Here is a 72,089-nt window from a genome sequence, read left to right as displayed (position 1 = left end):
GTGTCTTAGCTGTTATCTTCATTCTGTTGATAAAAAAAATGTAGTTATAAGACTTGTGCACAAAATCCGAAGATCATCAGAGAATCACAGAATCATTTGAGCTTGAAGAGACCTTAAAGATCAAATAGCTCCAATCTCGTGCCATAGGCACCTTCCACTAGATCAGTTTACTCAAAGTCCCACGCAACCTGGTCTTGAACTCTTCCAGGGTTGGATTGGGCATCCACCATTTCTCTGGGAAACTTGTTCCAGTGCCTCACCACCCAGAGAGTGAAGAACTTCTTCATAATATCTCACCTAAATATAGCCTCTTCCAGTTTACAGCCATTCCTTCTTGTCCTATCACTACACCCTGCTTTAAAACCTGCTCCAGTTTTCTTGTAGGCCCTTTCACTACTGGAAGATGCTATAATGGTTCCCTGGAGCTTCCTCTTCTCCAGGATGGACAATCTGATTTCTCCCAGCCTGTCTTGATAGAGAAATCTTCAAGCTTTCTGATAAAATATGTCTAAATTATTGTTAATAATGTAGGAGAAGAATAACATAAAAAGAGCTTTCAGAATAAGTAATACTAAAATTTCTGCTTAATAATTTTTTGTAGATTTGTATAAAATTCATTGAGATTTATATGAATTTATATTTATTTTTCAAGGTGGTATTTTTTCTTTTTAGAAATTATAACAATGAAATAATGACATACAGTTTACACCATTCCATCCACAAGAAAATTATTTCCAACTGCTGTAAAAAACATAGTATTTTACGTAATTGATCAGTGTAATTTTAGAATGATCAAAGCAGGGTTTGCTTTCCAAAGGGATTATACCTCCAGATATGAAATACAATTTATTACAAGGAAATAAAATACAACCTAATTGAGATCAAGACATATCTGGAAAGGACTGTTTTCTCATTAATTTCTCTTTTGGGGATTCTTAATTCTACCACATAATCTATATATGTACATTGATTTGTAATTATTTTTGTTTTGTGTCTTGATTCCCTTTTAGTTGATTTCCTTTACTGTTTTTGTTGAAATTTTCATTCTTCTGGTTGATCAAACTTCTTTCAATTTGAAGCTACCCTGGATGAGGAATAGGAGTACAAGGTAAGGAGGACAAAGAAAGGCAGAGGGTGCAGTAGAAAGGTAGATGTAGATAATTCAAAACTGCTTATATGTCTATAAAAGACAAAAAAAATTGCAGAGATGAAAATAGTGAAAATGATACATTATCTCAAGTCTGACTTCTAGAAATACTGTACTGTAGAAATAATGTTTACTCATTAGAAAGGAGCTACTCCATGGTATTTCATTACTTTCTGCTTGTTATTTTACTATTCTTTCCTTCCAGCTATACTCTCTTTGTTTTCTGCCCGAGACTAGTTTCCCTGTAATATTAATGGTCTTCCTGAATTGTTTCTTTCAAGACAGAGTTTAATCATATGCATCCACAAATTTTGGCTGCATTTCTATCCATTTACAAAGGATCTGAAAATTCTTTTTTTTCTGATCATGGAAAGGGCAAGCAATGATAGGCAGTTTTCTCATTTAAAAGCTGAAATATAATTTCAGCCAGTGCTTAACCTCCCCCCCAAAAAATAAATCTTTTGACTTTCTACCAAAGCTAAAGTGCTGGTACTTTTTGGGATTTCCTCTGCCTTTCTGTTCAGGTGATTTTCTGATGCTCTTCACAGAGCTAGCATTGATGGTAACAATGCCAGCCTCTGCACTGGAAATACACTTCTGTGAAAAATTATTGGCCTATCTTTACTGAGCAAATTCAATGCCTTCTGCAGTTTATTATTTGTTAGAACTATACATTACATCAAAGAGAGTGATTTCTCACTGTCAAGGTCTTTCTTGTCAAAAGAGGAAAGACCCATGCGGACAATAGCTCAACAGTTAATATTTTAGCCATTCAGATTAAATACTGCTGATTTGTCTCATTCAAAAGTTTGGTTTTTTTTAGGAAAGAAGCATGATTACCCACATTTCCTGTTAGTGTCCTAACATTCAAGTAGAAAGTAGAACTTTTCATTTTTCCATTTACTTAAACAGTTATTCATTCAATGTGCCACAGAGAAAAAAATGTTCTTGGAATACACTGATATTCCTATCCTGGCATAGGAAGACCTGCAGACTTCAGATAATCAATCCCCAAAATCTAAGGAGACATGAAATGAAAACAATGCATATTCACAAAAGTGTTATTTTGAGTGATAGATATTTTTTGAAAGAACAAAAAAAAAAAGCAGAGCATTCAAGTGCAGCTTTATCTTAGATTGTTTTCCCACTTGCCATAATCTGTATGAAGATGCCCTTCCTTGAGTTTTAATTTGTGGAATTTTGTATATATGAATATATATCTTGTAAGCAAAAAGTGCAGGACATAGCCACTAGTGAACTTGTATAAATATGTAGCTGGCTTAATGTTAATGACTGCTCTGCTGTGTACACATTTGGATACAACAATTTGCATAGCTAATCTTATGTAGATAAAGTATGGGCTTGTAGTTTTATTATTTCTATAATCTGCTTCTTTAAAAAGTCTAAGTCAGAGGTCTAACTGTCAGTGAATAAATAATTTTTTATGGTTTGAAGAGTATCTACTGTTAATAAAATGCCAGTAAAAGTCTACAAGGAAAGAAGTATAATTCAGATGATTTTTAGATTTAATTGAACAGCCATTTGTAAGAGGTTTGTTTTCTTCTGTTGTATTGTTATTCAATTTTTCCATACCTGTCAGATAAAATTCCTTGTTCCATTGTTCTGATATGCATTAATGAGTTTACAGTTGTAGAGATTTCAACTTCTCTTTATAATTACATTTAATTTTAAAAGTGTTCTGGTTGTTTTTAGGATTAATATTTCATATATTCTCCAGTATCTGCCCTCTGAATTTGTTATCACATATATGGTAACTTAAAATGTATTTAAACATGTATGTTAAACTAATAAAGAATTTTCTAGCATAATTTCCATGCCATACTGGTAAAAACAACCGACATAGAAAAACATTTATAAACTAATTTATCATTTATTTCCAATTCCTGTGAATTTCTCTGGCTTTAATAGATGTAGATCAATTTTTTCAAAATGAACCAGCTGCAGAGGAAAGCAAGAAACTCAAGAAACAGTTGTGCTTTCTGATTTGGTTTGCTGTGCTTGGTTTTGGTGTACTTGTGTAATACAGTTAGTTTCTTCTAATTAGCATCTGTCTGTGATTCAACTCTGTTGTGTCACAATAACAACATTGTAACTGTGGTGTAATTCAATTGTAATAAAATTATGTGTGGCTGTTTGCAAAGACTATCAAATAACAACATTTTTTCCATATTCATGAGGGTAAAAAGAACCCTAATGAGCTGAAAAATAAAGTCTGTTCTGAAAGATACCAAAATATTTCAAAACATTAGATATCTTCTTAGGAGAAGTTTATTTCATAAATGAGTGCAGGTTGCAATTTTTTTTTCTTGCCTGAAGTCATTGTGAGGATGATTGTACCTTGTTTCAGAAGGAAGGTCCCAGATTTAGATGTAGTAATTTCACAATAGCCTTCACAGTTCTAGAATGCTAAAGATCAGATAATGCTTCAATAATTTCAATAAATATGTTAATAGATAAATATGCATATAAAAATAGCATCAAAACTTAGAATAAAAAATTGAAATTACAAAATTCTTTAAAATTTTTGGAAAATGTTAATTTGACAGTTTATGATTTATGGACTTAAGCAGATTGAAAGGTTCACAGAAGTCAGAAATCCTCTGATCATGGTGTATATATGTATATGTATGCATAAAATTGCTTCTTTCCTTCATACTGTAGATTTTTGATATTTAATCTGTTATCCCCAAACTGATTTCAAGAATTTCTGTTTCAGTAAAGCACAAATTCCAGACAAAATGTCAATCTTCATTTTAAAATCCTGGAAAACAGAAGTTAAAACACCTTGTTTAATTTGTTCTGGCGTTGTATGAAGTGGTAAGGTCTGAATCCTTCATGACATGAGTTCTCCCCTTGAACGCTCATACACAAGAGATCTCGGATATCTCACTGTGAAGAATCACTTTGCAAACAGCAAAGCTGAAAATCCCACAGGGAGTTGTAAAAGCAGTCTGTCATTCATTCTGAACATGAATACTTTATTCAGTGGAGAGGTTGGTCATTTCCTGCCTTTTTGAACATAGATGTTTAAATCAACCAAAGCTTTTTGGAACACGTAACTTTCTTCCCAAGATGCACAAGTTTGGTAGCCACATAATGCAGTTGTAAGGTTACAGAAGGTACACGACATCGGCAACCAGAGCAGAGTGTGAAAGGTTAAGACACCCATCAACTTTTAATGCATAAATCTGTGTGGAAATCAAAAGAGCTATTCCAATTTGACTGTGTATTTCTTACTCTGTATTTCTGAACTTATTCACCTTCTATTTCACAGCTTCCCTATCACACAGGCATGTTTTATAAGCCTAGAAGAAGAAGGGATGAATAAAGCAGATGCATTTTCTTACTTCAGAGAGAGACAAATATCCCATCTGTTTCATAGAAGGCTAAGTAGATTTTTTTTTCTGAAAACTACCTACTAGGCAAAAGTCTGCTTCACTTTTATTTTCACTCTTGACTACATATCCACTTCAAATTCAGAATGCTTTTCTTTCAACTTATTTTCCCTTAAGGTGTTCAAAGGTGTGAATATGTAATCGATGCCAGTAATTATAGAGAACATTCTTTTCACAGAATTTTTGTGAAGAAGCAGAAAAAATTATGTTTCCAAAACTGCAAGTATTAGATCCATACAATAGCATTAACTTTATTTTACTCAGTTATTTATTCCCAAACCTGTCACATTTCCAATAAACAAAAGTGCCTAAATGCTGATGAGTTGTTTTCTTTTACTGAGAAGGAAAACAAAACAAAACAAAACAAAACCCAAAGCTACTACACACAATTCCCAACACACAAGCAGTTCCTGAATTGAGTCTAATATTTCAAACATAATAAAGTGGTTGAATGCTTACTATCCACAGTTGCAAAGGGCAACTACAGAACCTCTAGAAATTGCTGCTACTTCAGAGATGTAACCTTAGAAAAATTCGAAAAAGAATTTTGAAGTGCCAGTTCACACAAGATACCAAGCACAAGGAAGATCTACTTTCTCCAGATTGTTCTGCACATGACTCCATGGTCTCTAAAATCCTTTTTTTGCATTCTCACATATTTGGAAACCCTTTTTTTATTATTATTTTTTATTATTATTTTTTTTTATGGTTGACTGCAATAGAACAACATCTCAGACATCTGGATTACTGAAAACTCAGGAAGTGCATTTTTCAGTCTTTGGAGCATACTGTCTGTAATTTATCTTTCTGTGCTTTATTTCTGCCTCAAAGTTTTTCAGGGAAACATGTGCATTTACATATTGTCCCATTCAGTCTGTTTAAAAGTAAGGTTGGTGGTGATCTACTTTTCTTTAAATAGATAAACAATTTCTTTAAATAAATAAAAACATCTCCTTTTTCTTTCAAAGTAGAATTACAGAGATATTGGCTAATCCCAGAAGCCCTTGACCAAATAATTAAATAAATTTTTAAGAATCATGATGGATTGGAAAAACAAAATGACCACACTTCTCCAATCAATATTTTCCTGTCATAAATTATAAAATAAGCTTTCATTTAAGGACCTTAGTCTTCCCCATATTTTCTTTTAATTTTTTCTGCAAAAATTAGTGCCCATTTTTTCTTACAGAGAAATAATGCTTTTTATATGCTCTTTTACATAGACAGTCTTAAGTAACTAATAATATCTTTTTATTTCCTGTCAAACTTTTTTAAAAGCCCTATTTTCTCTAGTTTATAACCTACTCCACAAAAAAAACTTACCTATTTATTTATGAGCTCACCAATTCTATTTTATTTTGCAGAACAGAGAATTTTTTTTTTTTTTTGGTGGTATTTTCATCTTTTCATAACACTCAAATATTTTTCTTACTACATATCACTATGGTCCTTGATCTGTGAGTTTTTCTGAAGTGCCAATGCATCACTCTGGGGAGAGCATGGCAACTTTTCCCTGCATCAAAAGTTAAGAATCATTAGGAAAAATCATCAAATTACCACTGTATTTTAAATGAGCAAGCTCAGTGTCTGAAATTTTGCAGTAATTTTCCTGGTAGGTGAGATTTTTTTTCATTTTAAACTATACTGCAAGCCATCTGGGGCCAATAAAAGCCTTTTATTTGACTTTAACCTCTCTAGGATGAGGATTTGAAAGAGGAAAATAAGGTACATAACAGTTAAGTTAAAATTTCTCAGAGATACTGTGCAAATGTAAGAATGCATGAGAGAAAAATAAGGGAAGAAAATTGTTCCCTTATGGTAGTGAGCAAACCACTGACATTTGCATGCTTCCTCGTGCACTCTTTAATATTGCCATGACAGTTTCAGTATTCAGTTTCATAAGGTTTTTGCTTTCATATAAGAATTTCAATGCCTTTATAAAAGAGTGTACTGGCCACTCTGTACTGAGAAGTAGCTCATCCATATAATTGGAAACTTGAAGCAGTTTTATTAAAGAAAATGTTCTTACTGAAGAAGGCCAATGCACTAGACTTAAATCCAACTCCTAAGACTTAGGAAACAAATTTTTAGGATCTTGGCTCTCTGCTGTCCCTTCAAGTGTAACTACATAGAACTTCCTATGCATACATAAAAGATGATCGTGCTGAGAAAAACTAAAGATTTATCTGGCACAGCAACCTGTCTGTGAAATGATTTTTTGAACAAAAAATGCTTAGGGAAAGACTATTCAAAGTTGGCAAGTATGGATTCTCATGATCTGGGAGCTAGAGGTTTTAGAAGTGTTATTTAATATCCTTTTATTTTCTCAGTTCTGTCTTCTAAAACCTTATATAAAAATTAAGATTATTTTTCCTGTTATAAACTTTTTGCATGATAAAACAGTGATGTCTTGATCAATGAATTTCAATTCTAGCATGCAGATATTAGTATTTGGAAATATTCATGCAGGTGTTTGTATGTGGAAATTTGGGCCAACTCTCACTGGAAACCAGGACCTAGAAATGTATTCCTAAGTGAAATGTATTCCATTTATAAACTCAGGTATACATGTAAAAGAGAAGATTTTTTAGCAGTCTCGTTATGTCATACAGAAACTTGCTGAAATGGTGATGATACCTACGGAAGTGACAGAAACACTCATGGCTATTTTTTACTAAATATATGGGTGTTACTCCAGTTATGTTTGTGAGAATTATGTGTGCATATTGAGAAGGAAATAAATCAGCTTGCAAAGTACTGAAAGTATGCAGGTGTTCCCACTTTTATTTTATTTCCTCATTAAAGTGCTCATTTGTAATTTTCTCATGTATTCAGGTCCCCTAGAACTCTCAGCTGAACATTTTTTCCACACTGAATCCTCACAAACGTTTATAAAAACTTGATTCTCTAGTAAATAGTCTGTCTCCCTTCAGTAAAAGAAGAAAAAGAAAAAAGAAAATGTAAAGACAGCAACGTGGAACAATTTAAAGAACAAATGATAGATCTTAGGAATTTCAGTGTTACAATCTGCAACATTTAATGGCAAAGTATTCTCTGTGTATATAGACTATCTAATTCTTTACTCTGACAGAATAAGATCCAGAAACTGAAATGTGACTCATCTGTTATTAATATATTCAGCATATTTGATATTGCTCAGCATTCATTTAACCCCTGAAATTTAGTATCCATTTTTCAGATTTTTCCTACATGACATTTTTAAAGACTTGAACCTTCTAAACCCTCTGTGGAATGAAAACACACTCATACCACCTCATATTCTTTCCTGTCATATAGAGGAAATATGGAAGAGGGTCCATCTAGTTTATTTCATGTGTCCTTCATAAATATAATCTTTCCCTTTTTATGTCTAAGCAAAATTCTGAAAAGCTATTTTTTTAAAATTCAAATATTTCCAGATCCTGTAGTCTTATGAGTGGAGGGACATGAATTGCTTCAATCTGGTTTGCAGAAAAAAATGTCATCCTCTTACCAGGTGCTAAGTTCTGTGTCAAATGACTCCTCTCAGGGGTGCTTACCTGCCAGGTCTGGTCCTGCGCAGAGCAGCGTGATGCAGCGTGATGAAGAGTGATGAAAAGTGATGAAGAGTGATGCAGCGTGATGCAGCGTGATGAAGAGTGATGAAGAGTGATGCAGCGTGATGCAGTGTGACGCAGTGTGGTGCAGCTTGATGCAGTGTGATGCAGTGTGGTGCAGTGTGATGCAGTGTGATGAAGAGTGATGAAGTAATGCAGTGTGATACAGCATGATGCAGTATGATGAAGAGTGATGAAGAGTGATGCAGTGTGATGCAGTGTGATGAAGTGAAGCAGTGTGATGCAGTGTGATGCAGTGTGATGAAGTGATGCAGTGAGATGCAGTGTGATGAAGAGTGATGAAGAGATGCAGTGTGATGCAGCGTGATGGGCTGGAGCACGTGCGGGCTGGAGCACGTGCAGCGCCTCGCACAGGAACCCGATGGAGCCGGTGTGAGCCGGCTGAATGAGCACAAGAATGAGGGGCACTGCTGGAACTAGGTGAAAGGATGCGGTTATGAGCCAGCACGGTACACCCAGAGGTACACTCGGCCACGAGAAGGGAGAATGAGACATGCCAAGAAATGCCTGATCTGCTCAGAACACAGACTTCCTGAGACTGTTCTATCAGTCTCACTGATCTATCAGTCTCATTCTCTATTGGTCTCACCTGCAACTTTCTGTGCCAGTCTGTCTGAAATGAGGTAACAATTGTTCTAACCTGCCAAATGTTGATATTTTTTTGGTTTTTAATAACTATCTCAGGCAGCAGATGTGCAGAGGCTTCTTGTCTTAATTTAAAAAAAAAACCTTCAAAGCTTCTCATCTTTCATTCAATATTAGATATTTGATTTCCATATCAGGTATCTGACATTCCAAATTTTGCATGTTGACTGAATTTTCAGACAACTGTGCTGATAGTCAGTCCTTAGCAGTGCAAGCATATTTTGCACTTCACACTTTTGCCCATATTTGAGCTAACAGGAGAAATGTCACATCATAAGTCTTAGGCATATGGCAGAATTCCCATCTCTTTCTGTTCAAATCCAGCTTGAAAGTACTGCATAAAAATATGATTTCTTACAAGCAGAAATTTTAATTAATTTGCATTCGAGGTGAGTGAGTTGATAACTTTAGACCTTTAATTCTTAATTTAGCAATATTTAGTGGGATGTAAGTTTTTGAACACAATTTTTGAGGGGTAAAATATTGATATTAAAGTGAAAATCTTATTTAATCTACTAAAATTTGCTTCTATTAACTTATGAAACTAATATTGTATTTAAAAAGAAGTAAAATCTGATATGACAATAAGATTGGATATAAAATATTATATATTTTAAAACAGAATCATACTGGGCTTACACATTCAAAGCATATATTGCATTTTTTCACATTTCTACTAAATTAATAAATATGTCAACTATTTCCATGTGCAGGGAAAGTATTCTGTTATATTGCTATACTGATTACTTAAAATTCTGTTTTCTCTGTAAACTGATAAATTGGTGAGTGACAAAAATCCTTTTTCAAGACACATAATGTTACCACAGCACTGAATCTTAGAGTATCAGCACTAGATTTATTATTTAAGGAATGGAGAACAATTTGTATTGCTTTTAATATAAAACACAGCTGATTTAAGTGTCACCAACTAGTTCATAGACAATTCTTACAAAGAATTGTCATCTACATTAGTATTTATAAGATATATTCCATAATTTCAAATTTTGTCTGGTTTTTAATAAAATTTACCTTGCTAATCTATTTTGGGCAGAAGTAAAGACAAGAGTAATTTAAAAAAGTACAGAAAACCCCTTTAACCTAGACTGCCAATTTGTTGTTAAAGCCAACAATAACTTCATGCCATTTTGTTGTATTACTTTGACAGATTGGATGGTAAAATTAGAATATATTGGAAAATATAAGGGGACAATTGCAGCCAATTATCTAGAAAAGCAACGTAGACAAATACTAGAATAAAGTAATACTTTTATGATTTCAGCCTAGGTCCTTATTTCAGTGACAATTATATCCTTCCTCCATACTCTGTATTTGTACAACCAAAAGATGGCAGTGCTTCATCAACAATTCCCACAAAGTTTAAGTTTATTCTTAGGTCATTGTTTACAATACAGGAAAGCTTTAATAAAATGCATAGTTTTACAAATCTCCAGTCTCCCTCTCTAAGCAAATTTCAAAGGGAATAAAAAGGGTTCAAATTTGTTTTTAAGGTATTTTAGTTCTCTGACATCTTCCAAAGCTTTCTTGATTAATATTTTCTGTCTCACCAAAGACTACTTAATAAATAGGAATAATTTATGCCAATTTCTCCTATTCTAAGGATCTAAAAATTTAGGTAATTCTGTATCTGGAAGTGACTCATCTTCAAAAGTTTGTAATCTTTCTTCAAACTGCTGATGATAAGACTGATGCCAAATCACTAACCATTCTAAACAGAGATCAAAGACAATAGTTTAAAATTACTAGTTTTAAAATTTAGGAGGTTTTCCTCTGTTTAAAATACAGGGGCTAATGGGTTTTTTTTATAAAAGTCATGTTTCATGTTCATGTTCCTGCCTGTTTTTTTCCATATTTATTTTCCTTGGAATATTTTTCTCTTTCAAACCTTTTTTACAACAGCTCAGTATCACGAATATTTTGGCAGAGTCAATGTTAGTGTTCCTCAGCATGTGAGTGTCATGAGCATGAAACAGATCTATACTGTTACCATGATCCTAGATTTGCTTTATATTTATTTTTATGATGCTTCTCAGAGATCAGAACAAGCTTGTTCCCAAGTACAGCTTGTCACTAGACATTCTGCAGTTTTCATATGAAAAGTTTTTTCCATCTGAAAGGTGATAACCTGGGAAAAAACTATTTCTATTAACAGTCATCTGAGAGGAAAAGCAATTAAAAAAAGTGAGTAAGGATAGACTTGCAATCATGAGAAAGTAAAGGAGCAAAAATGCCTGTTTCTTCAACACCAGCTACTTAAAATGTTGCAGACTAATTGAAAAGTTACTTTTTAGCCTGGTAAAATTTCAGTCCATGCTCTCCTTTATTGTATATCTGCTGTAGATAAGATGCAAATCAAACTGCTTGAGTTTACTGTAGTGACTTACAGTATCTTTTAACAATACTTCCCACCTGAAGGAGCCTTCTAATTTTGGGTAGAATTTGGAATCTAACACTATAGAAATAAAATTCTTCATGATTAAAAGACATAACTTTTCAAATTTCTGATGGCAACAGATTTCTCCTACATTAATTATTTTACCTCTTAACCTGTATGTGATCTATGACATTTTTCCCCTGAGCAGGTAAGAAATTTTTTTCCCTGAGCTTTTTTTTTAAGAAAATGATATTCAGTAACTCTCAAGCCTTCTTATTCTGAATTAGATAAATGCCAAACAAGTGTACATATCTGTGAGCCCACGGTTTGCAATCAAAATTAACTTTCTTCCTAATCTTAACAAAGTATGTCCTTTGGCTATTTTGGATGTCACTTGAATAATGTCAGCATTGAGACATAACTGGAACACAGATTTAGCCTACATGATAAAACATTATAAAGCATATAAAGAAACATTACATTGAAATGAAAATTACTGTTTACAAGCTAAGGACTAAGTTTGTGTTAAACATAGCACTACAAGCATATAATGATGTGTCATATGGTAAAGGTTTGCATTTTTATTTTATATTTACACAGACATAGCTTCAGAGAAAAATGATCTGTATCTCTTCTCCTTGATGCTGTTTGTGTGTACAAATCAGCTCTTGTTCAAATTCCCAGTCTCACACCTCAGCACATCACACTGTACTTTTGCTTTGGTAAATGTAAACTCTTGGGATATTTTCATGAAATATCCTTTTTCTTGGTCTCTGCATTCACCATGTCCTCTTTTCCCATGTTTTTTGTTCTGTTAGACCAAACACAACTTGATTACCTGTCTTCACGACTTATCCTATTATCCTTCTGACTCATCAGTGTTACTTTCAATAATGCCCCTTATGGCAATCTCTATTGCAGGGGCTGAATTTTCTGTCATTTCCATGCCTTGGCTGACACATGACAGTGGTAAACTGATACATTGTAAATAAAAATTGCACAAGTGCAAGTTAATAACACTAATAATGTTATTTATGTCCTTTCACTTGTTTTGAGAGATATTGTTAAAAAGTTATGTGCAGTAAGCACATCAGTGCACCGGAGATTTTGCTGTAATCCATGGAATTAGAGTGAAACATTTTTAATAAGATATAAAAATGTTTTGTTTATCTTAACAATAATTTTCAGAGTTGCTCTGTTTAGTGGAAAGATCTAGTCTATGTAAACACAAGCATGTAGCCATACCAGGAAGCCGAGCTCAGGAGTATCCAGGCTAATACTGCACAAAGCCAGTTTGTCATGGTAGAGTTTGTGAGCCTGAGACCTGTATGATTTTGCATAAACCATTTCTGGATTTCAGTTGATTCTACAGAAAATATAGATGCTTTAACATGATGTTACAAATGGGCTGGTAATTCCCCTGGTTTCAAACTAGGTTCATTGTGTTTAGCCATCTATGTCACGAATGTTTCTCCAAATTCCTGTGAGTACATAATAAACTGCTGATTCTCTATTGACCCTCTGGTTTTAGTGCACTGTAGCAGCATAATTTTTCTTCCACTTTCAAGTTTTGTTTCATATTTAAGATTTTAAGAGTGGCAGTCATATATGGGCCCTTGAACATTTTTGTACTTTTTTTCTTGTTCAGAGAAATAGATTTAATATTGGTTGCAAACTTCATAAATAGATGAAGATATAAGTCAATACTACTAAGAATTACTGAATTGCTATGGAAACATACCTCATCATAACACTGCAAATAAAGGAGAGTTAAGAAGTATAAATCCAGCCTAAAGACATCATCAAACCATGTATTTTTTTGTGCTCTCATCTTGGTAATGTGACAGTGGGGAATCTAAAGCAACTGGCTTACAACATCCTGGGGTAACCACAAGTATATCCTACCAAACTTCTGCATCTGTCCACTGCATCACTTTCTGCTCTCCATCAAGATTAGATGTTATCACTATGATATTTAGTTCCTTTTGTTATTTAGTCTTACTTTTTAATCTCTTCCCTTTCTTTTTTTTTCCTACTCTGCACAAATCAGCATTGTTACTCCAGCTGTGAGAATAATCCTGCCTAACATATAATGTTATGATTATAGTCTGTGCTCTGAACTATCAATCAGCTTATCAAGAACATTATAAGCATTAAATAGAGATGTTTAATATATTTTTTGGAGTCTTTCAACTTTTCTGTTGTATCTATTCTTGAGAAGATGAGAAATTCTTGTATGAGAACCAGAATAGAAATATTTTGAAATCTCATTTTTTTAAAAGATTAAAATCAAGGAACATAGAATATGAATAGCTATACTACTAAGCTTAGAAGCAAATTTTGAGGATCCTTTTCAATGTATCCTCAGTTTTAATTAATTGAATTGTTTGAATTCCATATTGCTACAAAACTTTCTCATTCTTAGATTGGTCTTTTCTAGGTAGAAAAGGAAAAAAAAATGTATCAAATATTGATATACTTGGCATCCAGTTTGCTTTGAGATTTGTTTCAAGTTGTTCTAATTCACCTATATCAGTTGACTGAGCTGAATTAAAGTGACTTTACTAAGGGATTAGCTGTATAATCTCTATGGAAAGTTGCTCTTTCTTACACACACTGAAATTTTAATATTTCTTTCCATTTAATTGTACTTGAGCTTTCAGATAGGCATTATTGTTGAAATACTTTAAAACCACGACCCTGTTGCTAAGGTATATTCTGGAAATAGGAAGAAATAAGACCGTTCTCGTTATTGGCCCTTATGTTAAGAAAAAGCCACACTAAACAAAGTCCAGGTGCTGGTAGTATCTTTAGTAAGGATATGTCTTGTCCAATTACACATACTATTTCAAGAGGAGAACTACAGCTTTCAAGCAAGCTAAAGCACTTTTATATGACATAATTCTTAGGCTGATTTGTCCACAGGTCAGATTCTTTCCCAAAGTTAGTATTTTAAATCATATTATCAGTAATTATATATCATATATATATAACTACATATCATATATATCTATATCAATATCTGTATCTATATCTATATCAAATATATAAAATATTATATTATCTAATTAGATATGTAATTATATACATATATAATTATATTATCAAATTATATATGTAAACACATAATGTATATGATTGAGTCAAAGGATCACAGAATATTCTGAGCTGGAAGCAATCCACGAGGATCAATGACTCCAGCTGTTAAGTGGGCGGCCTGTATTTGGGCTTTAGCACCATGCTCTAATCAACTGAGCTAATCTCAAGTCCTCAAACTATTTTAGTACTGTTGAATTCATTATTAAATAAATTAAATAAGTGTTCTTTTGAAAATGAGCCTTTTAAATATTGAAGCTATAAGCAACATCAGAAACCAATTAAGTTATGTATTCATTAGTGTTACCATAAGATGGTCCATATCAACAGAAAGTAGACTATTACATCCAGGAACACAAAAAATTACACATGCAGAGTCAAATACCTCTTCAATGTTCCTTTACTTATTGGTGCAGTCTTTTATAAACATTCATTTTAGTACTTCTCCAATCCACAGCATATGTATCATCAGTATTGCAACATTACTGATACAGATCCTGAGATGGAATTTTCACAGATTTGGGGAATTTTTGGCTGACTACTTTCTGTTCTGTTAAGGACATAAAATTTTTTTAAAAATAATCAAATAATAATAATAATAATATTCTATTAATGAATTAAAGGTAAATAAAAGTGATTTTGATAAAAATTGGATAACCATATGAAGATTTGCTATCCTAAGCATTTAGGGTCTGAGTGTGTTGTTTTGTTGGGCATTTTTTGTTACAGTGAGGGTTTCTATTTAAAACTATCAACTTCACTAAATATATACTACTTAGTAGGTTTTTGAATTCAAGATTTAAATATAGATTCACAGAGCATGTGAGAAAGTAACTCCATGTGACAGCTCTTAAATTTCTGTAAATCATTTTACTCCCATTTAGTTAACTCAAGATCTGATTTCAAAAATACATGGAAATATGGCTCATCCTAGACATGACCAGAAAAACTAAATATTTTTTTCAGAAAAAATTGTGCTCTTTTCACTTTGTCAGATGGCTGTACTGAAAAGAAATGGTATAAGGCACAGTGACATCTGAGAAATTCTAAATAGCCAGGGATTTACTAATCCTCTTTTAAGCATACTGAAAAATGTGGAAAAGGGAAATGAAAATGAAGAATAGCATTTTTATGTGCATCCAGCTCTGTCTCTCTAGATAGAAGTGTGAAGTGAGGATTGCTTAAATGGGACAGAAGGATGTGATGAAAAGCAGGATGAAATCTATCCTCCATGTGACCAAGGCAAAACACATTATAGAGCTAAAATAGAAAGGCTTAAACAATAAATATTTCCTTAAACCCAAAAAGAACTTACCAAAAATCTTGATAGGTCAGAAAAGAACCACTGAGGCATATTAAAATTTACTATATTTTATTTGATACATCATCTGTACTGCCTATCTCCAAACACTCAACGTTTTTTGAGGAAAAGACTAGTGAGTCTCCTCTAACCTTGCAGCCTCCTTTCTGTTTCTCCTCATCAATCAGTTTGAAATTTTATCCTTCTGGAGGAGTGAATCCTCAAAAAAAATAACAACACACAACTTAATTTCTCCAATTAAAAGTATAAAAGCAGAACTAAGCTTTGCTGAGAGTTAATTTAACAAGCTCTAAATTGTAGTGCACCATGTTGGCTCCCTGGGGACAGCAGGGCTCTGAGCTGGGGGATTCCCCCAGGCTGGCAGCCAGGGCTGGTCCCACACCCCATCAGGAAACAATATACATGTACCTAAATACACACTTCCATGCTGAAGAAAACAATCAAACACATTGATAGTTATTTTTTTAATTTCTTTATAAAGGTGACAACCCAGAATATAAAAACTGCCTGTGTACAATGAGATACTGTCAGGTTTAGTAATAATATTCCTAAAACTTTGTTGGAACAGTTGTTATCTTTACTTCATGGAGCTAAAATACCTTTATTTGGGTAGATAGATGAAAGGAGATCTTGAAACTATATCTCTTGGATTTCTGGTTTTGTGCCATCAATAAAAGTACCAATAAATGAACTTTTATTAAAATAAGGAATAGCAGCTTCTATCAAAAGTGCACAGTTCTTCTATCTCAAATTGTGTATTATCTTAATTAACCTTTTAACTAGATCAATTATTTGGGAAAAGTATGTTTGCAGATTTTAAAAAATGGTATTTGCATACAAATATGCTAAATATTTTTGTCCATTTTGCAGATATTTACATACAATAGTTGAAAACAAGGAAGATAGAAAAAGATTTAAGAATACCTTTCAGATTAGTTAACACTTTACCACTGAAAATCAAAATTCATCACCCCTATCTTTACTTGCTCTCTGGGTAGGACAGCTTCAGCTGCATGGGCTCAGGAGAAACCCATCACACAAACAAGTGAAGTGATGGTGACTGTACATTGGTGACATTGGAAACAGTGCAATTCTAATGTTAGCAGGTTACTTTAGCCACTCATCATAAGGGCCCTAAACTATCACTACATTGAACATCACTAATTTTCATTCTACAGTGTAAAAACATTATCAATTGAATATATACCTTTTTCTGACATGACAGATAATCCTCATTAACCCTTTTTTTTATTCTTGCTAATTTTGTATACAACATAAAAACCAAAATTTCTCTCACTGAAATATTTTAGTCAATTTTGTATTAACCTATACATAGCCACAGATAACCATCACTCAGTTCCTTGACATAAATCACCATGTAGAAGACTGTCATGCTGTTTCAATTGTTTTTAAAAAGATATCTTGTAATAAGAAGTTTTAACTTGCACAGACACAATGTCTTAACAATAATAATTTCAAGTGCCTTGTATAAGAGTTTTGAAGGCTGAAAAATAACTTCTAAATATAGTGTTCCATCTGTTGGTCTCTTTTGTTCAGCAAAGTGTTCTGTTTTTAAGATGCTAGTCAGAGAAATATTTCTTCTTTGTGAAACAATCCAGGCAAAGAATTTTCCTAGTCAGAAGAGCCTGAAATCTAAGAAATTATTTACAAGAGAATCATCCATTGAACTTGATGAAGTATTCAAAGCAGGAGTAGGTGGTGGGGTGGTGATGGAAAGGATGTTACTCTATTCTATAATTTAATGGTTTGAAAACAGAGCATAAGGATAATTTTTACTTAATTTTCTCCCTTGAATGTCTACTCTTAATTACAAATACAAGCTGAAACCAAAACTCTAAAAATGTGTAATCAGATTTTAGAAGTAAAACTCTAACTAAAGTTCTGACTATAAATGTTATTTTTACTAAAGTTCTTAAAACTGGCTTGAACACAGGAGTGTGGAGAAGCCAACTATTTTTATATAAACCTACTGGTGGCAAAGTAGTGATTGATAGAGACGTCATAGCAGAAGTCAATGAGATAATCTGGAGTACAGTACTTCGTATTATGATTCTTTAATTCACCATGGCACAAAATTATTTAATTTCTACTTGAGGAGTTTACTGTCTGGACTTCCTAAGTGGTAAAAAGCAATTTAATCTCAACATGTGGATATTGTCTCATCACACTGTATCAATCAACATAGGTATGCTAATATTAGGATTTTCTATGTCTCACAAATGGTTCTGCATTCTGCTCTAGAGGTGAGGTAGCTAGAAGATATGCATTTCAATGTTTGATTTGCATTTGCCAAAGTCCTTTGGATAAAACATTGTCTTCCTTGTAAAGCACACAGATCTATAGCTACGAGCAGTTAAAGAAATGCAAGAAAAAATGTGGTGTGTTATTATTTTACATGTGTCTGCTTCAAATATTCTATTTATGTATATTTGTGCCAGCCTTTATTGGACATTCAAAGGTTTAAATGCAAACAAATGTTCAAATCACACAGAACTTTTAACAAATAATAAGCCATTAGGTAAACAATAATCACATGCCTTTCATATATTGATATATAGATGCTGGTATATAGTCAGAGAGATTTTCTAATGATTGGTTTTCTAATATTTTAGTAAGTGTATCATGAAAGTTTAAGAGTTCTATTTAACTAATACATTTTACTTATGGTACTTTTTGGGTGGTGGTGAAAACAAGAGATAAGAGGAAAAGTCTTGAAAAACAAATATGTAGAGTCAATTTTTGGGGCAGATTTCTACTACCTGTACCTACATCAATTTTTTTTCAAAGTTTTACAGCTTTTAATGTATGAATTTTGAATGAGAGATGTTTATTCAGCCAAGAACGTAGTAATCGTAACTAACAGGAATTATAACTATTCTAGGTGCACGTGTGACTGTGTGATTGTAACACAAAATTATAATTTTTTTACATTTTTTGCCTCTTTGAATTATACCTCAGCTTTGAGTATCCCCAAGCACAATGTCTAGAAGCTGATTGTGTGATCAGAGTGTTTTTTATGATTCTTTTGTGGGGTTTAGTATTATTTTTTAATAATATTTAAAAATACTATAGAACTTAATACAAAGATAATCAAAATACTTATTTCCCCTTTTTGCTGTAGTTTACCTGTTTGTGGTTTTCTTTTTGCTGCCTCATTGAAAGACCCTAACACATGCTAGACTGATAGTCTTATAAACTGCAAATCCATCCTGTCATCTGTGTCTCCAGTGAGAAGGGATGATCTGGAAGTGATCTGGAAGTGATCTGGAAGTGAATCTAAATGTCCTGGCTGTCAGTGAAATCTATAAATCCATGATAGCACTGCCAAGATTGCAAGTAAGGCAACTAGTTACTGCCACTAAAAGAAAAGATAGAGCAGATAAAGGTATCCTGTGACATAGATTGCCCAGTTCATCTCAGCCAAAAAGACTGTTCTTTAGTCAGTATTTTTCAGCTTCAAAACAGAAAGACAAAAGTAATGACTAATCTTGTTTCAGATTTTCATGCTGCAGGTTTTTCTCATTTTCTTTTTTCACTTTTGCATTTCAAAGGTAGTAAACTGCTTCACTTTCTAATATTTAGAAAGATATTATACTAGACATCCTCTGTTTTGTTTGTCACAAGTAATAGTTATTATTTACATGTACACCAGTCATGCCAGCCCCCAGCTCTGCACTGAAGTTTTACTGCCATTCTGAGCAATTATTTTTGATACACCCGACTGCTCCAACACTTTGAGATATAAAAAATATTTGTAGACAATATTCAATTAAACATATATTTCATACTTTGCTACAGTTTTCACAGTACCCGCATGCCTTAGGTACACCTAGTTTCTTACATATTAATGAACTATTAGCCAAAAAACTGAAAACATCTGTCCATTAAACAACAAACCAAAACAAGACCCAACAAGCTCAGCTATCCAAGTGGCAAGAGGCAGGCAGAAATAAATTGGGCCAACATGCAAGGTTTCTATGCCTGATAGTGCTGCTGATTTCCTTGATAATTATATTATCTTTATGCCATAGTCTGAAACTAATTAGCCTCACCAGTTCTGAAGAAAAGGAGTATTGGTTCCATGGGGACAAAATTTTTGTTAAAGATCAGAGAGGATCATAACCCAGGATTTTATGGACTCAGGGCTAAGATACATGTGAAGGACACAAAATGTTGAAATCATAACAATGGTATAAATAAGACTGAACATTAAATCAAAACTAAATTATAACATCTCAAGTAAGGTCTGCAGTGTTTGATCATTCCTGTGTCTCTGTCTCCATTAAAAAGAATGTTACTATCTTCAAAATGTCTCGGCTTGATACACATGGCAGTAAGAATTTTTCCACTTTAATTTAGAGGTATTTGTCAAACAGCAAAATTGATCTTATTGAGGTTTAGTGCTATATTCTGCCAAAATAATTGCATGAAATCTCCAAATTTCATTGTGATACAAATAAAGTATGATAATAACAGCAATAATACTGACAATGAATTGTATTCTTTTTATGCACAGAAACAGGGTAATTCTTCCTTGCCTTTAAAACATTTCCAAATTTAATGTTCATTGTAAATGAAAAATTCTTCACTTATTTACTTCTAGTATCAAAATCTATTCAGAAATAATTTCAAAATCAAATAGGTGCCTATGTAAGCCATCTGCAAGTTAGTAACAATTTTTATTTAGATCAGCACCCTGATATTGATCTTTGTTATAGTGATTGTAAAATATATTTCCTTCTGCTTTCAGAGTAATTTTTTTTTTTTTTTTCTTTTTAATACAAGGCAGGCTGGATACTGAATAGGAACAGTTAATTCAAAATTTAAAAATGGAAAAAAGAATGACTTGGAGAGCTAGAAGGCAGTCAGTTTCACCTCAGTGGCCCCCAAGTTTATGGAGAAGATCCTCCTGGAAACTGTTAAGAGGCATAAAAAATAAGGAAGTGATTGGTGATAGTCAAAAGAACTGCAGTGAGGGCAAGTCGTGCTTCACAAGTTGTGGCCTTCTACAACATGGTTACACCCCTGGTGCATAAGGGAAGTGCAACTGATGTTATCTACCTGGACTTGTGCAAAGTATTTGACGTGATTCTGCATGACATCCTTGGCCTTAGACTGGAGTGACAGATTTTATGGATGGATGATTCAGTAGATAAGGAATTGGCTGGATGGTTGAGTTGTGGTCTATGGAGATGAGTGATGAGTGGCTTTCCTTAGGGGCTGGTATTGGGACTAGTGCTGATAACATCCTTGTCAGCAGCATGGACTGTGGGATTGAGTGCACCCTCAGCAAGTTTGCCAACACCAAACTGAGTGCTGCAGTCAACAAGCTGAAGGGAAGAGGTGACATCCAAAGGGACCTTGACAGGCTTGGGAGGTGGGTCTGTGCAAACCTCATGAAGTTCCACAAGGGCAAGTGCAAGGCTCTGCACCTGGGTCATGGCAACCCCAAGCACAAATACAAGCTGGGAAGAGAATAGATTGAGAGAAGCCCTGAGGATAAGGACTTAGGGGTTGGCATGGCACAGCGATGTGAGCTTGTCCCTTTCAACCCAAATTATTCTATGATTCTGTGACAACATGAGTAAGTGAAAAATAATTTTTTCTAACATGTTTTTAATGCCAATGGGAAAAAAGTATATTGGAATTTGCTTTATTTAATCTTACACATTATTTCTTCCTTCATTCTTCCTCTACTTTAAGAATATACTGATAAGGCAGATTTAGGAACTTTTTTTGATATTCTCCCTATGCTCCCTTACCAATCAGTTACTGGAGTGGATAAAAATTTTATTCTCTGAGATAGATGAGGACAGGAGTAATTTGGTCACTGAAACTCTTCTTTTTTATTCATGCTTTTTCTCTCTCCTTATCTTACTTATTACGAATGATTTTGACACAGGACATAATGAATCCATTCCTGCTGAATTATTAATTTTGAATTAGATACTAAGCAACAGTTCTTCTGAAGGAAGAAGAGCATATAATTCATACTAGTGGGTTGCATTAATTCTTATTATATATATATTTAAAAATAGATGGACTTTATCAGCTCCAGTATTGTTGTGCTTCCACATGCCCACATGCATATAGCTCCTATTACTAGAGAGATCTTTAGGTAATAATCTTGCTTCAGCAGTTGCCATCAACTTTTCTGTCTCCTCACTCTGTATTACTGGCCTAGAAATTAATTTTAATAATTTTTATTGCAAACTTTTGGTGCCCCAAACATTTGACATAAATTAGAGTCAATCTAGTAAAGATCAATATCCAATTCTGGCTAAAAAATAAACATTTTAAAATACACCCTCTCAACATCTACTTTTGACTATAGGGAGCCACTAATTCTTATAACTTGTCTAAGCCTTTCACTTTTTAAGGTGTTCATTAATTTATTTAGCAACAACAAAATGTGACTGCAGTCTGCATAGTACCCCTCAAAACAAATTACTGGAAGTTTTATTAGATAAATTTATGACTTCCTCACAGATATGACTGATAAATGGATTGTCTCTTCAAAAAGAAGTGACTTCAAAAGCTGAAAAGAATAGCAGATGAAAAAAAGGTCATTTCATTTGACTTTTCTCAGCAGAAAAACAACCTGTAATGTTTGCTTGAAGCAGATCATTATAGCTACCTTTGAAGCACAGAACAAGAGTATAAATGCATAGATTAGCTTCTTTACTACCCCTCAAGGCCCTTCACTCCAATTTAAAGATTTTTAAAGGTGTTTAAAATGTGCAAGAACAAAATTTTTCACTTTGATAGGCTGGCAGTATTCTGCTAGAATTCAAAATGTGACAGCTAAAATCACCTGGGAGTAGAGTTTTCCCCCTTAGAAACACGTGGTGATGGAGAGGTACACAGGCAATTGTTTGGGTGGACCACAGGGTTTACCCTCAGAATAATACAGAGGAAACCTGTGAAACAAGAGCTGACATTTCACTTAGTTGTGTGATACTCAGTTGTGCAGAGAGCTCTGACCCACTTCTGCAAGTGCCGTATAATTTTCATACCCACTCCCCTTACCTCCAAACTTTTCCTCATAATTCTCCCATTCAGTTGCAAGTTGCCCTTCCCAGACTCAAAGAGTTAGGATGGGTGTTTCAATGCCATGAAATTGAACCAATTTAGCCCACCATTCTTAATAGAATATACCTGCAAAACTTAGTGGACTTCTTGCTTCCATATCAAAAATGGACATCTTTAGATTTCAATATCATCTGTAAGTGATTTTCCTCTTCTTACTTCTTCTGACTTGGAGTCCTAAAAGATGCTATTGAATGAATTGCCAAATATTCTTAATTACTAATTCCTTGTGGATATCGAATTAGACACTTCCATTTCTCTGGTGTAACCTGCTTATATTTCAGATCTCACAAGTTTTAGGATTATGTAGGGATATTATGGACCATTAAGCTGACTTAAGCCAGCCCAGGTGTAACTTTATACAAATGGTGGTAAACAGCATGATCCCTTTATTTATGTTTGATGCTAGAATACTCTTATCTGAAGAAAATGGTAAAACTTTTAAATGTATACCAAAGTAAATTAATTTTCTCATATAATTCTGTAGTTAATCCATGTTATGAGTTGTTTGTTTTTCTTCTCAGAATAAACAGAGTAAGGAGCGAAAAAATATTGCCCAAAAGGAGGATTTAGGATTTTCAGTTTACAGTTTTATATTACCAACCCTTAGCGTCTCTCCGATAATTTGAGTTAGATCAAGGTATACGAGACGGCTGGAAGAATCTCATAAATCATCTCTCATTTATATCAACAACCAGGGTTTTTTTCTTCTATAATTAATGTTTTATAATCATTTAAGTTTTGTAGTTGATGGGTTAAAATGAGTAAACTCCTAGCAGCTACGGTACCCTATTTTCAGCACAGAAACACAATAAAATTGTAATTCAAGACTGACTGTAAACAGTTATTCCATTAATAATTTTTAGAACAGGTACTGATTAAAAATTTTATACTACATCAAAAGAAGATACATTATTTTTTAAACTGCCACTAGCAGTTCTGAAAAGCTGATAATTCATGCTGGATTTATTTCATTAATATTCAAACAATTCTCTAAAGCCATAAACTAATACACAAACCAAACCCATAATCTAATCTATATATATTGCAGTCCATCATGATCAGATAAATAGTACATAAATTTGCACATTCTAGAAAATTTTTGTGGGTTGTTATGCAATACAGCCACTGCTTAAAGAAAGGATACACAATAAATTAAAGTTTTTCAAGAATATCAGAGGATCATCTGAGTTTAGGTACATTTTTGTTTCTCTTTTTGCATGCAGAAATTCATCCTGGTCACTTCTGATTACTATAAGAGAGTTTTTAATTTTCTGACTTTTGTCACTGCAGCCCTTCACTCGGTCCAGACAGTCTCTGTCTGGGAAACACTTTATTCCCTCTTTTGACAGCTGTCATTGCCTGATGTATCCAATTTCTCACTGTGTGCATTTTTTTGTGTTTTTCATTGGGAAAACCTTGTTGGCATTTACTGAGTCATCCCGAGTTTATGACAGCTTAGAATTTAGTAAAAATGTGTCCATTCACAGCAGCCAACACAAATCACTATGTTGTTTGCTTGTTCTAATAAAAGTTAAAGTTGAAGAAATAAAAGTAAAATAGTATTAAGACAGAATTGTCAAAAGTCCCCATTTCTTCTGTCCATCACACCACTTTTGTATATTTGATATTATCATGATAGGATTTTTGTCTTTCTGCATTCATTGTTTCTGAGGTTACATTCAAGTGAAAACTCTTGTGTTTTAGCATCTAGGTTTTTTATATATTGCTTTTGAAGCACTTCAGAGGGTCTGGACAGTTTAAATCCTACTGCACTTGATTCTTTTTTACTAGAAGATATACAATGGCCACGATTTTTCAGTGAAGTATACATGTCTTAATATCTGTGAAGATGGAATTGTCTCTTTTTTAGTACTTGATATCAATCCTTAGACTTGAGTGGCCAATTTATAACTATTTAATTCAAGACAGGGAAAAAACAAAGTCTATCTTTACTGGCTCAGACACATTACACTCTAACTGTTCGCCCCTTTGCAGCTGAGGACTGCATAGTTCAGTTATTAGTGCTGGCTGTGACACTCATATAAACATTCAGAGGAATGTTGTCTTCAGCTCTTCTGGCTGAAAACTAATCCCTTTCCTTACAGGACTGTTTTCAGGCAACTCAGCTATCTCAGAACTAAACTGCTACCCATGTGTAGAAATGCTGGCATAAGGGAGGGACAAGTGTATTCACTGTGACTGGAGTGACAAACAGAAGTGTTGAAGCAGGACCAAGGGAACTCTAATTAGGTTCTGCTGAAGATAGTAAAGCATATCCTCATAATGCATCTGTCAGTATGAAGCACCTCTTTTACTAAATCTAGCCTTCTATATTTGTATGTTTCTTAAATGTTTAATAAAATCCTGAGTAAAATATATTTTGATCACTAATAAGCCTTCTTTGACTGAGATTTACACCACTTAATATTGGCAATGTGCTTGTTGTGGCTGATCATTTATTGCCTTCCTTTTAAGGGTACTGCATACAGCACAAAGCAGTTCACCTGTAGAGAAAAATCAAAGCAAAGCTGTTGCCCTACACAGATTTTATTAATTTAATTTTGATCCTTCCTTAATGCAGAATGAATAGACAAAAATACAGTCTAGGACTTGCATCCAAGGACCCAAAATAATATTTTAAAAGCTTGATCCTCTAGTAGATTTGGTGACTAGAGGTAGAAATTTAGTGATCAGTCTTGTGGACTGGCACATTTTGACAGTCAGGCTCATCTCTCAAGGCTGTAATATTCAAACTGTTAGGGGTATTGGGACCTTTTTGTGAGCCTGTTATCTTGCTTGTCTTAACATATAAGTAAATCTTGTCTCAACAGATGCAATAATTTTTGAGGTCATTTTAGGAATAAAAAAAAATCTGACAAACACAAAAACTTTAAAGTGTACAGGAACAAACAGTTTTAATGTCTGCATGATTAAAAATGACTGACTTTCTCTTCAAAATTTTGCCAGGATGAAAAAATGTATTCTCAAGTGGTTTCAAATTCTGTTTGTAAATAAGGACAGAAAATAAAGAATTTAAACAAAATTAGATTTTTTTATTTTTTTTTTTTTTTAAGTTTTAGGTGGTTTTTTGGTAAAGAAAGAATACATAAAGAAAGAACAGAATCACAAAGAGACTGAACAAGACAGCAAATCTAATAGTACTAACACTGGACAGAGATACCTGTAAATTCATTGAATAAAGATGCAACAGAGGTCAGGCACCTATGAGTGAATTCAGATTTTCCTTACTGTCTCTGGACATATTTCTCACCCCTTATATTTTCAATGTTTAATTCCTGGGAAGGAAACTTATAATAAGGATATACAATTTACAATTTTGTGCCATTGCTACCAGTTTCCCTCGGGATTCTGAACAAGACCATCATCTATAGGCCTATATTCTGTAATTCAGGCACTTTGACATAACACTTCTCACTAGCAGCATCAAAAGACATTGTATGAAGCATAATCAATATTCCAGAAAGAGTAACTAAATTCAGAAATGCCAGGAAAGACAACTGAAATAATGTGGGAATTTATCAAATAACAAATTGTATAGTTTTTTTGCTAGTATATGATACTGTCCTCCATAGACATGAACTGTGATTGTTTTCTTTTGGTAAAAATGGTTCCAAACAAGTTCTGTAAGTCTTTTACTCATTAGAAAAAAGATAGCTGGTTCCCATCTGCAGATAGTGTCTGATTCCTTACTACAATATATTAAAGATATTTTAATAAAATTTTAGGGGTTTTATGCCCATTAAAGTCACCAGTTTTTTGTGGGGTTTTGTTTTGAACTTTTTTCCCAGAATGACACCCTAGAGTCAACAGCTCCTGAGAGGTACAACAATCATTCACTGTTGAATGCTAGTCAAGGTATGATTGAAATAATCAGCTATGTATGAGAAATACATGTAAAAGACAAAGGAAAGTGAATGAAGGAAAAAAAGGAAAATAGCATGAACAGATATAGAGGTCATGCCAGAAAAAGAATCAAGGGTTAGTCAGGAAAAATCTGCACAGACTGGGGAGCTAGAATAAGTGAAGAAGAATTGACATGTCCTAGGGAGTACCAACAGAGATGAAACAATCATAATGAAAGGGGGTTTGTGTGTACAGACCAAACATAGCCCCAGGTTGTAATCCACTTGATCCCAGACAGGAACTCAATGTATTCTGACAATAATATTTCTGTGTCCATCATTCTGATATTTGAACAGCCAAAGAGAAAAGTCAAGTTCAAACATTCTTTACTCAACAGAAAATTGGGCCTACTATGATGAATCTTCTAATATATTTAAATTATATTAAAATATGATGTCTGTTTAGAGGGTAGACCAGGAGTTGTAGTGGAAAGCTAGAGATACAATTCAGTTAAGAATTGTCATTATGCTGAGTGTTTAATTGTTTTTAAGCTTACTCCTAGCGATCATTACACACCTTTACTTTGGTATGAATTTACTCTGAACCCCTCGAATTCATATTAATACTTTGCATAAGTCAGTTTATTAGCTCAGAAATTTTATGTGCATTTGGCATTTAGATTATGGCTTTTCTATTTTTTTGTGGGGGGAGCAGTGTTTGGGTGGGGTGTTGGGGCAGGCTAATGTAATTAAAGTACTTTCTCTACAAACCTTGAATTTTCCAGAGCCTATATGTCTGATATTCACAAGTACAGTAGTTGTCAAGTGTGCAATATTACCCCTTCTTAAGATCAAAGTAGCATTCTGTAGAACACATGATGAAGTTCTTTTGATGAAACACATATTCATAAATGTAAGGCAAGTATTGCAATATCCAGAGCAAGCAATTCTGGCCATAAAAGATGACATAATTTATCCTTCACAAGCACAGATTATAAATAACTATGTATATACACATGTTAATAGTATAGTTGCTATGCATTTTTATTCATTAATCTGCACTACGGCGGGAGATCCTAAAGAAATTGAAAAAATATCAACCATTGAACCACTTACTACCAGACAATTTATTCTGTCATAATTGACAAGTTGTATTTTTAGCATAAATAAGAGATCCGTGTAACATTTGTGTCTAAATTAAGCATAATCTCTGAGTTTCATGAATTTGTAAAAAATAAAAAGTGTTGCAAATAGTCAGTTTGAAGAACTCAGTGTCATACTTACATCCTGGTATGTGCATCTTCAATTCTTGCTATTTCCATATTAGTTTATATATTTATTTCTTTTTGTACCATATTGGAACTGAACCGAATCAGTAGGGGGAGCTTTAAGACCCGTGAGCCAACACTGTGTTTTTGTTCACCCACTAAACACTTAATATGCCTGAGGGCTTCAGAGTTAAACATATTGCTCTGCCCAATGAATAGTGGCACAGAGATTTCTACAAATGTGAGTTTGTTTCCAAAGCACTTGTAGGGTGCCTATAATCACCTTGTCCTTTGTAACATTGATTTTTAATATATATGTCTAGGCCAGGATATTTTATAACCCAAATGAAAAGCTCCTGGAAGCAAATAGCACAAAGTACTGAAAGTGTATAGTTTATATATCCAGAAATAGAAAATCATTTGTTTAAACAAACTCAAGCTGAGCAGAGTAATTGATGGCTTCTTTACCCCCTGAAGTGCCATGAAATGAGTGTGCCCTTATATAGTAATTAAAATGTGCCAACAACTATTTTATTGTCTCCAATGGAATTGTCAAGCATTGTTCCAAAAACAAACCAGAGGCAAAGCTGCTAAACATGGTATTTTCTGCCATTGTAGTGTGTTGGTTTGTATTAAAAACAGACCAACTGTCACATCATACATATGCCTCTATTAGTGATTATCCTGAGAATCTCCATTCCTTTCTTATAACTTAACAAAACATAACTTGTTTCTTTTTCTTTAATAAAAAATATGTTCTGCTATATTATTCTTCTTTAAACCTACAAGATGCAAAAGAGCCAGCATCTTTGTATTCTTTGGACAATGCCTTATTTATTAAAAAGGAAAATTATAACCCAAATTTAAATCAGCATTCTGGTTCAATCTTGTTTAGGTACTAGAGTAAAAGGAAAAAAAATGTATAAGATCACTTAGGTGATAATTCCCTTTCTTTTTTCCTTCCTATGAAATATTAATCATATTATAATTAGATGTCTGGATTGAAAAATTATCATATTCTTTAAAAAGAGATTCTATTTCCCTGCATTGTTTCCATGTTAAATTGTTTTGTTTATATTATGTTTGTACCACAAGACCAACAATCTAATTACAGTTATATACTGCTGAGGATTTTTGTCATATTTTTTAACCTCGAGCCTACTGCAGTCTAATGGAGCATCCACTCTTGTTTGTGATGTAAGTGACCCATGTCACTGTGTTGTAGCTAAACACAGATAAGTACTGAAAAAAGGATACTGAAACCTTTCTTGCTCCACTTTCACCTGATGTATCCTTGCAGTTCTGGGAACTCAGCAATAAAGTCATGAGAAATCGGAGCAAAAATCTGAAATCTATTTTGAGAGTCTGTTAAGTAACTCAAGACACACACTGAAAACAAAACTGAAGCATGACAGTGTAAAAACTGAAGATTTTTCTAATCAAAACCCTATTGATTTGAACACAGCAGAGAGAAGGATTTTTTATTTTATTGTAGTTTAATTATATTGCAGCCTCATTAACTTTTTATAATTATATATATCCAAGCATAATTCAGCCAGTGTGTGCCAAACTTGTCTTAATAAACATTCTCTCAGGAAAGTTAAGTTCACAAATAATTTGCCTTTATGTCATCCTGCAGCAATTCTGCCTCACTGAAGCTGAAGGCAGTGACTGGGAGCCTGCCCTCCTAACTGCACATGACAAAATTCTTGGCTTCTCTTATTCTTTATTCCCATTTCATTTTGATTGTTATGTACAAATTCTTCTAAAGTATTTGGTAGATATTCATAAAGTTGAAACAACGTGAAAGTGTACCTATACATATGTGTGGGTCTCTCAGTCACCCATTCGTGTCACTTGTGGGGGAAGAAAGAAATTTCCACCATTGCTTTGCATCATTTTGTATCTAAAATATCTTGTAATAATCAGGAATGAGGAACTGAAATAATTTTGAAAGCAAGCCTAATTCAGCAGCAGAATGCCTTTTCCACCCTTTAGAAGAACACAACAAATACACAAAGTAACAGCATCTCTGTTATCACAGCTGCCTTTCCCATCTCTGCCTAAACTAATGTATAACAGCTTCCATATAAGACACTTAGGAAATAAAAGATAAAGACCTAAATTAAACTGTGACAATTGTAATTTTTCTAAATGGCTTCCTGAGATGTGAGATTTTTCACCTTCCCTTTGTCCTTTCTGTGAGGCTGCAGAGCCAAGTCCCAGCGCTTGTAAGCAGCGCTACAGGGCTAGAGCCAGCATGCACAGCACATGCTGTAGCCTTAGCCCAAGGGTAGCAAAAAACTTCCCTTTGCCTTTTCTTCTGCAATATATTTCAACACAATCTGTTATAACATTTCAATTTAATTTTTAATTTCATTTCTAACTGCTACCCTTACCAGTTTTCTGGTTTTCAAAAATGACTGAAAACCAAAACTTTCCTAGTGCTCTCCTTTCTTTTTCTACACTTCTTTTTCTCTCTTTGTCTACATTCTCTTTATTTCAAAAGTGTTATCATTAATTGTCCAAGAGCTCTTTTTACTGCTTATTATTTCTGTATTGACTGTAAGTGGTGGGTGGCAGGGAGGTTGGTATGCTGTGTGCTGCAGGGCAGCAGCTTTGAGGAGAGGCCAGGGATTGCCCTGGTTCCAGCAACTTCCAGTCAGCTTCAGCAAACCCACTGCAAGGTGCATCTGATCCCCTCAAGCTGAGCTGGTGGCACCTCTGTGAATATGTGTTTAAGAAAGGCCAAAAAATGCCAGAATCAGGTGGAAGAGAAAGAGGATGCAGCAGAGGCATCCTCAATCAATGAAGGAGGGGGAGGAGGTACTCCAGGAGCCTGAGCAGGTATTCTCTGCAAAGTCCTTGAAGAAGAAGATGGTAAAGGAAGATTCTGCCCTGCAGTCCAAGGAGGACTATGCTGGAGCAGACATACATGCTGTGGAGGGTCCCACACTAGAACAGACAGATGTGTCCTGAAGGAAGCTTCAGGCCATGGAGCACTCACACGCTTTTGCAGGCACTGGAGCCTGTGGAGGACCTGTGCTAAAGCAGTCTGTTCCTGGTGGACTATGGAAAAAATCCACTCTGGAGCAGTTCTTGAAGGACTGTGTCCCATGGGAGGGACCCTGCAATGCAGCAGGCAAAGAGTGTGAGAAAGATCAGCAGCAGCAGCCACAGCAAAGATTAATTTTTAGGAACTGTCTACAAACCAAATTCCCTATCCCCCTGCACCATTTGGGAGGAAGGAGGTAGAAGACACAGGAGTGAAGTTCAGTCTGGGAAAAAGGCAGGGAGGGGGAAATATGTTTTTGGTTTTGTCTTTTGCTTCTCTCCAATCAAGTCTGGTTTTAATTGTCAGTTAATTATACAAATCTCCCCATAGTTTAGTCTTTAGCTTGACTCACAATCTCTATCATTTTTTCCCCCTGTTGAGTTGAGGAAAAGGAGAAACAACTGGGTGGGTGGATAACTGGCAGCCTGTCAAGGTCAGCCCTCTACATACACTGTTGTGATTCTGTATCTAAAAGTGAAGAAGGAAAAATGTATTTAAGAGCCTGACATTATTACATCCATTCTGTGTCTTGGAGTGACTGCTATTACAATGCACATTGCTTCTGTTTCCAGGAGCAAAGGTGTAAGCAAGAGCTAGTAACACTGGCAAAAGTTTGTTTATGCTATTGTTGTGCTTTTCTCATTTTTTGTATTTCTTTTCAACATGTTCTTATGTGTTGACTTCCAGGAGAACCTGGTTAAACTTCTGAAAAAAAAATGACTGATATCACACACTTAATTCTTTGGGTTTTTTTTTTTTTAATTTAAGCAAATGTTGCATGGCTTAAAATCTCTCATTACTACAAAATATAAAGTATTTTCTTATTTTGAAAAAATTATTTGAAGCATTTAGACCACGGAAAATTGTGAATTTTTGATACATACACAGTTATTAAATAGCTCTATTTGCACCCTTCTTTCTTAAAGGAAACAGTTTCCTGAATACTCAAATGAATTTTTTTAAATTAACAAAAAATAAGAAGTGAAAAATTAAGAGAAACATGAAAATCTTTTGTTATTGTGCTGAGTGCAACATAGAGTCACTAGAAACAAAATCATTCTAAAAAATGTTCTAGAAATGAGTGAAATCCAGAACAGAGCAGGGAAAGCAACAATCCTTGATCTGCATTATGAGTAAACTAGCCAAAGCTACACTTAAAGACATCTAGGACATATGTGCTCCAGTATCTTAGTGAAAATTAATTTCTTTAAGATACAATAAAATGGAGTTAGTATGGTTATATGCTGGAATATAGCATTTTCCACATTTGTTCCTAAAACCAGCATAGTTAAGGTAATGCCATGCTGACTTTGATGAACAGTGCTGCATCTGGTGCTGGAGTTATCACAGTCTGCTCTGGCATAAATATCACTGTATTTCTCTATGTTGCATTTTTTTTTCTTTGCTAAGGAAGTTAAACTACTTCAAGAACAAATATAGCATAAAATAGAGTTATGCGTGCATACAAATGTGCAGGTCATTTTCCTGATTGAGAAAATAATAGCATAGAAATTAAAATTTATCTTCTCGGAGATAGTAATTGTAAGAATGCATGCAAAATATCCACCTTTTGAGCCAGTTTACCTCCATTATTATGATGTAGGGTTGAATCCAGGGATACATATAGATCCATTTACACTCTGACTCAAACCTGATTCAGAAAATAACTTTGATAAAATCCTTGAACCAAAGCAAGGAGTTCTGTAATCCCAGGTCTGAAGTTCTCCAGAATCCTCAGGGTCATGCTGTAGAGTACTTTATTTTGGATCAGCATGAATGAATTGAGATTGAATTTCTGCATTCCCTTGACTGGATTTTTTCCCAAGGTTGGCTGAAACTGGCAGAGTCCCACTGCACCTCAAAGCATAAAATATATTGTTTTAGTAATATAATGATTTCTGGGTTACAATGAACTTGATATTGCGTGCAAAAGATCAGTAACATTTATGAAATACCTTTCTACTGCGAAACCAACACACTCTAAACTACAAATTAGCACCAAAGACAAATGAAAAAATTGTGACAGACTCCAAGAAAAGTTTTGTTTGGAATATAATTTGAAACACACTGCTTGATTTTAAACTCTAGATCAAGTGCTGCATATCAGTCCTTTTGCTTAGGATTAGCTGAACTGTATGCAGGTCAGAAGAACATATAAATATGCTGCTTAAGAGTGGTTTTGGAGTATGTGAACAGAAAAGTTTGGTTTATCTGCATTTATCTGCATTTGATTTACCTGCTATCAGAGGAGAAAAATGGAGCCATCCCCATGACACTTTAGTGATAATGATTGGACTCTCTTCTGATGGTCTTCACTTGCTGCATTAGATATGAATCAGTGACAACTCTAAATGAACTTTTGTTCTACAGGTAGAAACTCTGTTGGCCCATTTATCTTACACAAATCTTTGAGGGTTCATACTACTTCATAGTCCATATGCACTAGAAACTGTCTGCATATAAATCAGTCAATGTTTCTCCATAAAGAACAGAATAATTTTATTTCCAGATGAAATTCACATTGGAAGACTAAATATTCTTTGCTTTCTTCTCTTGCTTAGTATGAGGCAAGACAGCTGAACTTAGTCTGGAGTCTATAAAATATCTCTAGAGTATGAAAGGAAAATTCCATTGCTCACAGTTAAAACACTGATTAAAAACCTGTTCATGAATGCTGGTTTGTTTTTTTTTTTCGTGATGCTACAGATTTTGCCAAATAAGTGCAATGATGGAAATAAGGGACAAGCATTACATTATTCTTCCCCAGGGACAAATGCCCCAGTTCATACTATAGACATGACTGAATGTTACTAGTGTGTGGCATCATGAACCGTCCTGTATGAAAATATATTTTTATTATTTTGATATAAAAGTATATTAAAGCAGATGTAGAAATTTCTGAGTGTGGACCACATTTATTATCCTCATGAACCTTTACTCCTAACTATATCAATAAACAACATGGATATTTAAAAAATAAAGATTTTCTACCCATAATATATTGATAACCCAATATATAAAAGTTAAAAGATCTTCCAGATTGTCAGCAGATATGCAGGTCTCATGCTCATAAGTATTAGGTTATTCTCTGCTCTGTTTTTCTTTTGTAGTGCAAGGAAAACTTGTTCTATTGCCTACAGGAGATAGTGAGTGAAAATGAAGAACATGAATGCTGAAGAAAAAAATGTTGAAGAATATCTGTATTATGGTAAAAAGGCTTACTTTAATGCATAAAAAACAATAGTCAGTGAGACGGGCAAACTCCCTTTCTTAATACAAATGTCAGAGGCTGCCTGACATGGTGAAAACTCAAGTGGTTGGAAAACTTCTGCTCCTTACACGATCATATGTAAGTATATTTTCTGCCATGTAGAGGCATCTCCAGCATCATTTAAGTCACACAAATGGATATCTCACTCTGACTGAAGTGTAACCTGTTTGGGAGCCACAAATATCTGTTGGAGACAAGTGAACAGAAGCAGAGCTGTGCATAGTCCTGGGAAGGGTGGTGGAGTGAGCTAGTAGCTGTGTGGTGCTCAGTTGCCAGCTGGTGTTAAACCATGGAAACAGCCAAATTACTCTGTGCTACTTTTGAAATGGTAATTAACTGTTTCAGGGGAAAAGCAGAAAATAGCATACATGGAAAATGAAAAATAAAAAAGTAGAAAAGCATAGCACTGTAAATAAATCCTTTGGCCATGGCTGAGGTGGTACTATGAATGGAGCTGTTCAATTGCTGCTTCACTGAAAAATATGCAAGTCACAAAATACTTTTGTGGTCGTTAATACATTTCAAAATTCTACATCTTGGAAACTTACCATGATATACTGTATGTTCCATTGATCTAAAATATGTTTAAATTACTGTTAAAGCACAAGCCTAATATGGTAGCTGTGTAGTTTTTTTATGCAACTTCCTTGATTCTTTAATCAGTTGAATGGTTTGTTTAAAGATAAACTTGCTCAGATTTGTATTCTTTCTTATTCAACAACTGTATTTATTTCATTGTTTTATTATTATTTAATGTGAATTTATGTTCTGGTATGTATTACCCCATTCAAAATACCAAGAATAGGAACAAAATATCTGATTGATTTCAAGGACTTGAATCAGTTCTGTCCTTTGTACTTATTTATGTATTTTTACCAAAAAAAAATCAAGAAAAAATAAGTGTATTTATGCACTAGTTTATGCATTGATCTCTTTCCATTTCAAGACAATACAGAAACTTTCCTTATACAATTAAATGGAAACAAAGATTATCAAAAAGGAAAAGTCTGACCCTCACCTTTACAAGGACTGAAATCCCAATAGCTCAGCAAGGTCTTCCATTTTATGGAGCTGAAAGTTTGCAGTTTACCTCTTTTCCAGCCTAGTTAACAAAAGGTAAGGACTACTGATGAAGAAAGATTGGTCATACTAATTCAAGTGTGTCAAAATGCAGTTCTTACAAACAGAATTATCCTGGAAAAGTTAAAAGCTATTCCTTTAATTGCTGAATTTTTGTTTTACGTATTTGTACATTTAAGTATAATAATGATGTCTTTAATAAGATCTGATGTATTGTAGGAAGATAAAATGTTTGCTAATATGAGACAGAATTAACTCTGATCTTACTGTAAGAGGGAACATCAAATTAGATTTTTGTTTTACTTCCTTTATTTCAGTAGTTACGCACTCTGCTTCACTGATTATCAGATTAGTGTGAAAAGAAATATTTCTTTATTTAAAAAGGTTGATTTTCTCTAAATGCATCATGATGTTGGAAGATATTCTAGTTTGTTATGAAATTTTGAAAAAGAAGCACTTGTATGGAACAGTACATATTTTCTAAAAGGGTAAGCAAGGCACTCATAAAAATTTAATAAGCCATATGTTTGAATCTAAAGAAGTAAAAGGAGTTTCGGACAAGACATATTTATTCTTTTTGTCTCATAGGATTTCTTTTTGTTCTCTGAACCTGTGAATTAAAAAAACCTAAGTTATTTAAACATATCCAAATTCATCAAAATGAGAGCATAATTTGTATATGATTTGGCCAAACTTCAGGAAAGTCCATAATGCACTTTCATATAAAGATATTTTCGCATATGTATAATGCATAGCAGGGGAAATACTAGACATTTTTATTAATGCAAGTTATTTTTTCATGGAGTTTGAGAAGTGCAAAATAAATGGATTTGTCAAAAAGGGAATACTGTACTGGTCTCAAATGTAGAAAAATCACATAATTGATATGAATTATAGGGAATATATTGGAACAAGGATTTTGCTATGGTTTCACAGATACACATATACTTCAGCAGAAATTCGCATGCCAACAAGATCCCGCTTACAATGCAAATGTTGCAGCGCAATTCTTCATAGATGTGGTAGTTATGCCAGGAGTAATGCATTGGAGCAGCAGCTGTATGAGACAGATATTAGAAATGTTTTTTTACAGAATTTTCTTATTTAATTCTAAAACTGCAGATAAAAATTAAGCTTTTCAAGTTGTATTGCAAAACAATGTGACTGATACATAGATGAGAAAAATAATCAAAAAATCACAGTATGTATTCTGTTCCTGTGCAAGGTACTACAAATAGAATCACCAAGGTAGGGTAATATGCTTTTTAGTCTCTAATATTGTCTCTAACATCTTAAAACTGCAAACTAATGTTTAAAATGTTTGTTATGCAGACAGTAGCATTAACCTTCCGGCAAAAATCAATACTGTGTGAATCCAGTCCAATATACAGCCAGTTCCACATTATTTTCTGCATCAGTTTTTCTATAACAACAACCAAAAGATGATATCATAGGTACTGTTACAAAGCCTTCATATGAAAGCTCTTCCACACTAGAGAGACTGTACGGACACAAGTAGTTTATTAAAAGCTACTTTATACTGGTAAAGTTATCTGAATTTTCTTGAACACCAGAAACTGTTATTTCAAAATTTGAACTTGGACATCCTCAGTTCATGTTGTAGCCAAAATGCTGAAAGATCAGTTGAGGTAGAATGGTTACTTGTTTGCTTGCTTTTTAAATCCAGAAGTGTCAAGTATTAAGCAGAAAGAATCACGGAATGGAAAAGCAGAAACAAGGAGCTGCAACAAATATTCAAGGGAGTACAAGGAACTGTCAGAATATGATTTCTGGATATCAAAAAGTGTGCTACTGACCTTTTGTTCCCTTTTCAGTCATGAAATTAATTATGTTCCCTTTATGTCAGCATTAATGATCATGAGGATGTTCAAGGGATGAGTTCAGTCTAATAATCTTACCTTTCCCTTTTCCTCCAATTATTTTTTAGCAGAATCATCAAATTTAATATTTATCATATGACTTAATAATTACTATTATACACAGAAGAGGATATGTGAAAATATGTACTATCTCTTTAAATGGACTAAAATTAATTCTGAAAATTCACCTGCAGGGTTTTTCTTCCTCTTAAAGGAATTTACTAATTAAAACCAGTTAGTTGAGTAGTCACGTCATCTGTGGAACCCATTTTAAATGCCATCATCTCTGATGGTTTAAATTACATTTCAGCTCAATACAAATAATAATGGGACACTATTAAAAGGAGCTGACATACCTTTCCTTGGTAGATAAAACCTTTGATGACATAAATGGATCTTCTCCATTTACCAAATTAATGCAAGAGAAATTAATAAGTGTGTGGGAAGATTGAGTGAAAGAAGGAAAACTGTTGTCAAAAATACCAGAGACTAACAGTCTAGATTCAAGATGACCTCTAAAATGTATATGTAATAAAAAACTCTATCCAATCAAGGAGCATCATTCAGAAAGACAGGTAAACTTTTCTGGGGAATCTGCTTGAACTCATAGATTTTTCCATTGCAATAGAATAAATAAAAGTTGCCATATTATCTGTTTAGACTGGATCCTAATTGATTCAGCCATTCAAATATTTCACATTTGTTCCAGGTGTTCAGATTAAGGTCTGAGCACAAAGACAGCTGCCGACATTTTAGCAACATTTTCCCCAGCAGTCTCATGTGTTGTGTATCCATTGAGCCAACTCTTTCCAGAAAATAAAAATGTTCTTCAGATAACTGAGTTCAGTATTTTGTTAAAATGTGGTGTTTTCATACTTCAAAAGTTCTCATTGAGTCTGTAAAACACTTTATAAGAGTATGCTGAAAGCTATAGAGAACCTAATGAACTATCACCAAAAGATATACATGTGCAAATATTTTGGTTATTGGTGTTTGATCTTTCCACTGTTTAGAAGCTCAGCACCTACTGAATTGCACACATATTTAAAAAGCTCAAGTTTATTGGCTTCATAGTGTTAAAGAAGCAGTTAGTATAAAGTTACAGGAATGCTGACCTTATTAGGTTGATAAAACTTTAACTAAACATTCCTGTTCTCATTGTAGGAAAGAATATTAATCACTGATATTGAGTTTGTTTGTTTGTTTTTGGTTCTATGTAGTTTTTTTGGTTTTTTTTTCCTTTGTATTTTTTGTTTCTATATTAACATTTGGAGACTGACTGCTATATTCCTACATTTGGGACAGATGGTAGGGTTTGCTCAAAGCTTTAAATAAGAGGTGATGCAGATTCATATCTCTACACTAGAGAGGCGTTAAGTTAAAGTATGCAAGATAACATGATATGATTTCTATATTAGGCAACATAATTCTCCAAGAGATGGGGAACAGGAAAACCATTGCATAATTAACCCGTGTTTGACTTGACTGCCTTTGTGACTATTGTCCCAGAGACAAGCTTGTGAGGTTTCAGACACAAAGAGGCAGAAGGCATTACCAAGTTGCTGACATTGTTTTGGAGAAATGATTACTGGTGAATACCCCACTGTTGTGGTAAGGAGAAAACTCTTGGTTAGTCTCTAGTTTCATCTGATATTCCTAAGGATCTCTCAGCCATCTATGCTGAATATTTAAGTTCTGGGGGGTTGGTTGTGGATATCTAGGAAGTACAGTAGTCCAGTTTAAAAACTGAAACTATGCACAGCACAGGTTTCTAATCAGATGAACTACACTATTAGCAAACAGTGTTTGTGGCAAATGCCTCCCAGGCTTTAATGGCTGGTATAGAGTATGGTTGGGAAAACTTTATGTCAATATTTGTTACTGGCTAGGTTTCTGTACATGACAAAGCATTTAGTATTTATTTCTTTTACTAATTTCTTCATTATTACTGTGAGAATAACAAATACAAATGATATTTGCACACAGAGTTGTTGGTATTCCTGTAAAGTAAACATGTATCACACTTCAAATTAAATTAATCAATATTAATAATGTATGGAGAGATTAGCAGTCCATAGGGAAAAGGGATTCTCTACCTACCACAGAATAAGTCTAGACAATAGGAAACATGTAGAAATAGACAGATTTTGGAGCAAACTTCAGAAACTTGTTCAATTTCATAGTTTGCTTTTTGTTGAAGAAAATTAACTGTGAATAATTATTCATCAAATGGTCAAAATGGGCCGGAACAAAGGTCCTTTTAGCTAAATGCTCTGTGGCTAGCAGTGAGTGTTAGGTGCTTGCAAAAATGGTGTGAAAGAGAACAAGTTTAGAATACGTATTGTGTAGTATGGCTTCTCTACCTGAGGCAATAAACAGCTTAGGAAATCTAACTGTGTGGTATAGTATTAGGGCTGTTTTATAAGTTTTTTTGACAAGTTATAGCATATTTTCACATTTTTCACCCCTTCTGTCCTTCAGCACTAGCCTATTCTTTTTAAAAGTACATTTGTTCAAGGACCTAATACAATATAGTCTTGATCTTAGTGGGGATCTGTAAATATCACTGTGATTTAGTCAAATCTCTTCTGTACTAGCTCAAGATCTACTTTTATTTATTTTGTGGAAAGCATACAGAAATGTGCATTTAAAATCGATAGCAAAGCAGATCAAAATTATCAGTGGCTACTTAGGAGTAATTTTTCCTTTGGAAACAAATATATATAATTCTACACAATTTGTCTGAATTTCAGTTCAGATTTAAGTGGTCCTTGCACACGCTCTCAAATCACATAACTTGCAAAATCTGCAAGAAGTATTTTGTAACTTCTGTGGGTGCTGCTTGAATGGATGCCACTCCATATTATATTCTAGTTGAAAAACCTCTAAGGTAAGAACAAACAGAAAATATTACACGTGAAGTCAGAAAATAAACCACCTCTTGTGTTTTAAAGATGAAATTCAGACATCTCATTGCAAGCTATGATTGAGACTTAGTGTCAATTTTGATAAGAAATTTGGATTACTCAGGACACTAAATAGCTATTGAGCTTCTTTCTGAAGCTGACTGTAATGCTGCAGTGTAGCATGCTAAAGGAGATGTGTATCCCTAAAATTTCAAAATCTTCCTATGAATAATGCATTAAGAATGCTGCAGGCTGAACCATTCTTTGGTGGCACAACTCATATAGATCACTTACAGGCAATCTGAAAAATATTTATGTCTGAAGAACAGAAGTAAAACACTTTTCTTCTGTCTGTTTCAATGGGAAAAAAAAAACGAGCAAAAAATTGTCACAGAAAGAATTATTTGATTATTTTCCTGGAATTATTTGCCAAATTTAATCATTATTTCTGCAGGATTAGAATGGGTTTGTTGTTCCTTAAAATTTTATTCATATTGTATCTTGACACTAATCTCAGTTTATTTTAAAGGAAGGAGTCCAATTCAGAAATAGGTAATGTCATTGATTTTGTCCTAATACTCAAAGGTGTTACACTGTTCAATGGCATGAAAGTTGAGATGTATAACTCAAGATATATGATATAAGATATTTAGGCCTAACCAATTATTTGTTTTGAAGATGCCAGTAATTTTGAAACTGAGTAGGAGGAAAGAAAAAGGAGTTTTGGTACAGTGTGGTGAGTTATGATGTGATATTCCAGCCATTTTTTGTTACCTCTGTATTAATTTCCTATTTGTGTGTGGTGTTTCCATAAATTGGTGAGGCATGAAATAGCCTATTTACTACTAATTAAAGAAGATATGACATTTGTGTGGTTTGCATCTGAGAGATATTGATGTACATTTATAAGCATTAGATCTAAATTAACAAAAATTCATAACAATGGAAGGAATATTAATATTAATTCTTTGCTGGATTTGTTGTGAATATTATCTCTAAGAAGGAGAGAAACTTTAAAACTTTGAAATCAAAACTCTATTAATTTATATTAAATAATTCAATAAGTATATAGGACCTGCTATAATAGGTTCTTTTAAAAATGAAAATGGTTTAGCCAAGCTTTGTTTTTTCCTCTTGAAATTAGTATAACTGTCCCAGTTCTTCAGCATACCATATCTTGATATACTAAGATGATTATGCAGATCTCTCCATCCTACTATTGAACACCTCCCACATGAATGAAGCAAATTAAAATTATGATGTTCATTTTACATCAGCCTTATTTCATTATTAGACTTTCCCTTTTTGGCATCGATAATAAAATATTTTGATCAGGGAATGCAATAACAAATTCTCAATAGATCATGCTTGTCCAGAGTTATAGAACTGTATAAGTTTATTATATAATTTAACTTCAAAATTTATAATCCTTAAGGGAGTAAAACTTCTTTTAAACTAAGGAAACTAAGTCTTTTTACATATCATTAATGTTCTTGCAACTGTTTAGAGAGTTATACTTAATACTGAAAAATACTTATTATGACCTTCTTCTACTTTCTTATAACTACCCCAAATATTCATCTCTGTGACTGGCATATTCTTAACTTGATTTCTGCTTGAAAGTAAACTTCATTAAGATAAGTTTTTGAACAAAAGCTCTTCAGGTGTTTTTGGGTTTTTTTCTTTGTTTAAAATAGTTCTCTTTATGTATGAATGCATGTATGTGTGTATGTATTTATTATTTTCAGGAATGTTAGACAAAAGCCCCACCCTATTCTTCACAAAAAAATCCTGACTTTTCACTTACCAAGTGAAAGCCAAAAATTGATGGTGGTATATCCAGTTCAGAATACAATTACCTGGAATTTAAAACAAATTTTCATTAAATTACAACACAGTGGTCATCAAAGAAGTAAAAAATTCAGAACAAGAATGTTTTTAAAAATTTAACCTGTTTGTTAGCCACGCTATTCAATGAAAATGCTTTTTGGCATGGGGCTTTTTAATTTAAAATTATAAAATATTTACTCTTTCACAACATTTACCCATGCCATTAGTTTTACATGTCAATTTAGAGGCAGTAACTCCCTGTGTGCACAATCTCAGTCCATCCTATGGCTGCAAGTTTGTTTAGTAGAACTGTTCCATGTCTGTTTCTGAGCACTATTCCCTGTCTGGTTTGGTTTCTGATATTCTTATGTGACCATTAACATCATATCTCCTGTTATGCTTTAAAAATTGAATGTAATACCTGTTGTGTTTCACTGTTGATTCAGTTCAGGTTTGATGGTTCCACTTATGAGACAGCAAGATTTTAAATCACACTGTTTTATAGTTTAGCCTAACCAGTCTGGCAAGGGGAGAACTGAGAGTGGCAAAACCGAGTTCTACTATTCCTGACTTCTGATCATCTTGAAAGCTTATACTCACCCATTCCAGGCTTAAATGTTTGACATTTCCAGGTCATTCCTAGTCTCCACTGGTTAGAATATAGTAACACAGTTTGAAAAATATTCTTGGAAACAGCATATGCAAGAACTCTTAGTCATACGATTATGCAATGGGATGTTGTAGGGAAACCAGCTTCAAAAAAGACTGTTCATAAAGCAAGACTGGACAGAGAAAATGAAACACTTATCACTAAGCTCCCTTTCATACATGATTCTTTTTCTGATTAAGGAAAATTTATTCCTGCACAGAAGCATTTGGAATTGCATTTGGAATTACATTTGGACAGATTTTGTTGGATCAAAACACACTGTTTAGTTAAGGAACACTTAAGGCACCTTACTTATGAGAAATAGTATTTAAAGTGATCTATCTTATTTATCTGGACTCCATTACATAAGGTAATGAATTACATACATAACACTGGAGAAATTTAAAAAAGGTACTAAGGTGCTTCATTTTACATTTTAAAATTAGATTGCATTAGATTACTATTTTAAGAGATTCCTGACTCAAATCCATAATGTTACTTTCTCACTGTCCTGTCAGTTTTTTCCATCTTGGAGAGTAGCCACAAAATCAGCAGATGTTACATCCTGCAGATGACAGTACAGAAACCTTCTGAACATGTTTTAGGCAGTGAGAGAAGTCCTAAATTTCATCTTCAACTAAGAAACAAGCTTTTCCTTCATGCTCCTTCTAAGGAGCTTAAGTGGTGTGCAAAGACTGACACTTTATTTCCATGACTTCTCCTTTACTGAGGTGTAGTAGTGTAGAAGATTTCCAGTAACCACTCTTTCGCTGTGAAAAACATTATCTGAGGGGACTAAAGGGCTTAAATGTCATGGAGGAGGATTAAGTGATCAATTAGAAGAGTTCTCAGCAATCCTAAGGCACTATGATTACATGCAAGATGGTGTTATGAACTGTGGGTTGTTGGTTTACATACCTGTTCAGATAAATAACTTAAACACTAAGTTAATTCATTCTGTGCAGTATAAATAAGATTAATAATGAATTATAGTTGTTGATGGCAAGGTTGATAAGAACATCTCTAAGTTTATGGCATTTTACTTTTATTGCAAAAATGTTAATTTTTATTAATAGTGTGCTTTCTTTTTGAATTGTTGAATTATATAATTGTAAATTTTATTACTTTTATAATTTTTTCAAGTATTTAAAAAACTTCTGGGGCTGTGTAGACATTGTGATATCTCCATGTTATTTGACATTGCCCTATAACAACTGAGAAAAAAATTTGTGTAGATGAACGGTTAAGGCAAAATTCAGGAACAACTGATTTTTCATTCTTCTATTCATCTTTTTAGGGGTCATGAAGAAGCTATTTTGTTTAAATTCATATAAAAATGGAACCTTATAATCTCTGTCTCACAGAAACACTGAAAGCTATTTCATTCATGTCTTCAAGACTTTTTAAATAGAAAATTATTACATGCAGGTTTTGTGATGTCAAACTTGGCATTTAAAGCGGAATTCTTAATGAAGTGTTTAACAATAAAGGACACTATTTCTAATGACAAATTTTAAGCCTAAATCTTGCAATATCAATTGTAAAATACCTCAGTTTTTGAGTAATTCAGCTATTTTATTAATCATGTCCTCAAGTAATGTCCAAGGTTATCACCTTTTGAACTTCCTTTAAAACTCCAGTTAATATTATTTAGGAATAGTATTAGCTCGAGTCTGTGATGAATGTTAATTGGAGTTGCAGATTAACTGGGAAAAGGTTCTATAAATAGATAGTATTTATATAATGTTGTTTGCTATAATTTTTCTGTACTTCAAGTAATTTTAAATTCTAAAATCATCATATGTAAAAATAAACAGGGTCCAGGGGTTTTGTGGAGATTGAAGTGTGGAGGATGTCTACAAACAAAATATTTTTTATTTGTGCCCACTGCCAAACTTCTTTTAGTGCCTTCATTTCAGAAGCATGAGAGCTGTCCAATTCTAATGCATGTAATACTCACAAGTCTAGTCCATCACTGGATACAGTTCTCAGTTTTCTTCCTTTACCTCTTTGGATCCTCTGCTGAGACGAGGTGAGTCGAGTTTCTCAGATTAAGAGGTCAAGCTTTTGAAGTATCGAGGTATGAGATTCCAGATCTCTGAAACTTCCTAAGAAAGAGACAACTTGTCTGAAGTGATAGAAGGTGATTAATGTTTGGCAGTGCAGAAAAATGTCTCTTCATGTCTCCTCATCAAACTGGCTAGTTTTTTTCTCCAAGTATTGAAAGAGCAGTTCCCTTTCTGTGGACTGCACTGAGCCAAGGATTTTTCTTACTGTGGTTACCTAAATAGCTGGATGCCCCTTTGTCCAATTTTCTTTATTGATAAAATTTATTTTTTGAGCTTGCTCCAAAGTACTTGCCTGTAGAGAGAATAATATATCTTTTAAAATTCTTACATGGGTTTTTTGGATTGTTTGGTTGTGTGTGCAGTTGTTTGGGTTTTTTTTTCCTTTGGGAAGTAGTTAATTCTTGCCTTGTACATTCTAAGGTTTGTTATTTTCTACGAAGAATTCTTGAATGAAAATTAGAATTCGATAAAGGCAAGTTGTACATTTAAAATGGAATAGCATTCTGTTTAGGAAAGACTTTGAGAAGCACTACTTGACTTTAAAGCATTGAATTACACACCACCTCCTTGGGATTCTTAGTTCTAATATTATTTGCATTTATATTAGAGAAGTGCCTATCAGTCCAACATAAGCACAAGTTTGCTGTATATTGCACCTTCTAGATAAACAGCAAGGAGAAGACTGTATTCAAACAGCTTAAAAAGTAAACAGGAAAGACACGTTAACAGAAGCAAATTTTAAAAAGTATTTTGTTCCAAGTTTTACAGGCAGAAATAAGGTGGTCTGTGCTTTAGATCTTTGGGGATGTATTCTGATTACTCCTTAAAGTTTCCTCATCCTGCTTAGAATCTGCACCTAAGAATCTTGCCTTGAAGGCAAACAACTGTTTCATTTCACTCAAAAATTGAAAAGGAACAGTCTTTGATTTTGAAACATGAACCCAGAATCTGTTGCCAATATGTAAGAACCAATTATATTTAAGGGAGTTGTCAGAGGAAGGGGTCTCCATGTGTGTACATGTCAATATATGTTTGTTAGGGAAAGAATACATAGCTCATAATAAATATAATTAAATGGGAGGACAGAGTCTTGTGCTATAATTCTTGCTAATTGGGAGAGGATATAAATAATTCTGGTGAGTTGAATGCAAAGGAGTTAATTTAACCTTCTATTGCAAGCATGCATAGAAGGTGCCATCCTCTCCTCCGTATTTTAAACAATAGTAATGGTAATGGCTCTATTTTTGTACAGAACAATGAATCTGCCTGAATGCCAGCATGCTAGATAAATGTGATTTGGTTAAATTTCTCCAAATTTATAGATGAAAAAAAAATAGATGAAAAAGCATCTTTCTTCTAAAATCTATCTAGACTTATAAATAAGAATAATAATAAATAGATAGTAAATAACACGAATGGAAGAGAGTTTTATTATATTAAGCCATTTAAGTCACAAACAAGTTCCATAATCTTTCACAGTTTTTCAGGATCAGTCTTGTGATTAAATATCTGGGCTGAAAATCAGTTGCTTAATCTTAAATTCTTAGTGACATTTGAGATGTCGCTATCTGAGACATCTACAGTTTATTTTTATCTGAGACACCTACAAAACCCATGACACAGAAAACTTGAGATGTCCCATCAAGAGGACACTTGTGTGATTTTAGGACAGCAGATTGGCTGAATAACATGGTCATCTACTGTCTATTTACATGCCTAATATGTATATGAGATCCCAAAAAAATTTACTTTGTCTTTTGAATTTTATCCTTTGGTCTGTCCATAAGTCTAATGCGAAATACAAGTCCTGTGCAAAACCAGTTGAAAATCAGAACTTTGCTTTTTGAATGCTGCTCAAAGAGTTTTAGTGTACAGCAGGTTTTCTTGCTTTTCATTTCTTGTTCTTGGTTTTTTGGCTACATGGGTGCCAGAAAAGTTTTTTTTTTAGGATGGAAAAACTGACTTTGAGAAGAAACAGGTAAATGTCATATTAAAAAAAAATAAAGCAAAACTTATATACAAGTTTATTAATTATTGCTACTTTACATTTGGCCAAGACAATGGGATGGAACCATTGCTCCTATTTAAAGTGTTACAAATATGTAACAATAAAATTGTTTATACTTGCTTCAGAATCTCACTGAAAAGTTCAACTGTGTTTATGAAACTCTATTTCATAAAGCCTGACTTTTGCAGTTAACATTGCTACTAATTGCAAATTAATCATAAAAGACTACTCTATTTGTCAGAGGAAGGGAAGAGGAGAAACCAAACAAAAGAACCCTGAAGCCAAATTGTCATTAGTTGTCACTACCAAGTATTTTTTATCTGGAGTTCCTCCACATGTCAGTGCACACAGAATATAAAATGCTGATATATATATTTAGGGCCCAAGCAGTGAAATTCTTGCTTTCTCTGAGGCAAATTATCTTGGTGTACATTGGATCTATTGAACACAAAAATATTAAATTGTCTACAGACTCTTTTTATTAGGTCTGCAGTAATTAATTAAGCACAGATGTCTCACCAGAAGATGAAATGGAATGTATTCAGGGAAGAAAGGAAGAGGATAAAGAATAATGAGTTCCTGAAATACAATACATCAAATGAAGAGAATAATGTAAATTAGGGCCTAATCACATTCTGCATTATACAGATGCTCTGGGAGAGTATGTGGACCTTCAAGGCAAGTTGTGCATCTAGTATTGAAATCTGTACAATGCTGCTCTGCAGATGCTCTACTGCCTCTAAGGAGAGCACATTCAGCTGATTTGGGCAAACTTTATGTAGTAAGAAATAAAAAATGTGCGGGCTGGAAGTGCTCAGGATTTTTCACTTTTTTGAGTTGGTAAGAATTTCCCAGTGACTTCAGAGGAGGAAGGCCTACAATGTTTTAAAGAATATTTGGACATCCATTTGTTCTTATTGTTCCACCTTGTTTCTTTGACTGTTGGAAGCCATACAGTAGGCCAGTACTAATCAGTACCACTGGCTGCAAAGGGAGCATGCAGAATGTGCAACCAGCTGATATTTCCTTGGCTCTGAATCTTCTTCACAATCCTACCTGTTGCAGAGTTCATAACAGAAGAACTTAAATGTAAAAATAAGCTTTCTCATTTACCTTTAATGAATCATGGTTGAATTCTGAATATTAGACTGATGGTTATTTTTATGTCAGAGAAGTTAAAAATTCAGTATGCTTCTAGTATCCTTGGGATTAAATGGAGTCTAGTGAAAGATTGTTAGTGAAATGAAGTTGGAGTAGGATTCCAAACCAATTATGGCCTCCATCAGAACATATAGTAGTTACAGAGATATTTCTTTCTGCTATATAAGCACAGAGGTATAAATGGTGGACACACCATATTGTATCACCAAGGACTGATTAAGAGTCTAATTATGTACACTACAGCTTTATAATACTGATAAGAGTGTTTCTGATAGTCTGCTACCAGAAATACAGTGAGCAGCTGTAAATAGAACATTAGTCATCACTTTCCATGTAGCTGGGGGTTTTGGTTTTAGTTTTGGAGGGAAGCTTATTATTTGTGATTGCAACTTTTTTGTGCATATTCATCAGAAAATGTATGCTTTAATTCAAATTTGTACTGTAGTGCTGAAGAAAGACTCATCCTTGTGTACGTGAAGTTTCAAATATGGCTTTATATAAAGGTATAAAGAAACTAGAGTAGAATGTTGCATTTTAAGTGTTTTATAGATTCAAAAAATTTGAATCAAAAAATTCCAATTCATTTAGTGATTAGGAAAACATTTGATTATAATTGTTTTAATGTTTAATCACCTTCTGTTCAAGGAAATTCTCTCATAGAAATAAGAAGTTTGAATACGTAAATTTCCCTCAAAATAGCAGCAGCAGCAGCAGTATCAGGGAAAATAAGAGATTCTACATGAAGAGTACTGTTTGTTCCTGTAATTACTGCTTTTACTGGACCTGTTCTCACATCATAGTCTAGCTGACTGTTTGAGTCTGCTTATCTATCAGGCTTCCTCAGGCAAGGGTACAAAGCATTGAAAATCTGTAACTGAAATTATTGGTGGGAGTTTTACTGACTATAATATGTGTAAGAAACTAGTAGACCAACCATGGTCTTAAAAGTACTGAAACTTATATTACAAAGAGAAGTCACAGTGGCAGTTCTGTATTTACTTTTTAGCTCTGCCATTGTTAAAATAAATGGCATATGATCTGTAAACCAAAAAAGCAATATCAACATGCCATTCTTTGGAAACAGTTTATCCAAGACATACATTATATTGATTAATTTAAAAATATTAATTAATTTACAACACTTAGCATGTGAAGAAATCTCATTTTTTATAATTTCTTGCACTTCAATAAAATTTCTAAAATGTGAAACAAGTAGATAATACTTTGTTATAAACAGAATTTTAAATGGAAACAAGAAGAGCCATATATGTGCAAAAAACAAATGACTACAGAGTATATTATTCTGTAAATAATAAATGTAAAATCTGTAAATTCCATATTGCATTAAAGACAGTGGATTTATGCCAAGGTCTACCCTATGAAAGGTGCATACAATATTTTAGAAAAATTAACATGCTCTTAAAAATGTTGTCTGTGCTTCCAAGAAATTGCTCAGCATGTAACTGAGAACAAAAATATATTATGTTGAAACTGCAACTGTTTGGAAAATTCTTCATTGGAAAATGAAATTTCACTACTCATCTTTTATCCAAGCAATATTTTGATTTAGAAAATAATCAAAATAATCTCAAAAAGGAGAATGATTTTGCAGTTAATAAATGCAAATTGTTATTTTTTTCTTCACTTTGATCTAACAAGTAAAGGTATTGGGACTTTTGAATTTTAACCACTATAGATGCAAAAGGGTAAAGAATGAGCAATAAAAACTGTCAGTTAATAAAGCTGTATTTTATTCTTGAATGAAAGAGGAGTGAAAAGAGCAAAAAACAGAACAGAGAAACGAAAAAGAAAAAAGTGGAAGAAATACTCCAGTACTTATGACTGAAGCCATACTTTGCTCCAGGACTTTGAAACAGGTGGCCACATGAACTAAGGACAAGAGGTTGTCATGGAGATGTTCTTGGTCTCATGGCCTCAATCAACCTGCAACACCTTTGGAGCATGCACGGTAGTGCAGCACCTCAGGTATGACAGTAACCTGTTACAGCTTCTGTAACATTACCTGTTCTATGTTCCTGACTTCCCACTGCTAACAGAGCTCTTCCCCACCACCCTGACAGCTCACAGGTTTGTAACTTTAGAAAAGAGCTGGAATTGCGTATGGGACAATTTTCTTCTGGACAAAGAACATTTTAAAAAATATTTATTTTCTTTTTTATTACTGACAGAGGTGAGATCATAGAAAAATATTTTTTTTTAATTATAGTTCTTGTGAAAATGAGACAATAGTCTGTTTTATGTGCCTAAGATATGCTCTCATTGTCAAGGCATTTAAACCATAGAAAGGGTAAAGGTCTTAAATAAAGGAAATTTCTATGAGTTGTGTAACAAAAGGAAATGGTTTGAAAAAGATATATTGAAGTGGGTGATCCTTGGGGACAGAAAATTACAGGAATAATTTAGGTCCCTTCTGAATCAGAGCAGCCAGTTATTATGAACATATTGGCAAAGGTTCAGCATAATGCTGATTGTCACAAACACAACCAAACATGTTGACTTATATTATTATGTAAAAATAAAATAAAATATTAGTTTGGTCAATAGTTACAGCCCAAATACAATCTCATTACTGCTCACCAAGCCTTTGTGTTCCTTGTTTTCATCAACACATTAATGTGGATGAAAATTTCTTCTTTCTGTGGACCTATATACAAGCTCTTCATGTCTTCATGTCTGTACTGTCTGTCATTAAAACATATGTGTGTTTCTGTGATGCTCAGAATGTCATGCCATTCAATACTTTGAGACCACGGTGTGGACACATCCCAGTGCTAAAAGTGTCAGGAATAAATGAATTATGTTATGTAGTCCTGTGCCACCTAACCCCATCTTGAACTATGGGAGGGGAGTAAAGCAGGTGAGTAAAAAGCCACCAAGGACCCGTTGGACCCTTTCCCCTTTACTTACACCAGTAAGTGCGTTATCTGCTTTATTGCACTGATACACTTAGTTCATATTCAGCTTTGGGATGCAGTTTGCTGCAGTTGCCTCATGAGATGAGGATGTTGCTGCTCTTGCCTTACAAAATCATGGGCACATGGTTCCAGAGAGGATATGCAGAGCTGGACTCTGCCTGTTGTGGGGAGGGAGACATGTATGGGGGGTGGTGAAAAGGAAAGCTAGATTATATTCAGTAGGGAGGAAGAGAGAGCAGTAATGAAGTGCTGCTTTTATGTGAATACTACAAAAGTAATTATAGATAGTTTCTGAGATCTATATTAATGTCTTCAGATTTTATACACTTTAAAGAGCAGATTCAGAAGAGCTAGAAGGAGACAGAGTTACTCCATTTTTTTCACTGTTCTTTTGTTTCATTTTGCTAATAAGGCCAGTTCACAGCTGTGCAGTCACAGCTCTGGTTTCAACCTTCCTGACTCTGGTAAGTCATACAAATTGATATCACTCAGTTCTGTCACATCAGTGACCTCACAATCAAAGTGGCCAAATTAGCCCTACAGACAACCTTTCTCAATAAAAGAAGATATAGACGATACAGCTGGACAAGTGGTTTAAAATGAAATTGTTATCAAAATGAACAACATAAATGAGTTTGACATAAGATGATCTTTTGTATTTTTGATGGATTTTGTTTTGTTACTAAACTTTACATCAGTTTTTACATTTTCTCTAAGCATGGAATTTTGATTATTTGTTCTAATTGAGATTAAACTTCTGAGAGAATTTTTTTTATCAGAAATATTTGTACATAACACTTATAACAATTGGTTCCTAGTGGTTTTCAATGTATTTTACAGTCATTAAATTTATTGAATTACCACATTGTTTTGAGTTTGAAACTTTTTTAACAGCAGCAGAATTTTTCAGCATACATAAATAAAACACAGATCTGCTTCTCATATGCCTTGATTTTATGAATTGTACAACACAATAAATATTATAGATAAAAATTCACACTGGTTTGAGGCTAAAAGCTGGTCTAGGGGTTGTCAAAGTACTCCTAAGAGACCAATCCAATACCAGCTGCTGATTGCTGGATCTGGAAAGTAATGTTACAGGTATATAATGCTGATTACATGGAAGTAATTGATTACAGATTACTTTTTAAGTACTTTATTTGGTACAGCTGCTACCGAGCTGGCACAATGATATTGCCCATAATCAAGACATGGTGAGATTGTGACTAAAAGTAAGAGAGAGTAATTATGGTTGCATTTTCACTTGAAAAATGCACAGATAACATCTTAGAACAGTGTTTTTTAGAAAGTGATTTCACTTACTCTTTATTCTGTGAAATCTCCTGCAAGCAGCAGTCTGCCTTCCTCACCTCTACTATTCTAGTGCTTTGGAAGAATTGCTTTTATAAATTTAAGCAATTTAGGTACCCTATTAGACAAGCATATCTCATGTATTCATCCCTTTTTTGTCTGCTCTAACTTGGACAGTCATTTCAGTTATTTTTATCTCCCAGGACTATCATTTGTCAATCCCGCAGGACTGTGTCTAGCTATATTGAAGACAGGGGATGTGTGATATGACACAGTGCACCTTCTCTCCTGCGAAATGCTGTGGACCCTTACACAGCACTGGTTAGCAAATCACAACTTCCTGAACCTTCTCCACTGTTATTAGTTCTTCCATACCCCTTTAATGTCAACTTTTTCCTCCCCAACATGCATTAGTAGATGTCTCTACAAATGTGTGATCCCTGATATGAGAAAAAAATTTTGTGGGCAAATCTTGTTCCAAATGAAAAAAAGATGTCCAGATCTTAATTTATGTGAATGATCACAAAAAGTCATGAATAAAGATTTTCCTCACCAACTGCTTGTTTTAATGAAATTGCTCACTGAAAATGAAAAGTCCGGCATCCCAAGGACCAGTGCCATTGAACTTTGCCTTACTGAAGTCAAAATGCTAGGTTTCTATCACCCAGACAGATTTCTTTGTGCTAATGTAGTACATAAAGAGAAAAGATCACAATATAAGATTATTAAGACTGAAATGTACAGACCAAACTATGTACTTTCCCTCTGCATAAGCTAGGTCTATATTGGATACAGCTCAAGAGTCTTAAAGTTTATTGTATAAATATGTTTAAAGAAGCTTTTTCTCTGATTCAGATCAACAGCAGCAATTCACCAGCACCTCAGTATAACCTTCATTCTTTTTCCAGAATTTTGTCAGAGCTGTTTGGTTGTTTTGTTTCTTTTGTTTGCTCACTTTGTGGTTTTGATTTGGTTTTGTTGTTTTAAGTTTTGTTCATTTTTCCTCCAAAAGAATGAATAATCCCATGCTGGAAAAGCTCAAGAAATGCATCCTCAGGCCCCCGCACCTGGACGCATTTGTCTCTTCTGTATGTCCAGCACTCCAGGTGGGAACCTGACTGTACTCAGTATGTTCACTAGGAGTATGACATAAGTCATGTAAATCTGCCTCAAATCTGACTGGGCTGGAGAAAGGCATATAATAGAGTGTAGTATATAATAACATATTTATATTGCTAACTTTGAGCTTACGGTAGAAAATATTTTCTGAATAACTCAGACAACATTTCAAGGTTATTCTTGCATTGAAAAGAAACACAATTTAACTGCTTATATTTCACCTAACAAACGAAGCAAAATGAAGTTCCTACCAATAATGGCAGCAAGCTTTAGAAAATAAGAAACACAGAAATAAAGATTAAAGCTTTTTGAATATGGCCTTTCAGTATTTCTGAAGTAAAGAAAGGGGAGGAATTCATTCTTACTTGTTAGGTTGCTAAAAGGCTATCTTTGTTAATATAAAGAACCTAATACAGTTTTTCAGTACAATAAAATCTGGCAATGTCCTCTTTCCCTGGTATTTCATATATCTGTTTATTTTTTTCCAATTGAACTATTTTAAATAAAACCATTTATTTAAAGAGACTCTGGAATTGTGTAAATAAATTCAACTTTGGCAAATGGTTAATGTATCCTTTTTAATAAAGAAAATACTTGAAAAGAAGCTGTTATTGCAACTTACATGATGCAGAATAGGCTTTCTTTTTTAATAGGCGTGTTTGTTTTAATATATTTAGCTGGACTACATTTTCCTTCAGTGCATTATAAAGCACACATGGTAATAGAAGTTGGCAAGATAGCATATTTTTCTTGATGCTAACTATGAATCGGTAGCAAATTCATGCAGTAAAACTTCTTGTGACTTCATCCTAGGTAATATTATATAAAGAAATGTCTGTGATTGTGTTATTTACTTCAGATTTTATTCTTCATAACAGCTTCAACTGAGGTCTACTATATAATGTGTTATAAAAAGATGTCAATAACAGCTTGCTACAGAACGTAGAGAAAAAAAGCATTGTACAGATAATAGAGACTGTAACAGGTAGAGAGTTTGGACACAGAAAATGATTAATAGTTTTGACATGGTTTTCACTAATCACTGAAAGCAAAACCAATTCCGTCCTGAAGTGAAACACATAAAGATAGGTATTATGAAATTCAATGTATTTAGGATACAAATTTGTTGAAGGATAGTCAAAGTTAATATGGATTTTACACCCAAGGATTAAGATATTAAGCAGGTAATAATGTCCACATTATGCAGTACCTGATGGACTAGAATCAACAAATTCTTTTGTAAAAATTACCTCAGAAAAGGGAACGAAATTCTATGGAGCTAAAGCAGAGGTTACTAATGATATGGATAAGGGCTAGTCCAGTGGCAGCCAAAATGTCAGCCTGGAACATAAAGGCAATAACTTCTTCAAAGTGACACTGTTTTTATGATCAGATTAGTGAGATGTGCCTCTGCTCAAATTACAGTGCAGATGAGACCATATGCTGAAATCAATAATATGGATTTTTTTTAACAGTAAATGTGATGTAGGGAGATAGAAACAGGCAGAAAAAGGGCAGGGGCAACTGAAAAATGGAGAGAGTGAGATCAAGCATAACATAGTAAACACCTGTGGAACCACTGGCAGCCCATTGCTCCTTCTTCACCCTGGACTTCTCAGTGGTGGGGGTGTCAGATTTGGTCTGGAGGCTCCACTTTTAAACAATCCTATATTAACTGTAAGTATGCAACGATGTGTAGAGATAGTCCATTATAAAATCTTAGCTGCCAGGCTAGTCAAGCTTACAGAGCTTGTTGACAAGAGAAGACAGAAATGCACTAGTTGGATTTTTTTTCTCTCACCCTGGTCCTCAAATCTGGTATCTTTTCCTTTTGTAAGACAGTCATGTTTCTAGAGAATTGCTAACCCATGGCCTCCCCTCCCTCTAGACTTTGCACTCTGCAGCACTGAGGCAGGATTGTTTACCCTGACCATGGCATGTGACTGCTTTGCTCTTTTTAAACTTTGTTGAGCTGCTGCTCCTTTTCTTAAAGCAAAACCTGTCTTCACTCAGCTCTCAAGGCCATGTTTTCTCAGTGATCACTAATCGACTGTCAGTGCATTTTTATTGATCTGGGGCTTCCGCTTTCAACCCATGCTCATGTTTTCAAGACCTTTTTTGTTATCCCAAGATTGTGCATCATCAGAAAAGCCAGCAGATACCAAACTCTGTTTCACACTGTGAGCCCTCAGAAGCAGTTGATAGGAAGCCTAACAGGTCATAAGTAGGGCCTTGCACAAAATATTAACATGTTAGCATGAATCTTCTGCTATGTGAAAAAAGAATGGAAATTCTATATTTATAGGACCACTGGGCAAAAAAAAAAAAAGCATAGAGAATTATAATGGATTTGAGTTTTTAATGTTTAAGTTCAAAACAAGCTGGTGTTAAAAGCTGCTTAATTATATTTTTCCAGATGCAGATGGCCTCTGCTATATCTACACATATTTCTATTTTCCAAATGCTATTTACCAATAGCAGTGTCTGTGACAGTTACTTAAGAAGCAGAGTTGAAGTTCTTGGGTCGCATGATAGAATAAAAAGATCTTCAGAACACAAATACATGGCTGTGATTCAAAATATTTGTTCTTCAGTCATCCAATCCAGTGGCTTTTGGCCAGGGAATTCCTTGAACACTTGAAATTAGTTGTGGTGCTCATGCCTAGAATTGTTTTTTGCAGCAACTAGAGATCTAGGTCCTGCACGAACCAGAGGGTGTTTGAGCAGTAGTTAGACTCACATGTTCAAAGGCCAGATCCATTAGAAGGGGTCGCCTAACTGTTGCATATATATTATCTCAAATCTAAAATCTGTTCTGGAATAAACTGAATGACATCACCTGTTTAATATCTGAGTGCATGGGTGTGCTGTGATTTCCATAAAATATGAGCTGGAAATGAGCCAGTTAGTTGTGTTTTAACACTTACTTGATAAATGCAGTATTACATTCTCTTTACATGCAGGGTTATATCACGTGTTCTAGCCACCATCTGAAGCCACTGAACCTTTTATGATATGATCTCTTATGAGAATGACTATCCTATTTCTTGTGGAAGAAGCTTTTTAGTTTCACCACAGTGCAATGCATTCAAGCAATAGACATTTAATCTGTCTAGCAAAAGGCTGCATATTATCGAAGGGGACTTTTATTTCCAATACTAGCTTTGACCATAAACTGAAAGTAAGCATAATTTATTGCTCTCTGAATTATGTCAATAGTCTAAATTATGCTATTTACAGGGAAAAAATAAACAGGTGGTGAAAAGCATAAGCAGAACAGGAGAAAGCATTCCAGAAGTAAATGTCATACAGAATTGCAGTACAATAATGAAAGCACTTTGTGAAGGGTATCACCACAGGAACAAGGAAATAGCTTCTGTGTTTACAGTGTTTATGTATTTCTGCTTCCACCTAGTCTCCAGTAATATATTTCTCCAAAGTCTCCGTTTATTTGGCCTTTTTCATCTGGTGACAAACTATGTGCTTTCTCAGAATCCTGTCTCACTTAGGGAGATTTGACATCTGTAGGAGACCATATAATAGCAACTTGAACAGTTTGCCATAAAATATGTTCTTTTTCCATAAATGAAAAGAATGCATTTATTTCAGCTTTAGTTTACTAGTTTCCATTTATTTCCTGCATTTACTTTCACAGATTACTGGTATTACTGATTAATACTTGAGGCTGAATAAAGTCCACATACAACCTTAAAAATAAAAAATATCTCACATTTTAGATTCAAAGCAACCTTAGATTTCCCTCATTCTTGAGGCTATTCTTTCATGTTGCCATTATGTGCAACTGACAAACTTTATAGAGAAACTCAAGATATGAAACAACAAATGATAACATTACAATATTTCTCTTAGTAGCATAATGAGAAACTGCAGCTATGAAAACTATCTTCATAAAGACACATAACTCAGAACTAATTTCTTACTCTGGTGCTTTAAAATCTACTAAATTCTGAGTCCATTCAGAGCTTTCCCCTGTGGAGGGATGCCATGATCAATTTACTCCCTTGTTCTGGGTTGTTCCGCAGTAAAATGTGACTTAGTGATATTTTTCTCCTCAAATGTAGCAACCTGTTTTAAAATAAAAAAGATAATATAATATTCTTGGAAGTTCTTGACCTTTTTCCCTTATGACAAAAGGTATTTAACAAGTTGATTAATTATATTATTTTCCATCAGATCTATGTCAGCATAGATTTAATTCAATGTAGTTATTCCATTTTTGCACTGGCTGAGGGTTTATCTTGGTCTTCCATAATACGCTGCATTCAATGTTGCTCAAACACACCATTTGACAAAAGAATCACAGAATCATTTTAGCTGGAAAAGGCCTCTAAGATCATCAAGTCCAACTATTAACCCATAAGTGCCAAGCCCAACACTAAAACATGTCCTTATTACTACATCTACATATCTTTTAAATACCCTCAGGCATGACTCCACTACTTCCCTGGGCAGCCCTTCCAATGTTTGATGACCCTTTCAGTGGGAAATGGGTCACTGGATTTTTAACTAATATCCATTTTAAACATCGCTTGAGGCCATTTCCTCTTGTCCCATCAACAATTATTTGGGAGAAGAGACCACATCCACCTCCCTGCTATCTCCTTCCAGGTGGTTGCAGAGAGTGACAAGATCTTCCCTCAGCCTCCTGTTCTCCAAACAAGACAACTCTGTTCACTAAGGCATTTTTCATAAATTTGTGCCCTAGACTTCGTTTCCCTTCTTTGGATAGATACACAGGATGAGTATTTAGAACTAAAATTAGTGTTTTTACTGGATTCTAATCTGAAAAGCTGGTTAGATGCTAGGCTATGGTGTTCTAATGTCACACTTTCATTGAACAAATCAGCCTTTTCCTCCATGTTATGCCTCTAACTTTACTCTGCCCTTATAACAGTCATTTATGTTGTAAAACTGGAGCACAGATCTTTTCCATGAACTAGTTCAAACTAACACCTTTCTCCTCCCTCTCCCCTCACAATGAACATCATTCTTCTGAGCTGATGAGTTAACCAGTAATGGTATAAAGAAGAGAAAGAAAATGTACTGTCAGAACTAGGGCAAGAGAAAGGAAGGAGGAGGAGTAGAAGGTAAGATAGCATAGAGATCAAAACCACTTTGATAGGAGACTGACTCAACAATCCTTGTCACTTCAGCCTCAAGCTGAAAGATAGAAATTAATCTACAACTCTCTCTATCTTGTTTAATAAAGAAAAAATCTGATTGCATTCTCATTTAGCAAATTTTCATTTACAGATTCACATTAAAATGTTAACCTCCTACACAACCTGGTATATCCAAAACTGACATGAAACACTCTCACAGCTGAAAGAGAAAACACTCCTTTTTATCTGCCACTGAACTGATCCATGGATATTCTATTACCCACCTGCCATTGCTGGGGTGCAACACTAGAGGTACTATTTGAGGTACTTTTGGTATTTGATGTGTCTCCTTATCATAGATTTGGCTTAAATTTTATATCCAACTTAATTTCTCTGTCTATATAAGCATGTTAATTAAGAGTCACGAAGTAAAATACCTAGACATTCCTATTTTAAAAATGCATACAATAGGTTCAAGTTAAAAAATGTGCTCACATGCTCTTAGGCCTAAGATATTTTATAATGAAGAATAAAAAAATCCTTTCCTCATAGCTGCTGGGTTTTTATTTGTTGTTAAATTATTTAGGTTTTTTTGGTTTATTTTTTTGGTTTTTGTTGCTATTATTGCTGATGTTGTTGTTCTTTTCTGCTGATGTAAATTATAAGCAAGGAGGATTATCAGTTTTATGAAGTACTTTCTGTGAAAGGAGAAATTAAGTAGATTCCATAAATGAAGAAAAGAATTGGCTGAAAGGAAATATCTTCCAGAAAAGCATGAGTGGATTGAGAGAAAGTATAATTTTTAAAACCATAAATAAATGCAGATAATTTAGATTAATGGAACAAGTATTACACTTGTCATATTCTTCTCTGGGCAAAAATTTTGATGAAAAGTAAGATTGCACTGATATATTTCAGTTTATGTTTAATACATATTTATGGTTTTCTGGATTGCTGGAGAGGGAAACTGCAGCTATACCAAAAGCAACTAGAAATGCAGAATGAGAAATATAGTGAGGTCTTCCTATGACCCAAGCATGTGACCATTGTTTTAATTAGAGTTTTTTGACTTGTACATCTGAAAGAAATAGATTGACTTTTTTTTTCTTTCCTCAGGGAGACAAAAAGAAATCCATCCAGACCTTCCAGTTGAACAGTTTGCTTTGGGACACATAAGCATTTTCTATTACAGTATTTGCCACTTGTCCCTGTCCCACTGTTTTGTCCCTCTCAAATAGAGGTATTCTAGTGATTTGATGAAGGGGTAACATTTTGTACTTTCACAATGAGCCCACTACAGTCTATAGAATCATAGAGACATGGAATGGTTTGGGTTGGAAGGGACCTTAAAGATCATCCAGTTCCAAGCCCCCAGACAGGGACACACTCCACTACACCAAGCTGCTCAGAGCTCCATCCAGCCTGTCCTTGAACATTTCTGTGATGGAACATTCACTTCTCTGGGCAGCCTGTTCCAGTGCCTCACCACCCTCAATAGTCATTAATTTTTTTCCCTAATAGCTAATCTAAACCTACCTATCTTTCAGTTTGAAAAAATTCCCTCTTGTCTTGTCACTACATGCTCTTGTAAATAGTCTTGCCTCATCTTTTCTGAAAGTTCCATTCAGGTATGGAAAGGCCACACTTAGGTCACCCTTAAGGCTTCTTTTTTCTAGGCTGAACACACCAAATTCTCAGTCTTTCCTCACAGGAGTGGTGCCTCATCCTATTTACTCCTTAACAGTTTTTAAAGCATAATTTTACTGCACTAGTCCAGAGTATTTCAGTTTTAAATCAGTTGAAATATCCCATATGATTTCATGAACCTGCGGTTTAGTGATCAATTGGTAAGCTCTTGATTAGCAGCTACTGAAGTTTTTAAAAGTCTATCACTTCCCAGAAGCCTTTGACTTGCTTTCCAGGTTCTTGAAGACAAATGAGAATCTCAAACTAATCAACAGCAATAAATCACTGGGCTTTCTGCTGATTAGGAATCATGTCTTCTACTTTTCAGGTTGGTTGTCAGCTAATATCCTATTTAAACATCTAATGTCTCTCAAGGGGGTTTCTATAAAGTTGTTGGAAAAAAAAATTGGTTAGCCCAGAAAAAAAAATCACATTTATGGTAATAAATAAGTAAAAGAATTATATTTTATGCTTACAAACGTCTATACCCAAATTAGAATATTTTTACCTAGTTTGCTAATACTAATTAATTAAATTAAAGCTACTAATTGAAATGAAAATTATTTATTCTACATTAAAATAGATTTCAGGCTTTTATGTGGCCAGACACTATGTAATCTACTAAAATGAATGCAAGTTAAAACCCCAGACATAACATAATATTTCAGTATTTAAATATGTATGAAAGATTAGGTGCAGCTTTTAAGGATTTCCTGGTATTACTCAAATTCCAGACAGGGTCTGACTGCTGAGTTTACCTTGTGCAATAAACCTATGGTATTGACAGGCAAACTAAAAAGCAATGTGTTACAAAATGGGTGTTATATGTCTAGCAGAAGATCTGGATAAAGCAGATATGCTTTGCTGTTAATGAATAATATATTATTAAATTATATTTTTTCAAATGTCTATTATTTGAAATATATTAAGGAAATCCTTAGATGTAAAGGAACATCTATAATGAATATTAGTATAAATTATATACACAATTGATTTTATATGTTGAAAAGTGCAAAAAGGACTGAGTTTTCTTAGAGTGTCTATTTAGATCTGTACTGCTTAGATGCTGAATCCTACATCATATAACACAGTATAAAATATGACCTGTGACACACTCTCCTCAATTCTTTCTTAAACAGAGTGCTATTCTTCTCTGTCTGGCTGTGCCTTCATCTCAAAGGAAGCAGGGGCACAGAATACTCTAAAAAAAAGGTGTGATTTGCAGGTTGAAAATATTTTTTATAAAAACAAGGCCACATAACATATTAAAAAAATAATGAGGATGAAGATAAATAAGCAAAGGACATACAGAATATCATAATGTTTTATTTTAACTGTTAAATAGACATAGGTTAGCTATTAAATAATTAGAATCTAAGAGCCACGATGTTATACATGACCCTATTTTCTTGATCTTTCACCCTACATCTGCAGATCCACTCAATCTATAGTAAATTTCCTAAAATTAAAAAAAAAAAAGAATAAAAAAACAAAGCACTCAATAACCAAACAGACATACTGCAACATACTCTGAATATCATGAGGAAAATTAAGTTATATGACATATGTGTTTTTCTTCAAAGCCAAAAATCTTCAGAGTCATTCTTTTAACTTTAAGTCATCTTTAAGGATCTCCATCAGACTCTTTCATAACAAGTTTCTTTAAATTAAAGCTTTCACTGATTAAAAAATTTCTATAACTGTTTCAGAGCATTAATTCTGTCGTGCATTTTATTTCACAATTTTGCTTTTCTGGGGTGAAATGGCAAAGATTCCCTTGGAAATAACAAATTGGCACAAATTCTTGGGAAAAAAGAAAGTCTTGAATTCAGAAGTTTTATATAAAATTAAGTAACTATCTAATCATAATAATCTTGTTGGCTCTTTCTTTTTCTTTCATTTATTTTTTTTTTGTTATCATTATGATGATTATTATTACAATTATTACTTATGATGGATATGTGTGCTGCATTCAGTATTCATTTTCTCCTGACTGTTTTTCTTTCTAATTGCACGTGGGTATGGTCTCAGATTTTTTTTTTGCTATTCTATCTCTTGTACCATTTTTTAATCTCCATAAGGAAAACAGATTACCCTTCTTTGACCTATTTTCATCGAACGCTTTGTATTTCCTTTTAATCTGTAACATATCTTTAGGTTGGCAGCTATTTATTTTGGGGTTTTTAAATTGCATGTGGCATTGTTACTGCATATTCTATCTCTGAGATATTATCTCAGAGATAATAACTTATAAACTATCTCCTACTTTCATTTCCTCATTCCATGTAGCTGTTGATTTTTTAATTTAGATATTTTAGAGACCTCTATAATTTCAGAGAATACAATGAGAGTTATCATAAAATACACAAAAATACCTAGAAATTCAAAATATTTACACACAAAATGCCTTTCTTTCACACCAAACTGTTGAGTTACTAGCAAGCAGTGGTCACAAAGAACAAAGATTTCTCCACTGTCAGAAGAAAAACAGAGTCATCAGAAGAGATCCATAATGTCAGCTTCATTATACACAGTTTAATATGTCTGTTAATCTACATGTGTTCCTTTCCTATAAATCAAGTAGTTTTCTCTGAAAAATTTCTTTAGATATACCTTTTCTTTCCTCGTATGTTTGAGGCATTTTATTTTATTTCTCAAATTTCTCTTTTTCCTATTTATAGTTGTGTTTTTATGAAGTTATCTGGCTGGGATGGTGTTTTGCAAGGAGCATATATGTTCTATCAGTATTCAGATATTTTGTATACATTAAGTAGTTACTCCTTAAAAATGAAAGGATTCTCTAAAATAAAAAATTATGTATTTATGGTTGAACTGCATTTTGCTTTTAAATGAAAGTGTCAAAAATGTGTAAAAGTGAGCCGTCATTGAGATATAATTGAACTCTTTATTAATTTGAAAAAAAGAATATAAGTTCAAAAGTATCTGCATAAATACATATTAAGTTACACATTTGATTAAAAAACAAGTATAATACAGAGTAGACAAAATATTGTAATTTTACTGGAATTGTGATTTCCAGTAGTAATGAAATCATATGGAAATCAGGAAGGTGTTCCTTTTCAACCCAGAACCTGAGAACTTGTAAGACAATGTGGAATTGAAGATTTTCCAGATATTATGTGCAGAATGTTATCAATTACAAGTTTAAACTAGGTGTAGTTAGTGATTATTCATCAATTTCTTATGCATACATTTTCTTCTACCACACATATTAAAAGAAAGTCATTACACACACAGACACACAAGGCACACAGAAATGCTGTCCACAATACCTGACTTTCAAAATTTTTTACTGTCTCATTTTTTTTTGTCCTTAAAAACCATGGTCATAAACCAAAGTGCTTAGAATGTTTCAAGAGGAAAAAAAAAAAAAAGAAAACATGGACTTTCCTAAAAAAACCTCCAAACCAAACACAATCTCACTCATTCAGTTTTGAGAAAGTCCACTTTTTTAGTCATGAGTGAATGGCCCTGACAAAAGTATTTCTGCCAGAAACAAAAATGAGAGGAAAGATATTTTCACACTTTTACTCTGTTAACTGCATGGCAAATAAGAATCTAAAACACAGGATCTCCTTGTAAGACTGAGAAAAGTCTTTCAAATAAGCATGCTGCAGTACAGGCTGATGAACTATTATTAGACAAGAAATATCCATGATGCCTAAATGTACCTAATAAATGTACCTCTCATGCTACAGTGCTTATGTCCATAAATCAGATATAGTGAAAGAGTTTTATTTAAAGCAATTGAGTTTTATTACAAGTAGAAATTTTGAAACTATGGACAAGGAGACACAATTCTTTTTTTAATTTATAATGTATGCAAATTCAGTGAACTTGAAGTCTATTTTAAAGAAAATGGCAAGCAAAATAAAGCCTTCAAGAGATTGTCAGAGAGCTGTTTCACTGTAACATGAATTGCAGGTATGGGATATTAGAAGGACTGTTAAGCACCTCAGTTATTTTCTCTTGTCAGAAGGAGTTCTAGATGAGATGAAATTGCAAATACTGAGTCCTGTCTTATTACACCAGAAGTTAATAGCTACAGCTTCAAAGTCATATGCACAGTAATATGTCTGATCTATAAGGATTAAATTGGTTGGATAACTTAGGTGATGAGGTAAGCCTCTCTCTGCCACAAAACTTACACATCCACTTATAGTCACATCTTTGCAATTTCTGGAAGAAGAGGGAAGGAGAAAAAGAGACTTGTCATTTTAGTGCAAATATTAATGTTCACCTTGTGCAGAAGGGTAGTACAAATACTTTTCTATTTCAATTCTTAAGATGGAGAAAAGAGATGATCAAATGTTAAGCAGTGAAATGGTAGGAACACCTACCATGGGAAATATTACCTTGCTGAATTCCTTCCCAAATTGTTTTTGATATTTGAATTTTACTTCATATACCTTTTTATAATTTTTTACTTTAGAAAATCCTTTCATTATTAAAGACTAACTAATCAGTGTATTCGAAGTATCTGAACACTGATAGAAGCTATATGTTCCTTGCAAAAACATCTCCTCAGCTAGATAACTTCATACAAACACATGCTAAGCATCTTAGCTATGGAAAGATTATCCCAAACCCAAAGCTATCTGAGCTTCATTCATCCCTAATTACAGGATGAAGATTCTACATCATCTGCTTTGGACTGGTTCTGTTGGAATTTTCATTTCAGTAACACAGTGAAAAACCAGGGAGTACTGAAGTTATTCTATATGAAAGAATTTTTTCTAAAAAAATGACATAATTAAGTAAATGAAAACAAGAACAATTAACCACTTCAATAATTTAATCTACTTATTAACAACTGTCTGAAATGTGAGCCATAGCAAATATCTTTACACAAAGAAAATAAGCTGGCAGTCATAAAATCTTAGCAGCCATGGAATGTGACATATTTATATATATATTTATAATCGTATTTATATATATACATGTGAAATATAAATGAAAGTTCCTCTTCCCTGACCCTCCAGAGTAATCATACAGTCTTGCCTTAGACTGGCATACTAGTTTTTGCTACTAGTGCAGGTTTTGAATCATTTGCCATCTACACTTCTGAGAGATCTTCATAGACAGAAGGGTCAGTGGTGTTAACACTACTCAGACAGACAATACGTGTATCTTCACCCTTCTGGTTCTCAGATAAACTTGAACTTGAGAAACATCAAAAACAAGAAAGAAAAGTAAAAGAAGTGTTTTGTGAAATTTGGATTCCAGTCTTCTCAGGATCAGTAAATATTTTCGAACTGCACCCAAATCTCAAACTTTCAAAGATTAAAATACCGGTCTTTTTAATGAATCAAGTTTCGTGACATCCTCTTCCTTCTTTAGATGGAGGAGTCTAGGAGCACATAACTGGAACCTCCAGAAATACTGAGTTGAATTTCCTTATATCTTTCTATATTATTCATTCAAACTCTAGTCTACAACTGCTTAATGGTATACTCCCTCTTCCCCCACTCTAGTCCTGTTTAATTGGCATGTTGTTTCTTGTTGCTGAGGCCAGCAAGCAAGATCTTGGAAAAGGATGAAAACATATTGGGAGACACAGTATGTACCACTAAAATCTGCACATTATCAGAGAATGGAGGAGCAAAGTCCAGTTTTGTGTCCCTTATTTTTGGACAGAAAAGATAAATAGTGCCATAGCAGAGAGAAAAAAGCAAATGGAAAAGGAAGTGTAAAACTGAACCAGTAATAAATGTCATTAAAATCAAGGAAATATGTTCATGTGTTCAATGAGTTCAGTGGTCTCTATTGCATTAAGCTTGTAATATACAAAGTAGAATACACAGCAACAAAAACAATCTTCTTCCATATCATTCTGAGAACCCGATAGAATAGGTTGGAATTTTCCTTCAAAATGTGCGGATTTTTAAAATGAAAAGTTACTTTCAAAAATGTATTTCTTATTTTCCCTTTTTAATTATAAATTCTAAGAATATTTTTTTTAAATTTTCAAAAGTTGGGGGTTTTATTTTAAGGATTTTTTTAAAAAAAAATCTTTTTAGTATAAAATAAATTTTTACACTATAAAAAGAACTTCCAGAAAATAATAAAATTTAAATTCAAAGTAACTTTGAACTTGCCTGAATACTATCTTGCAAATGCCAACTGTTTCATTTTATTACTATTGAAGACTACTAAGAAAATTCCAGACAAAATTTTGTCCCTTAGTTTCACATATTTGAAAAAGGCTTTTGATACTGTCTTAGTTGTGAAGTGATGAGTTTCAGACTTTGGCCATGATATTTAATTGCAAAATTACAGTTTTAATTAATAAAAAAACAAAACAAAAAAAAAAAAAAAAAAAAGAAAAATAAAAAAGAAAATTTAAGGATTAACTTTTATTTGGAAGCTCTTTCATAATAGTACAGAAAGCCCAGAAAATTGACTAAAAATATCACTTGAAATTACTGGTAGTTTGTTTCTTTTATTTTCTCCTTCATTCTCCTTCACCTCTGTTAATACTTTTAATTTAATTTAATTTAATTTAATTAAAAAAACTGTTAATAACTGTTAATAACTGTTAATACATCCTTATCTACCTGGGTCAATTTTAGATAAAAAATATGTAAAATGTTGGTTTTTTTTAATCTTAGAGTTTCATATTTAAGCATCAGAGAAAATAAACCCCAACTTTATTTTTCTGAAAAAATAACTCTGAGAAGCAGCCAACTCAATCTCTTTCTTCCAGTTTTAACAGTGTTTGAGATTTTTGAAGAGAAGTTTTTAGTGTATCAGTTTGAAAGATGCCTGATAATCAAAGATCATCAAGTCTGTGTGGCCCAAAACTTCATGGCCTTAAGTGAAAATCACATTATACATAGTAACCATTTATCTTTATGTAAACAAATAACTCTTTTTAGATTGTAAGATTACTTACATCTAATAATTGCTTAGGTAACACACACTGGTATTCTTCCAGTCTTTACTTTCTTAATTCAAGAAATCCATTTGAGTGCAATTTTTTCCATCAGAAATCTTTATCCTTTGTTACTTTTCCTTCAGATGCAGAAATTTATTCCTTGCTTTGCTTTGCTCTCCAAACTATGTCTTTCACAGTCAGGCTGCAGGGGCTTCACTGACATTGTTTTTTTACAGTGAGGTCATTGGCAATCTTTCATAATTAGTTTTTTAAGGAATTTCATATTCTAATATGACTTTTATCTAGCCAGAACCTATGTTTTCACCTTCCTCAAAACCAATTACCCAATGCTTAAGAAGAAAGGACTAAATAGCTTTTGAGTGTGTAATTACTGAAAAGTACACTTTGTAATCCTCAAGCACATGTTTGTTTATGTGTGTGCTTTTGTAAGAATATAATTTATTTAAAGTACTTATTTTCTTCTCCAAATGTTAAAACAGCTTTGTTTTAGAGAGCTAAAGATTAATCACAAAGTAAGACTTTAAATAAAGTTCTTGATGACATATCTAGTTTTCACAGGGTTCATTTGTAAAAATATGATTAAGAAAATGCAAAAACAAAAGACAAGTATTTCAGTTTACTCATTTAAACAACAAAATACAATAAAGGCAATGATTACTTTGCAATTAATTAAAATTTAAACCAGTATAATAAAATAATTAAACCAGACTCATTTCTTTATTAGAACAAGATAATAGTAATATTAACCAGACATCTAGAAAATGTGTTTTATGAAATTTCAATAACTTTTGTTGTAAAACCAAATTAAAGATTTTTACTGTTGATTTTCTCTAACTCAGTCAAATACAGTTACAGTTGTCACCACAAAACGAAAGTTGTCTAATGCTTTACTGGTGGTATGTGGATGAGTATTTTCCTCTAGACAACTTCTAATTTATTAAACAATATATAAGTATAAACAGTTTCAATAATTTCACACATCGTTTGATCCACTGTTAAGCACTTGGTCTCAATTTATAATTCATAATTTGTGTGAGTACAGAACAAGCTTTTCTGAAAGCATGTGAGTTGGTTTTTTTAACCAACTATAAAACCTTTTTTCTTTTTTTGACAGGTAATTCAGAGAAGCAGACAATCAGATTATAATTCCTTACAAAGTTCTTAGTATCATAGCTAATGGGCAAAAAAGTTTGAATTATCCTCTGGAACTATGTAATGTATTTCAGCAGCAGTTTTCTTTTGGGAATTATCTGATTTCAAGCAGCTTCATAAAACAGCTAAATGCATGCATTCAACAAAAGACTGATTATTTCCTGGCCATTAGCCACATACATTCTGTTATGTGTCATGAATAAAATATGACTGTCAGATAAATATCCATCATGCTCCCTACCATTCACTCACTAGGACTTGCAGCAACTAGTAAGACTGCTCAGTATCTAAAGGATTAAAAGTCCAGTTTAAATTGAATGGAGAAGTTTGCATTTCATAGATGGATGTTAATGAAAAAATTAATGAAAAAAGCTTGCTTTAGATTGCAGGTTCAAATCAACCAAATGTGTCCTGGACAAATTTCATTGCAACCAATAATAGGGCAAAAAACACTGCAATAAAGAAAGCTTTGATGTTTTTAGCCAATAGAAGATATTGCCTTTCTTTAAAAACTTATTAGTAATGAAGACATTTGTATATATGTTTTTATGTATATGAAAATAAACACATGCTGGTACTTATTATACTCAGGAAAAGTGTTTTAAGTCGGCTTTAAAGAATGTGCCTCTAAGTGACAGCACAAATTTGGAGTACGTGGGAACTCTATAGCATTGCTATCTGCCCAATTCCTCATCCACGTTTCCCACACAAATTACTCACATATTAACTTGATTGGTGTCATGGATATAATTTCTAACTTCTACTGCTCTTTAGAGTACTTTAATAAAGAAATAATGTAATCATAATAACGATAATAAGTAATCTCAGTGCTTAATGCATCTTTGATTTGTGCTACTCTTAACATTCATGTCTTTGTTAAATTCCATTAGATGCTTTTCCCCTCCATTACAACCCAAAGAAAAATAGTTTTGGTTCATAAAACAAAAATACAGAGTTAAGTTTGTGCCACTTTACAGAATACTGAGGAAAATATTCTATTGCATTGTCTTCTCACATAGTCCTTAATGTTCATTGTCTTTAAATGTACAGTTGGATTTGATGATCTTGAAGGTCTGTTCCAACCTAAGTAATTCTATAATTCTGTCATTCCATCTAGCTGTTGCTTTTTTAATCTAGATATAATCATGCTCAGCTGGAGCTATTGCAATCAGACAAAGGGGGAAATAAAGAATATTCTTCATGTTTTGACTGACACTTTTTCAAGCGTATCAATTAATTTATCTGATCTAATAATAGTTTAGATATTTAAGGCTTCTTAGACAAGCAGGAGGGCGACAACTAATTTTAGTAGAGAACTTAGTCAAATTAATCACTGAGAGTAACTCAATTGAAATTAACGAAGCTGTCAGTGAGAAGGTATCTCCCTGGTATGTATCTGGTCATCCATATTTGGCAACTGATTTACAGAATAAAGTCTGTTTTACAGAGGAAAACAAAAATTCTGTATCAAAATAAGCTATTTTGTGATCAAGACTGCTGGCTTATACCATACTCAAAGTCTTTTTTTTTTGGTTAAATTTTCATGGTGAAAAGTGAGGCTGCACAAAGGTATCCTGCCCGTCTCAGGAGAAGCAAGCATATGAGTGGGAAAGCAGTGTGTTAGAAAAAGAGAATATTGTAAAAACACAGAAATACTGCTACTTATACAGGATATCTGGCATGGAACAGCATTGAGGAGGGTGAACTTACCATTGGTACATTAGCATAATGAATTTCACTTTCTATCCTTAATGTATTCATGCTCAGATATACTCTGTCTTGAATAGTTGAATCCAATTAATTTTAAGAGACAAAACTACATACTGACATAAGAACATGTAATTCCACTCAGTGTTTCAGTAGATCTGGATTTCTTCACTGATTATAAAAGGAAAGTCTCTCTTCCTTCTTGGTTTCCTCTAAACTCTCTTGCAGATATAGATGGTAGGTATTTTTAATTGTGAAATCTAATCTTGGAATGTGCTGGTAAAACCAATTTTGTCATTTCTACGCAAGGATGCAGGATGTCTGAATCTGCCTACCGCATTACAATACACAGTTCAGTGGAGCTTTTACATATCAGTTCACAAAAAAAAAATATTGCCCAGGGATGCTGAAATAATTCTAAACTTTCCATAGCATTCTTTTGAAGACTGAATTTTAAAAGATAAATGCAATCGTGAAAACTGGTATAATTCTATACAAACTACAAATACACATGTAGTAGTTCCCTTGATATTTATTTTCTTTTTCATAAGGTGCACATCGACTTTTACAGTAGTTGTACTTGGGGCTCTATAATACTAATGCTGTCCTTAGAAGCAATTTCCATACATTTTATAGTTCAATAGCACTTTTGGTTGCAGGGTGACACGGTTAGAACTGGAGACATTAACACACACCCTCTAACTACTAACTCTGTGCTATTGACATTAGCTTTTATTAACAGCAAATATTTCTTCAGAGGTTTTGTTTATGGCCTTGTTTTATGTCTGCAAATGCCAACAGATCTGTGTTACTCCAGAGTGTCTCAATCACTCAGTCACAAGTGCATATGCCCAAATGTATTTTATCTCTGTGAAGTGGTGCTGCCTGCACTTCTAGATGTATGCTAAGCTTGACTGCATAGCTAATGCCCCTTTTAATTTGAACTTGAGTATATTCTAATTTTTACAGAATAAAATCAAAATGGGATAGGCAGTTCTTCGGAATATGATCAATTAACATAGTTAATCAAGTTAATATAGGTTTCTGAAATTAAACCACATATGTGATTAAGCAAAGTTGTACTTATCTTGCAAATATACACTGTGATGCTAGGAAGAAAGAAAGAAAGAAAGAATCCAGATCTCAACAGCAAACCCAAATTTGTAATAACTCATTGTTGGGCAACTTTCACCGAAAGCCAATTTTCTTAAATTTTCTTAAATTCTGCTAAGCAAAATTTTTATTTCAGGGCAATCTTCAATAAACATTTCAAGACTTTTTAGAGCAAAAATAGGGTAATTGGCTTCACTTCCATACCTATAGAAAAAGAGAACAATACCTTCTAGAGGTAATGAGAATTTTTATAAGCATATCTGTTAGTATGAGTGCAGTACTTAATTACTAAAAAGCATCACAAGAATGTACAAACAATTACACTGTTTATGCCTTCCACTCTTTCATGGTTCACACACACAGAGGTACACGATTCCATATAAACAAGGAATAGTTTTAGTTTATTTCACTTCTTTACACAAATGCTCATAATAAGGGAGTGTTGAGCAAAAATAGCAGCATAAACATTTGAAATGTATGGAAATAATTTATCATACACACAAAGAAGTCATAAGACTTTGTTTTGATTTGTTGACTTGTTTTATGATCTCTCTTCTGCCAGTCAGATAAATTTAATAAAATAAATAGAGGAAGTAAAGCAGACACCCATGGATTATATTAAACCTTCACATGATGTTAAGAAGCTGTCCCAGTTATATTCATCAAAACACAGATCTTGACAGTTCCAGAAAAGTCACCCTGTAGGAACTGTTCCTTATAAGTGCAGACCTATCACATTTTTTTATACCATATGGCAAGTCAGTATTAAATCCTAGGGGAAAACAGATCTTAAAGAGTTTCTATCCCTATGTTCACCCCATTAAAGTGTTCATTTCAGTAACTTTTTTTGGTGGGTTCCTTCTCAGTCCTTCAATCTAGTAGTTTAAATTATTTTAATAAGTTATTTGAAAATTACTGCCTGGTCAGTAGAAACTTCAAAATGTCAAGCCTCCCCCACTATCACCATCTAGATATACCTTAAAATATTCACTCTCATAGGAATAACTCATTTTTTAAAATGCTAGGATCTTTGGAGCTATAAAAAATTTGTCAGGGCAAAAAAGTCAGAATCCTCTAAAAGGTTGCTTCTGTATGGTATGGTTTTATATAGAACATATTCACTGCAGAGGAGAAAACACCTTGTTTCCTGTATGGTCATTGAATGAATCAAGCTCATTTTATTTTACACCCTACTGAAGTTTCAATTATTTGCTATGTTACCGAGCTACTCTAACT

Source organism: Parus major, chromosome 4, assembly GCF_001522545.3.
Source record: "Parus major isolate Abel chromosome 4, Parus_major1.1, whole genome shotgun sequence".
Taxonomy (NCBI): domain Eukaryota; kingdom Metazoa; phylum Chordata; class Aves; order Passeriformes; family Paridae; genus Parus; species Parus major.
The sequence above is the reverse complement of the archived record's forward strand: the minus strand, read 5'-3'. Positions refer to the sequence as shown.